Consider the following 72,089-nt stretch of genomic DNA (forward strand, 5'->3'; position numbering starts at 1 on the left):
AAAAATGACAAGGTTCCTTAAGTAGGCAGAGTGCTACTTTTTGTATTCATTTTACACAGAACAAATCTGTTTGGTATAATGCCTAGGTTTTTTCATATAATTTGTAACAGTGGGACAGCGATGATCGAAGTGTCCTCTACCTCAAGGAGACATTACCATAGCATATACTTGCTAAAGCCAAGCAAAGAGTATTTGCCTGATTCTCAGAAGTCCTCACTAGTATAAACACGGGTATTATTCTCAATATAATCAATTGCTGTACTTTAAATAGTATTTCTGCGAACTGAACTCATGTGTTTTGTCAGATACCACACTGGAAGACTCTTCAATGAAGTTTTGCCTGTACACCTCAATTTCTAAGCATAGATTAGTCTGGGTGATGCATTTAAGTTTTTTTTTTTTTTTTTTAAACCAGTTGTAATTATTAACGAATTACTAAGAGGATACAACTGGTTTACCTTCCCTAACATCCCGTGGCTGTCGCCAGTGACCATGATGCTGAACCAGAGAGCTTTGAGTCAATAATGCACAACAGGCCACTGCAAGCCCAACACCCATGTTGGGGGTACCTAAGTGGGGATACAATACAGATTGAAATATTTTTACATTTCCAAGTGCATTGTCTTTTACAGACAGTTCAACCGGCATTTCATCCCCAAGGTTACGTGCAGGCAGAAGGAAAGCTTTGTGGGCAGCACAGTACAGGCAGGGACACACTGCGTGCCCTCCGAGGCTTTCCCGTTTGCTTGCCGTGTAGTTCTTTTTGTGTGTCTCTTTCTTTTACTATTGAAATGAAACAAATTTGCTTGGGAGAGTCAAAAAACACAGGAGGGGAACCAGGTTTGTGAAGATCCTTCATTTCAAACATACATTTCTCCAATAGCATCAGAGGAAAAGCGAAACATAAAAGCTGATTTGTTTCTCTGAAACTGTTCATTCTGCTGTGAAGGTCTCTGTTTAAAAAAGCGGTGCTAGGCTACACTCAAATAGCAGGGAGGAGAGTTTGAGCATACTGTTTCCTGCTCCCTCCAACAGCTTATTTTTCTGTGAAATAACGAGCAGAGTGGTGGGTTTACAAAACGTTTCTAGCTGGCTCCTGCACTCGCCTCTGCCCGAGCCTGGCACCTTCCCTGAAAGCACCCGAGCTGTGCCGCGGGTGGCCTTGCAGCCCCCACGCTCTCCCTGCCACCCCGGCTTTGGCACAGCCTGAAAACCCTAACACAGTCCCCAGCCACCGTGGGGACGTCCCCCAGCCTCCACCCCACTCGGGGTGCTGCCTCTCCCAGGGCCCGTGGGGCAGGATGACGGCGGGGACGACGACCCAGAGGCAGAGCAGCGGCACCCATTGCCCCAAGGCCCCGGAGGGGGTTATGGTGGGGGGTATTTAGGAGCCAGGTGGGTTGGTTCAGCCTGAGCTGGGCAGCCCTGCCTCCTACCACAGGCACAGGCTGGATTGCACCCCCTGCGGCAGCGGGAACTGCTCCCCCAAAGGGGTTTGCGTGACTGTGCTGGGGGATGCTGACAGCAGGTAGAGTTTAATGTGGATTTTTTGTGGCAAGCTTCACTCCTGACAGCCGTACCCATGAAATGCAGTTGTCACGCAAGAATAACACAGTTTTCTATTCCCTTTGTCTCTCTGCAAGTGATATGAGTATCTCTAGATGGTGAAGATGCTAAAAATCATTTACTCTGCTTACCCATAACTAGCCTGGAAAGCAATCACACCAATTTCTTCTCATTCTCTCATAACAAAGATCCACAGTCACATCTGTGATTCTTTCAGTAAAAAAAACTATCTGGTGGAGATAAAGTCAGTATAGCTGACATTATCAGCATGTGCCACAGGTAACTATTACTGACTGTTATTAGGATTTCATCCAGCAAGAACCTTGGCACAAATTAAACTCGAGTTTCTCCCACGTTGCAGGAGCAGCTCAGTGTAAATAGTATAAGTTTACCCATCACTCTTAGCGGATAAAGGTTTCTCAGCCTTTGAGCTTACGCCGCATAATAAAACAAAAGACACAGAAAAGCTGCTCTCCGAAGGTTTTGACAAGGGAAAGCAGAGAGATAAATTGCGAAGGATTTCACAGATAATTAGCAAAGACCATTTCTGATATGTTTTGAAGCATGGTTACTGGAACAGTGCGACCTCTGAGCTTTACAACATATCCTTGTGAAATGCCACAGGGGATCTAAAACCTATAGCACGAGATCAGGAGAGTTTCCTTGGTGTTTGCTTTCCCAGGCAATCACAGGCTGTTGACAGATTATTTACAGAGTAAAGGGACTGTACTGCTCCCTCCTTGCCAGGGAGCTCCACCTCACCTTTACTCCTGCTCTGGCGGTGGAACAAAATTTGCCCAGGCTGTAGCTCAACCAGCGTGAAGTCGCCCACCAGGTTCAACAAGCAGGAAGCAGCAAGACTTTCTGCACCCTCAGCAAAGCTCTTTCTGGTTCTTCATTGTCTAACAGTTTCTCCATAGACAATATAGTCAAGTTTTTTTTCAATGGACTTCCTGAATTTAAGCACACTCAGAAAATTCATGCATATTACCAAAGAAAACCCACCACACTGACCTATGCCAAGTTACTATGCCTATTTTGTAAGAAGTAAAATCCAGCAGGCAGAGGCTTTTCTTTTCCTCTCGTTATTTAACTATGCAAATGTTTTGGTTAGAATAAAAAGAAACATAACAAAAATAAATGAAATATTGGTTGTGGAAATACAGTGACATTTATCACTACTAGAAACTTTCTGGATGTTGTGTAGGGAGTCTGTATGAAGTGACCATTATCTTCCAGTCCCGAGACTGAAATTTTAAGTGACTTGCGTTATGATGCCAAGAGGAATGAAGAACACTCAGGCAGAAGTTGTCATGAAGCAGACTAATTCTATTCCCTCTGTGAGTAATACACTCAAGTTTGAAATGGATGCTGATGCCTTGCATTTTGGAGATTTGTGCCTACCTCCCAAATGAGATCATACTAGATTTAACAACAGCAGAAGTATATTTTCTTAAATGTTCAGCTATCACTGTAGTATTTAGGATCTTCTTACCAAAAAAAAAAAAAAAAAAAAAAAGTGGCTGTCTTTTAGTCACCACCTGAATTCTGTTAGCAATATTAAATTGAAACTGTCACTGATTTTTCCCAGTTACACAGTCTAATGACTGGAGTGGAAAAGCACCTAGGAGGCATCACAAGACTGAAGGCTAAAACAGATCAGAAAACTTATTTTCTATAATGCAAGCGCAACACTGGGATTTTGGCTTCACTTTCCAAATGTTTGATGTACACTAAAAACTTGCTCGAAGCCGGACATATGAGAGTAATAACGGTAATAACTAAAGTAAAATATCTTCTGCAAACGTTTGGGACAAAGCTTTGCACTGACTCTCAGAGCCGGCCTACCAAGGGTACAGCGGGGTGAACACGTCTTACGGCAAGCCTTGGTTTGACATTTTCAGTTCATTGCGGGATCCGAGTGCAGGCTGCAGAGCAAAACCCGAAATGAGTTCCCTGAACTGGGGAGGGCTGCATGACCCCAAACATGCCCTCCCGTTTTTTCAGCATGAGCCCTTGGCATGGCAGGAATTTGAGATCCCCCTTCCCTGCACCGGGCCCGCTCCCCATTGCTCCCCCAGTCCCTGCTCGGGAGTCGAGGCAGCACTCCCTCGGCTAATGACGGCGCCGGGAGTCTCTACCGAGTGCCGAGAAGCTGGAAGAGGCCAGGATGAATAAACGACTGAAATCCAAGGGAACACGAAACACCGCACTTTCATTGCTGACTGTAATAACTGTCATCGCTGTTATTGATAGGTGTCAGGGTGCCAGCTTGGCACAGCCCCTGTGCCGCCTGGCCAGAGCCACCGTGCACGCTGCCAAGTGCTGCCAGGCAGCGGCTGCCTCAGAGCCACGGCCACGCAGCTGAAAAGGCACAGCCGTTCCTTAAGTCTTCTGTATTTTCTCCTGCTGCTGCTGTGCCGTGCGAGTGGGCTCAGGGCAGGACCTGCACCGCCGCCGCTGCCTTCTCCTGCCCGCAGCCGTGGGGAGGAGGCCCTGCCCGATGGAGATAACCGGCACCAGTGTTCCCCTGCCAATAGTGGCTTTATTTTTTTAATCAGAGACAGTGAAGGCAATAAGCATGGCCACAGAAGTTGTAACTTCTGAGTATTGTTTTTAAAAAACATTCACAGCTCTGCTCACGATGCATTCTTGTACCCCCAGATCTTGAGCTGTACCAAAACAGGATTTTACTTTGCTTGTCACTTGATGCAAAAGAAATCTCCAGTTTAGAATGTTTTCACCATTTTTAGTTAGCAGAAGACAAAGGTAGGAGGCTTTAGCTGCTTTGAAAGGCAAAAAGCGAACCATAAAGCACAGTGCTACGCTTGCAAGGAGCGTGGGGAATGAAATTGTGCCACCTGATAGGAAATTATACACTCCTCCACCGTTTTCTTAGCGTTAGTCATAACATCAAGCAACATTTTTCCCAGATCTTATTAAATACGTCTCAATAGGTCCCCACAGCACGTTTGACAAGCATATTGGAAGATTAAATTTACAGGACTTCACTCTGCCCGTGCTTACATCTCTCTTACTCCACTCGTATCACTGGGTGCACCTCACCAGCTTGATAAGAGAAGAGTTGAGCCGTTGGTGTATTCCTCGGGCAGTTATTTCCTTAGGGGTCCGTAGTACACAGCAGGACAATAATTCTTTCAGCAGGTGCTGGTATAAGGTTAGATGTCCTGTGCAAATGTCCAATTGCACTGGGCTGCAAAGTCCTTGTACCAGAGGAACTGTAGTCCTTAACATCGCTTGAACCATTTGAACAAGTGTATGCTGAACCCCTGCAGTATGGTGGCCCTCGCTCTGACCCAGTAGCTTTGTCTCTGCTGAGCTAAAGAAGCAGAGCCAGCCCTGTTCCGTAGACTCAGTGGTTAAAATCCCAGTAGAGTGTTTCCAGTAAGGGCTGTCCCTGCACCTGCTCCCATCCCTAGACCATGTCGACTCCATTTATTTATACCACAGCTGCTTCCACTGGCCTCATCCCTCTGTAGCCAGGTGAGAGAGAACAGAACCAGACCCGGGTATTAACAGCTTTTGTTACCATCAGCAAAGCAAGCAAATGAGACATGTATTTAGCCAAATCATTCTTCCTATCTTAACGTCACCTGAGATTAATTCAAATAGAACAACCTCTCTTCTACTGAAGCTCCTAAAGATGAAAAATACCTAATTTGTTCCTGCTCTGTTGTCTGTGAAGGAAGGAGAAAACTGCAGAGAGTTAAATGCAATGAGAGGAGTGAGCCCATTGTTATGATATATGAGATCGGCGATATGTTTATAAACAGGCTAAAATAACTAATGCATTATAGAAACAGGATGTAATCTGAAACTGAAATAAGTTGACTTGTTTGTTTGATTGTCTTTACTCTTTGAAGAGAGTACTGCTTTTTATTTTTTTGAGTGTTTTTCCATTTACCTTGATTTGTTTTTGTTTTACAAATTCAGTTCTTGAGAGTTTGAAAACCGTGGGAAACCTGTTAAATGCTGAAATAGCAAAGGCCCTGCTTAACCACCCAGCAGGCTGGATGAGGAGGAGGAAAGGAAAGGATTCCTAGGTAGATTATCATCTATCTTTTAGGAATCTAGTTAATTTCAACAAATAACAGACAGTAGAAAGAAAATAAGACTTCATGAAGACTTTCCAGTTAAGAGATCATAATGCACATGCTCAGAGGTATCCAGATAGTCTTCCAGGGAGAAACTGGAGATGACCAGCACTGAAATTTTAATGTCCAATGGGACATTCCAGGGCCAACAAATCCCTTTTTAAGCTACTTTTTACACACTGTAAAGCAACTAATAAGGTGACAGGCTGAAGCAACAAGAATTCTTTGCAAATCAACTTTAAGACTCACGTTATACTTCTGCATCCATGCTATTTGTTCAGTCACATCACAGCACAATTATGCCAAGAACAGAAGAGGACCAGGCTTAGCCGCCTTGTGCATTTTGAATTTTCCCTAGGAAAAATAAAGGTCAAATTGAGCTTGTGGGCTTAAAAATGTCAGAAGGAACCACATCTATATAAAGTTACCAGGAATACATTTAAGCTGGGAATTAGATGATTTCTAACCATGAGAAATGTGATGTTATGGAACAGCCTCCAAAGAGAAGGAGACAGGGTAAAAAGCCAAATTGCCTTACGGTGGTGTTTGGCTGGTTTGTGAAAGGGATGACGTGTCAGGGTTGCCTGTCAAGAGCAGGGACAGGACTTTCAGGAATTCAGGAGATTCCTACAGTAAGTGGATTATTGTCTTTCTGTCTCCCAGCCAGCTCTCTAGTCTGCTATCACCATATGACAACGACTGCTAGAAATAGTCTGCTTCCTTTGGTGAGCAGGGAGGTGGAAGAGAGGCCAAGAGGGAGGACTTCGGATGCTGGCCAGGTCCAGAAGACCCCACTGGACTCTGCTGTGAGAAACAGTGTAAGGTTTTGCATGGGCTGAAGTGCCCAATGTAAGTTTTAATTTCAGTTTTAGTTAGTGGGCTGGCTGAAGATGTTTTGATGTTTGACATGTAATAATACCATGCTGCTAAGACAGCTGAAGCTGTGACCGTTGCTAGCAGTACGTGAGAACCTAAGCAAGGTTGTCCGCTGTTCTGCACTTGTTTTGGCATGTAGGTGCTCCTGCTGGGACACTTGACTAAGTAGCATCAGGATGTTGCTGGGGCTCAGAAGTGCATGCACTGACTCTAATGTCTGCACTCTCACAAGGTGCCCGCACCCCCTCACTGCTCTCCCAGCCTTCTGCTGCATGTTACTGCCTGGCCTCACAGCAGAGACCACAAAAGTAGAGCTGTGCCCACCCACACCTCTGCTGCTGCAGTTGCAACCCGGTGGTTTTAGCTGAAGCATACTTTCAGCTGAATAGCTAAAGCACAGTGTGTTGGGACAGCGAAGGTGATGTCTGGAGCCACAGCGCTGTCCTGCTCCCCTTATGGGGTCACCCACATTTGGGGGACAGATGGCCAGGATCAGCCATATCTTCAACCGCTTCAGAGAGATACGCGACTGCTCATCCCTCACAGCAACACTCAGCTCTGCACCGACTTCAGCTGCAGGACGGTGCTAGGGAGGAAATGAGAAAACGCCAAGCCCCTGCTTAATTTGGCCATATAACCCTTTGAGACACATGGAAAGGTTTGTAAAGCTGTCAGTGTCACATCTCATGTTCCAATAAACAGACTTTTCTTACTGTAGGCCTGATAATTTCAGCATTTTTCATGCTGAATAGCCCCTTAAGGTCAGTTCTTGACCCTCTTACTGTCTCTGAATATTACTTTTCTGCAGAAGCAGCTCTACTGTGTCACTGAGCCTGTTTCTGCCCCATGTTGAGAGACCTAGAGAACGCCTACATACTAATGTCCTACTCAAAGGCAAGTGTCAGAATCAATCTCTGAAATTTAATCTGTTTGACTAAAGACCAAAATCTGCCAAAGTAAATGGAGCTGTACCAGTTTGCCTCAGAGAGAACTGAACCAACTGAACCTCTGAACCACAATAAAATTAATCTCTGTTAGAGTCTATGCTAAAAGCAGCAGCAAGAGATATCACTGTCTGAAATATGTTTCAAATACTGTGAAATACTTCAGAATCAAATACTAAGCAGTCTACTAACCTGGAATACACTGACATTGCTTGAGAGTCTGGTTTATCTGCTAGGCGTAGTGGATTGCAAAAGCCTGGATTACCTCATAAACCATCTCTGCTGGCTAGAGAGGTATTTGACCATGAAAGCAGTGATTAAACACGAGTTAAATAGTATAAATATGAATTTGTCAGGCCAGAAGTACTAACATATCCACCTTCCTTAATACAAATTAAGGGCCTTAATTTCCCTGATTCCCAAAGAAGTTAGCATAATGACTACAGTCCAAGATTACGTCCTGGGACTCTCAGTTATCAAAGATGATGTGAACGGACCGGTGATCCTGATAGTTTGAGCCTGCCTAATTTATAAGCCTAATTTACAAGCTTGGTTTCTGTTCATGAGGGTGTGTTTAGAAGATGTGGATGCTAAACTGTCTTCTCTCCTCTCCTACATCTTTAATTCATTATCAAGTTTGAACACTTTAACACTTAAGTTAGGAAAAGATAATGACAAAACTGAATGTGCAGCCAAGTTAGGAAAAGATAATGACAAAACTGAATGTGCAGCCTCAATTATAGTTTGGTATGGATCATATTCTACACATACACTTTTCCAAAGGCATGTTTTATTCTCTAGTTCTGTAACTCACAGTGTTTAGAGCTAGAGAGTTTCTTTAGCATTACCCAGTTAGGCTTTAAGTCTAATGATGCCCCAGCTATGGATATTTGCCATAACATCCCACACTCCCATTCCAGCTCTTTTTAATTAGAAACGGATTATTTCTTCCAGTGGAGCTACTGAGAGAAATCTGTTTTCACTTGGCACTTAGGCCAGAAATGTTATTGCCACTCCTGCATAATTGTCAGCTAGCCTTTATTAGTTTGTATCGATCTGACACAATCCACATTTTTGGATGCTTTCTAAATCTCTCTGTTTGAATTCAGCCTAAAATGAAGTAGATTCTCCCCCATCTTTTTTTTTCCTCCAAAAAGTCCCTGCTTTATGCCCTGAACCAAATAAAAATAGCTTCAGCTCTTTTACAGTTCAGATTTCTCTCTGTGACAGACTTAATATTAGTTCACTGCTACACACCTCCAGGGCCAGGCCCCTGCAGCACAGCTGAACAGAATAATAAGTACTGTGGGACAAAAAAAAAATCATAGTACAGCTACAACTGCTCATTACAAATTTATCTCTGGTGCTGCTTATCTCCTGGTCCCAGCCTTCTGTCCCGTCCCAGCCAAACCATCTGCATGCATAGCAACAGCAATCACCCAAAATACTTGGCTACCGTGCTGCTGTGATGAGGGCTGAACTGCACACTCCTATACCATGCCTCAGAAGTTAGGGGCTAGCTTGCTTTATAGGCTGCTTGCTTTCTTCCCCATTTGTCTTCAAGGGGATAAATATGCAACTGGTTAACTGCAGGACAGATAGATGTTATGGTTTGTTATCAAAGTCCCTTAGGCTTTTGACTAGTGCTGTTTTACTAGCCCTTTCAGAAGTGTCAGTGACGTACATTGAATCTGCAGGCGCAGCACAAGGCTGGAAATCAGGAGACGTCAGCTTTGCCAGGGGTCTGCTGCATGACCTTGGGTAGCTTCTTCAGCAGGTTCAACTTTCATTTCTACTTCTGCCCTTTTCTGTTGACTCTGGTTTTGATGAGATTATAATCTGGGACAGAGATAGCCTCTTACTATCCTTATAAATGGCATCAAGTACAACATGATGGGCACTTTTTTGTGTTTCTGGATGCTAAGGTAATATAAATAAGAAGCAATTGAATTAATCTCCTGTCCTATCAGTAGCATTAGCTCACTTAAATCAAGAAATGGTTGGTAGCCAAATGATGTTGAGGTGTGTGGTATCCAGCCTAAGCTTATTAGCATCAGATTAGCCTAAACCGCATAGAATCATCTGAACTCAAAGTACTTTTAACATCTGGGGACTTGAGCCAACAGTACTGGAAACCAGTTAGTGCTTCTCAGGAGACCTTCGACGCTGTGCAGTGGCTAGCTCTCTCAAGAAATGTTACTGGAAAAGAAGAAAAAGATTTATGGGCTACTAGGAGAGAGGAATATATTAGCTTTCTGGAGCCATTTCATAGCTCAGTATCTTACAGCCATCTGGACTTTGACAGTGATGGATCTAACATGACTATGCTGCCTTGCACTGCATTTCCTTTTTCAATTTCTCACAGAGATGACGGATTGCCAGGCCAATCTCTAAGGCATGCTGGCTTCTTTGGCTGACCCAGAAAACAAGGGCACTGCATAAATGCTTGGCCACATTGGCTTTTATGGAAAGCACCTCATCAGTTGTCTCTCTTAACACCCCGAGCCCCAAATGCCGAGGCCATCCACTCTGTAGAGCTAAGTGGATAACCTCTGGCAGACCGAGGGCTATTCTTAAACCATTTCTAGCTGAAAGGCTTTTCCCAGCGTGTCAGAAAAGAAGCGGTACATGCTAATTTCTACCAGCAGGCTCCTGGTTTGGTTTTCAGACCTTGTGCATTTGCCCAGGGTTCACACACGCTGCATGATTTCATTTGGACTTAGTTTCGTGCGTGCATGAGGTTGACAATTGCGTTATGGCTTGCCTTCTCCCCCTTGCCGAAAACCTACTTGTTTTCTTCCTTACTTGTTTCTGTTCAATCTAAACTTCCATTGCTAATCGCAAGGGCACAATTTGCATTATATTTGGGTTCATTTAGTTATAAGCTTAACCTTGATTTGTCCATTCAGCAGCTTGTCCCAGATTGTATGCATTTATGAAGGAGGCCAAAGACCACTGGCGTACCACCGTCAATGCCCGAATTACCTAAAAAAAAAATCTTTTTCTTTTTACAAAGAAAATCTAAGTGCTAACATTTAAGGATATGTATTGCCAATTATTAAGTGTAACAGTCCATTCCTTCTACAGGAAGACCATTCACAGTCCACGAGTCCAATGACAGAAATGTTTTATGGAGCTGTTCCCCAGTAAAACTGGCTCAAAAAGCCTCCATACCAGTCTCCTGCCATCGGCAGGTTCCCCAGCCTGCGTAAGGCTGATTTGCTCATTTTATGCGAGTTCTCCCCCCGGCCTCTCACACCCTGTTTCTGTGCTGGTGCATGAAGGCAGAGCAATAAGGCAGTGCTCCCTGGCTGTTTCTCCCAGGCTAATGGTAGAGAGCTGCTGGAGCACAGCTGTAAGAGTGGACCTGGGACTTTACTCTCTGGGCTGGGGAGTTGGCAGATGCTCCAGCCAAGCTTTAATCCAAAAGCAGCTAGGTACATAGTTCACTGAAAGAAAGTTATTCTGAGAAAAAGCATCAGAGGTGGCACTGAAGTGAGGGTCCTTACTCACTTTTAAGTTTCGCATTTGCCCAGGGGCATTTTGTGTCAGAGAAGCACAATTCTTCATAAAAGCAACAAAATACATAGGAGGTATTTTCAGCTATTACAGCTTTGCCATTGCAAAGGTGATTTAGCAACATGCATGGGAAGTTCTGAGCAAAAATTTTGTGTTGATGTCTCTCTGCCTTCTTTTGCTGCTTTATTTGCAGCTTAACCACTGAACTGCAAGGGCGCTTTGGTTTTTCTGCCTGTGAAATGAGGTTAAAGACTCTGCTTTCTAGCCGAGTCTTTTTTCTGTGCATGTTTTCTCCACATATTGTTATGCAAAAATATTGGCATAATTTGCCTCATGTATGTAATAAACCGAAAAGGTTGGTAGGACACAGTGCAAGAGTACATAGTTGCTTGGTGTATTTTAACTTGACAGTATCAAGAACTGACTCCAGGGGCCATTAGCTACCATCAACCTGAGACAAAAAATGGTGCTAATGCATACTTCCGTCCCTGAACTATGCCGTGCTCGGTAGCAAAAACATAAGCACTGCACGTTCAAGGCAACCAAAGCTGAGGCAGAAGTTTGCCAAATGAAACCGCAGGGTGCAGCAGGAAATGGAAATTGGCGGCGAGCTAGGAGCAGAGACAGACACCAAAAATGAGGGGAGAAAAATAAAAGCAGTTTCCTGGCAACAGCTGGATGTAGTGGTCTGAGAGCACTGCAAGTGTAATTGCTTATGTGCCATTTGGACCACCCCACCTCTGTTGAAAGAGGTCCTGTGTACGCTGTAAACACATTATCCTAGAGCATGTGCTGGGTCATGTCTTAGGCCAATGGCAAAAAAGCCATCTGCCAAATGTCTTTCTGTTTGGCAAAGGAGAGGTTTGTTTTTGCTTCAGGTGGTAATATGTTGCCCACAATATTATTTTGCAATAATTAGGAATCCAGAAACAGCAGCTGAGATGGAGCCCTATTGTGCTAGCTGTTTTCTAAAGCATAAAGCAAGAGAAAGTCGCCCTTTTGATGACTTTACATCAGTAAGTGCATCCTTGTGTTTTCAAAAGAGAAAGTCAAAGTAAGAGAAATTCAGGCTGGATTTGAAAACGAACACCTTCCACTGGGTAGGAAACCATCTAACCCACTTGTTCAGAAGTACCCAGGAGAGGAGAAGCAGTTAGAAACTGAAGACAGTCCCAGTGCAGTTCTTAACCCAAGATCTTATTTCCTCACTTGCTTTGATAAACCTCTAACTTAATTTGTACAAAGGAAATCCTTTACTGCCTCATCTCTATGTACAAGGTTGTATACAATCACATGCTTTCTGCTATGCCTTCTGCTTGCTGTCAGGAGCAGAGCTGGCACCTTGCTCCAGATTTCTATCCCTTGTGGGCATCACGGCATATGAAGTGCAGCTTGGGGAATGAGCATACAAAATGCAAACTCTGTTTCAAGCTACTGTCCTGTAATTTAACTTGAATCATGTATCTGGAACTTCAGATAAATTTTCCAATTTGGGGGGGGGGGGGGGGGGAAGGGGGGAACCAGACAGCCAGCAAAATCCACTTTGCAAATCCTGTCCAAAGTTACAGTGCACCATGGTAGCACTTGCATTGTACTAGGCTTCTTGTTTTGCCTCTGCATAGTCATCCTTATTTTTCCCTACTCACTATCTGAAATATACTTTTGAATCAATGCTTCTTACTCCAGCTCACCCACGAGTATAAGAATTGCATATCACAACAAACCAAAGGTACATATAATCTAGCGTGCTCTCTCCAGTGATGGCCAATATCAGGCATCTGTGGCTGCATGCCAGAAGAGGGACAACAGATAGTGATATTCATATACTCTCCGAGTCTTCAAAGATTTCTGGATTAAAATCCCCCTGCCAGATATATAGGGTCTTTGTACACCATAGCCCACACTCATACCTGGTACTAAGAGAATTGCAAAATAGAGGCAGAGCTTAATTTCACAGCTTCTATTTGTGGGGAGGAGGTATTAATAATTTTTGTGACAAACCTTATCAGAAATAATATGGTTGTAAATTTTCCAGTGGGTTGATATTAAATGTGCTGTTTACTGGTTTGCCCATCACCGTTGATTGCAGTTGACAGAATTTTGATCCGTACTTTACAGTGACTCTAATGAATACCTACCACACTCCAGGATTCAGCTGTTTCTTCTGTATTTTTTAGCTTACACAAATGCTGAACTCTGGACAGTTTACTTCTAAACCCATGTTTTCATTAGTCATCTGTTAGGGATAACAATCTCACACGACTGTTTCTACTTCTCAAAGTAGATGCCAGAATTATTGATAATTTTATAATTCTTTGATTTAAAGTTTTTGCCTTTCAAAGCTTTACATTCTTCTGAGTCTTTGAATGGTTAAGGATGATCTACATTTGAAAGCTGAGTTAGAATAACATAAGATATAAATATAAAACACAAGAGCTATTCCTAAAGTAATCCACGTGTACAAAACTGTATTGCAGAATAAGAGTATCTTATTCTAGTACAATTAGGAAGCAGGTTGAACTAAATCAAACTGGAGTCAAGAGTGAAAATTATGAAATAGGAGTGGTGTACATGATGTGAGTTATTCAGGAATTTCTGAACAGCAATTCCAAACTAATTCCATGCCTCTATCTCACGTCCAAATGAGCTCACTCACCAGGGGCCGAGTAACACAGCTGATTTACCCATCTGAGCAGTAGAGCACCATATAAACACAGCAGTGTTGCTTTTTGTATCAAAGCAATCTCATTTAAAGCTCAGGTATTTCTATACAGTACTTCATGAAGGTATATGGTTCATGGAATATGAGCAAACTCAAATATAAGCATCAATGCAGTTAAAAGCCTTACAGTCATCTCAGCTGGAAGGTTATTTTAGCCATGGGTGAGGCATGGTAACCGGCTTTACTCACACTTCTAATCTGTTACAGGGCTAAATTAGACAGGTAAGTATAACCACCATCACTCCAAAGAACAGCTGTTTTGCTGCTCTTTGTGGACCACCCTACATAAGGTCCCAGATGTCAAGCATCCTGGATCCTAAGACCAGATTTTTCTCACGTGGCTTTCGCAAATTATCTTCTGTCACAATCAGTGGTCAATGGTGTGAATCCATTTTATTTTGCATTGCAACAGATTAAGATTGCACACACACAGAGTCAGTTAACTGCCTGAGAGGGACCTACAGCAGGATAATGAATTGCTAAATTACCATGAAGAACTCCCTAGTGCTTAATAATCCAAGCATATGTATTCTATGGATCCAAATACTTGGCACAGGTTTGTATCAGAAATGACCAACTTAAATGGCTTCTGAAGAAAAGTGTTTCTAGATGTTTTTTTGAGGGGAATTTTGAATACCTGCTGATTTCTGGTGCTAATTTTTCTGCTCAAATCTTCCTAATTAGCAGTTAGTTGCAAAATATCAAACAGGGTGATAGAATTATTTAGTGCTTAGATTCTGAGTACTAACTAAACAACACTAGGATATGATCTTCTGATTTGTTTTGAATTATAAACCCATAAACCTTTCTTGCAACCATAATTTTCTGTTTAATATTCATTGTCCTGTCCTGATTGTTCCATCAACGCAGACACTCTACCAATTTATTTATTTTTAGAAATAATGAAGTGATGATTGAAGTTCCTTTCACCACTGTATGAGACTCACTGTGGTACAAAGGAAGAAGAGGAGGACTATGGGGGTGGGCGGGGGTGGTTGTGTTAGCCAGGCCCTAGAAGAACCAAACATTTTCGTGGCCAGTTCTCAGAGGTTACTGAATGGTACCCGTCTCAGATTTGCTTCTGTGAACTTAGCCCTGTGAAGCCAAGAAGTTGTAACCCACAATCAATAGTGGAAGGAAGATAGGAAACAGAAAATATATCCTGTCTAAATTTTAATATCAGTAACAGTCCTGCAGATGAACAAAATGGGCTGTGAGAGTCCTAACACATCATCTCCAATCAATGCTACCTCCACTGATTTCTGCAATTAGCAGACCAATGTAATTTTGCACCTGAGCTGACTGAAGTTTGGAACATCAACTAGTGTTCCGAAGTGTGAAAAAATGCTATAATAATCAAGAGTTAGTGCTAGCAATAATTTGTTCAATTTCAAAAGCTTAAAATTATTTGAGTCCAGCTTTTCTCCAATTATTGGAAGGTTCAAACACAGCTTCAATTCCTGCTAAAAAGTTTGTTGACAGCTGCTCTCTAATTATGTTTCTTTTCTTTTGGAATTAACAGACTGTGGGCTTTGATGAATTGGTATGGATTAATCACACTTCATGTAAATCACATACAGCATAGAATTTCTACCTGATAATAAATTAGACCAAGGTTGCCATCAATAAATAAATACTTGTATCATCATCCAAACTTCACAACAACAAATAAGTACTCTGTACGTTACAATGAAATAACTTTGGAAAAAAACTCATTTATAGAAGTGCTAATTCAGAAATTATCCTTTTATTAAGCTTCATTATTAGCACAGAAAGGGGTTTTCTAGTGGAAAAAATGCCTAGGCTGTAACATTATATATGAAAATATATGGCAAATAAAGACTCACAATAGTCTATATTATTAGGGCAGTTTCTGTTTAGCAATGATGGCAGCTCGATTTTGCTGCTGATACCACTGGCAAGGTAGTATTTGACCATACTAGGATAATGGTGAAGCCCATGTCTCATCAGAGACAGAGAACTAGAAGGCTGAAGAGTACCTTACTGAGAGTAAAGGACCTTACAGAAAAAACTAATTTTCCTCAGATTCACAATTAATTCAATAGATTCTTGGTAAACAGACTGCTGACTGCTTACACATACCATTCAAAAGCCTTTAACAGGCACCCAGAAACAAAGGTAAAGTTCATTCAACAAAGCAAAACAAAATTTCTGGCCAAGCAGCTTGCCTTTCTTGTGCTTTGGTGCTTGTGATGCTATAGGACAAACACCTCTGAAACACAGTAGCTAATACAGCTTTGAAAACCCCTTTCCTCAAATCATGACAAAAAAGAAAGAGCAAATTTACAATGGTGTTAGACAGACAGACTAGGAATTTAGCATCCCAAAACACATAAAGAAACATTGGGTTGGGCTCATGAAGCACGCTGCGTGACTTGCTGTCATACATAACATACCCAGCCCCGTCTCCTCCACGGTCACAGCACTTCGCAAAGGCTCAGGCAAAACAGTCCAGGCAAGGTGCAAAATACTGCTTCAATAGGAACTACAGACAATCCACTTGTACAAAAGATGGACAACAGGTAGATGTATTTTCAGACTTCCATGTGCTGGCCAAAAGCATAAAGGTCTGTATTCTTGCAAAACAAAACTGTTCAGTTGATGGACAGTAATGCTGCCATTGGAGCTTTTCCTCTAGGTATATATCCCCTCACTGACTTCCCTAGGCCCTTGCAAAGTGGTGTTTTCCTCTCCAAGTCCCACATTCTCTTGCAGAAGGAGAGGACATTTCTTACAAACCTTGTAATTGAGACGACAAAAAAGCACTATGAAATTTTCTCCCTGATTGTAGATGACTGATGCACGTTTCCAAGTACTGTCTGTTCTCTATTATCTGAACCTATAAATCAGCTGCAGAGATAACCCAGCAAACCCACCTGAAGGGTTTGTGACAATAAATTTGCTCAGTTGCATCATTATAGAACATTCACCAAACCGAAGTGTCCCATTTCCAGCAATGTAAGAGCAGAGTCACACTAGACACACACATAACCGTATTGACAATAATTAGAGTACAATTACTCTTTTGGCTTTTAAAATGACATACAGTTTTCAGCAAGTGAAAAAATACTAGAGACCTAGTCCAGTCTGGCATCTACCGACTTAAAAGTCATCTCAGCATTGTGACCTACCAAAAGAAAGGTCCAATTTATTCATGACAAAATACACAGCATCATTCAGACCTAATTTTCCCACTTAGTAAAGTCTCTTCCACCTATTGACATGGAATGTATATTAAAAACCAACCAAAGTGCCCTGACATGTATTCAAAAGCACTGGGTACATAAAATAACAATAATAATAATAACGATAATGATGTCATATCGGTAAGTGCCTCACAAACAACATCCCTGGTCTTGCACAGCATTTTTTGAGTAGAGTTTATACACCTGTAACTTCCTAAGTATTTCTATATCTATGATTGCATGTGTTTCAGGGCTTGGCAAGCTCTGTAGAGCTTATGAGCTCCCAATCTTGTTAGCAAGGAAAACGGTTGACTATATGCTGAATTTTGGACTTGAGCGATTTTGTTGATGCCTGGAGATGACCCACTGTTCCCTCTCCCGCTGCTCTGTCTCACCTAACTCATGCTCCCATCTCCCCACTTTCTCCTTTCCAACTTCCTCCTCTTAAAGCTCTGCCTTGTGCATTTGAAGCTGGTTCTTTTTTGATCTCTGACATCTTTGTTGATCTTCAAGGCAGATAACCCTCTTCTCCACTGATCCTTGAGCTCATAGTTTCAGGTGGACGGTCAGCTATTGGCCGCTACAGGGATTGCAAGAACTGTCAGTCAGGTAGCTATTGGCAGCAAGCAGGAGTTCTTTGGCTGCTGTGGCTTATGACTGCACAGAGAAAACCAAAAGGCAAGGCCAAGCAAAAATACCTTTGAAGATATCATGCATGTAAATAGCCAAAGGGTCTTGGGAAGCTGCTAGAGGGTGGCCAACTCTTTGCTACTGCAGTCAATCACACCAGGAAATCCAGTTCTGGTTCTGTCCTAAAAATAGTGCAAATTGTTGCTGTCATTCACCTTGGATGTCTGCTCCAAAACCGAGCTGCCCTAACATTAGAAGGCGGCTTCTGACTTTAAGTGTAGCCAATTTTTGTTGTTGTGACAGTATCATCTTTCATATACAGTAGTTGTTCTTCCACCGCAGCAGTCACACAGATCTCCTTTCAGCCATAGGGACAGATCTATACATCATTTCCAACAGAAGCTTAGGTCTTCTCTGACACTTTTTAGCCTCTTCATGTGTGCAGGTGAGTGTGTGTACATACATGTTTCCACAGTAACTGGTCTTTACTCTTTATAGAGCACTGCATACCATAAAGCTGAAAAATTATAGTTGAGTTTAAATTATATCATCTTATATTTTAAAGATGCACCATTTTTTTTAAAGCCACAGTGAAAATAATGTGATCGTTTCCTTTTCTTTATTACACTGTGGTTAGAAAAGCATCCTCGTGCAGAAAGAAAAACATTTCAGAGTAAATATAAAATCCATGAAGTGTAGAGTTTTTAGTGGAGAAAAAAAAATAATCAATATGACCTTTTTGACAGAATTCTATAGAAAGTCTTTATAGTAGGTGAATATAGCCTTCATCTAAGTACAAATTGGAGTTATCAAAAGTTACATTCCTGGCAGCTTGGAAGATACTTAAAAGGCACGTAGCTGTGATTCTCGGGGGACAGGCAGAGGAGCACAACGAGGCTGTGCAGCCTTTCCTCACAGCCTCTAAGATGAAAAGGCCAAGACCTTTGCTTTCCTAATAAAGTTCCTGGAGTGGAAATGGTGTAAATTCAAGCCACTGGGAAATCGAGGTCTAAAAAAACCCTCCTGCATCTGGGTCCCAGAATGTTTACTTCAGTTTCCTTTTCTTTCATCAAATTGCTGTCTCCTCTTAATTGGTGCCCAGCTCTTCACAGAATTAAAAACTACCAAAATCTCACAAAAAAAACCCCCCCAGTTCTAAGCTAGACTTACTAATGACTTGGAGGTTTCACATAGCATTTCATAAGTTCCTATAAATGTGTGGCATCATTACGTGCAGCAGTACAGGTCCGGGGAACCGGAGAACTAACAAAATCCTTAGCTCAGAAGAGCCGCTGTTAGGGAAGGCATTCAGCGGAGGGAAGGAGGATTGAGAAGAGAGAGGGAATGTACTAGTGCAGCTGAGGGCTTGCCAAATAAAGTGGATCATTTGGGGGTGGGGGTGGTGTTTCCAGTCCTTTTGTATTTATATTAGCTTGTTTTTCTTCCAAGGAAGCAATCTGCTATGTAATTAGAGGATTCTGGATGCTACTTATTATTCATTAGTCTCCTTCAGCTCATTGGACCACTATAGGTTTCTCCAAGTTTTCTCCACGCATTGGGCATTGACTTTATGGTAGTTCCAATTAAGTAGGCATAAAAAGGGACAGAAGTTATTTTTCTGTTATTTTTCTTCACCTTTTCTGCTAATGATATTCCCTAGTTACCCCTACCTCAATTTAACAACTTTGTCATTATCCTTGGTTTCTCCCTCTCCCTCACATCCTAGCCAACATATCTTGTCTCCTGGTCTTTCACGCTCTTGCTTTATTCCCTCTCTCCAGGGGCCAAAATGTTCGCCCTGTCATCGTCAAGATTTTCTTGTCTGAATACAGCCACCTCAATTCTTTGTTCCAGAAAATTGCAGGAATTCTTTGGTGAAACCATACTGTCCTACTGAGGATTTATAGTCAGGATGCTAAAGATGAGTGTCCTAAGCTGAAAGCGACATTGGCAGGGAAGTTTACTGAGGCGATTTGTGATGATTGGTCCACATGGGAAATTAGATAGTGCTAAGAACATTAAGCAAATATATAAGTCTATATACCAATGCTTAATTCTCTCTAATTTCAAGGAGGAAATCTTGAAAGCTGAGAGGTTGCCCTTTAATTCTGTGAGCAATATGCAGCGTGGGCTGTGCTTTGGGGATTAACATTCAGTCATCAGAACCCTGCTATTTTAGGTTTCCGAAGTCAGCAACGTTTGAGTTGCTTCACGTGAAGCTATGCACTGTACTTGGAGTCAGTAGAACGAACTGCACCTACTGCCTACTATGAAACACCTCTGCTCTTAAAGAAAAACTAAACAAACATGGGAGAGGGGCAGTCCTGCTCTTCACTGGGCAGAGCTCAGGCTGAGCTGGTGCAGGGGGACCAGCCCAGCCCTGCACAAGGGTGGGAAAGCTGCTGAGCTGAAGGGAAAGGGGGGGGGCACACGGTGCTCTGCTACAGACCGCCCACAGCACAAACCTGCGAAGCTGAAACGCAGTGGCACAAGAACACGAGTTATGAAAAACAACATGTCATCACTGTTTCCTTATCCTCTCCTCTGTTGGAAATCTTGGCTGAGGGGTTTTGTCAAGAGGATAACCTCCGAGTCTTTTATCTGTGTTTATTCAGCACACAGGACAAGATAACCCAGATCTCGGTGTTGTCTTTGGGCAAAAATACATCACGTCATAATGCTTACTAATGTGTGTTTTAAACCATGTGCTGTACAACGAATGAAGAAAGGAGCATCCAGATTTGATCTACTGTTAAACAACCACTCATTCAGGTTTTGATGACTCAACTCTCTACCATATGGGCGGCTTCTAGAATATTTTGCAGTCAGACACAGTATTTTCTTAAATGTGAGCTAAAATGAGCAAAAAGAAAATGGTCAAGTAGCCAAACTGAGGAAAAGGGCATGAGCTTCAAGTTCTGAATCAGAAATTCAACAGTCTTGAAGGTGAGAGGTATGACCCTATTTAAATGGGAAGGACAACTGTGAACAGGAGGAGGTCAAAAGAAGAGATGCCAGACTAAGTGCTGTACTTTTTATTGTCAAACCAGTTACCTCAGTCTTTTCAGTGGTTCTTGAAGTTGTTAAGGAAGCGTGTAAGTACTTTTCTTTCTTAAGCGTTGTGAATTTCACAACCTAAGGACTCCTCTAATTAATTCAAAACCTATCTTCAACCATTGCACTAGGATCTCATCCTTACACTTTCCAACTCTTCAGAGAAACCCTCAGATATACCACCTCTTCAGATTTATTTAATTATTTTTAGGGTTTTTTTAAACTAGTTTAACAAAGACAGTATTTTGGCTCAGGGTGGTATTAGCAAAGTGTCTTATGATGGTATCGCCAAGGGTTTAAGGTGGTGTGGGCCACCATCCCTCCACGAAATAATGGTTCATTTAAAATGAATCAATACAGAAGTTTATGTAAATACAGATATAAATTCTATATAAACTTTATATGCAGTTCAGAACTTATTTTCATACATTTATAACTGCTGTTTAGGCTAAAATGTAAAGAAAATTATGGTCAAGAAGTATTTTCCTATTCAATCAAAATGTAGGACAGCACAGTATTTTGGTCTCTCCCAGCCCAGATTAGCTGCTACAACTCTGCAACTAAGGACTCTTTTCAGAGAATCTCTATTGCATCCAATTTGCTAAAAGGACTTGAACCCTTTTTACAACAGCATTAGAAGAATGCCTAGGCACTATGCTGCCATCTGTCTTAAGGTAAATGAAGATCCTTCCTTCTCTCATTAAAAATCCCTCTACTGTCAGAAGTTAGTTAGTTATATGTGGTCCTAAAGAAAACTGCGTGGAGGCACTTGACCTCTGAAGAGCAGCTTAGGTGCTTGCAATACCATCCTGAAACGCGTCAATACAACTGCACGTTAAATGAACAACAAACATTCAGAAATAAAGTACATTTTAAGAAGCTTGGTTAATGAAACCACGCACTACCCAAACTGATGCTGTGTCTGAAGTCCTGACAGCTTTCTGGAATAAGTGCCCAAGCTCTGGCTGGTTCCCAAAAGACAAATGCCCTTGTACCTGGGGAGTACTCACAGTTTAGTTATGGCTGTTGCATTCAGAGAAGCTTAGGTTTGTTCCGTGAGCAAAGAATCAAAAGTTTAAACATGTCACGCAGTCATAAGATTTGCCGTCTTCACACAAGACATATATGCAATACCACATCCCCAAAGGACGTGGTTCATGTCTAGACTCACTGTATTTGGCTTTGCCACCTCTACAGCCTGACAGACTCCAAAAACACAATTATGGGGTTTTTTTCTCCATCATTAAAAATCTCATGTGTTCTAAGTATGACCTGTCTGTATTATTGCTATTTTGAAGCAAATATACTGTGTGCATTTGTTTACATGCCTACTTGAATATAGAAATCCTAGAATCCTGTTCCTGAAACAGTGCCTCTCTTCAATAAAAGCATCGTGCCTTAATTATTTCAACATCAGGAAACACTTCCCCCCCCCCCCCCCCCATTGTTTAAATGTGCCATATATCCTTTCATTATTTTCAATGAACATGACAGAAGAAAAGAGTATGCAAGGCAAAAACATGAAGTGTTTGCAACAGGTAATACTGCCAGTTCAATTCCCAAAGAAAAGTTGCAAAATGCCTTAGTAACCATCTCCACCAAGCACCATCCAAAATGGGAGCTATCAAAGTGGGGAAATTAAAGACCCTGAACAAAACCTACTGACCAGCCTGGATGCCAGGAGTTCTGCATTACAGAACTCTAAATTCTCGTGTTGGCATGGTGTGATGTAAATCATTAGCACAAATGTTAAGTCTGTGTTTTGACACAACTTTTTATTTATTTAGCATGTTATGTATTTCTATGATAGATTTCCTCAAACCATTACAGGAACAATCTATTAAAAAATTATCATAGGTATCACTTCAAGAGTAAAATATGTAATATCAGCTCTGTTGTTCTAGTTTGTAAGCAAATTCATAAATGCACACAGTTTAAAATAAAAAAAAAGTTTGTTTTCTCATTAATTTTTATGACAGCAGCACTCCAGTCCTTGCATTCAGTGGTGTTACAGGGAGGTGGCTGCTAGATTGAGCGTGAAGATGACGATAACGTTATGATTTCCAGAACATCTCTAACATCTTCTGTTATGTCATTAGTTGCCTTACAGTATTGTGTAGGAGTATCTATTGGATTTATACATCACAAAAAAAGAACAAAGGTGTCCTTAACCCAGCAATCTTTCAGACTGTGTAAGGGTGTCCTTACCAGATCATCGGTGCCAACATCGGAGTCTCGATGGACTCCAGGTTTAAGAGACCTATCTGTAAAAAAGCACAGACAGGCAGATAAAAGGCAGGCATCCTCCTCTGCCAATCCAGGTGTGGAGACAAAAATTGGAAGGGTCAAAACCTCTGGAAAAACACTTTGCCAACAGCATTCAAGTGACAACAGAGGGGTTGATTCCCCAGTTGTTACTGAGCTGCAGAAAGTCCACAGGCTGAGCTGCCACGCTCCAGCCGTCCTGAGAGAGGGGAAGGCAACAGCAGTACTTGAACCGAGCTGTCCTGGCAGGAACCTGGGCCAATTTCTGCCTCTGCGGGCTACGAGTTGTTTGGCTCAGTGACACACGGCCACTGTGCTTGTGCAGCTTCAGGTTTTCCTGCGATACAAAGGGCAGTCAGCGTGATGCAAAGGGCACGTGGGTCCAGTTACCGATTTCCCTTACCTGGCCAAGCGTAAGAGCACATTAAATTGCAATGAAGGCAGGGGCAATTGCTCTTCGGTCACTCGTCTCAAGTTAGGTGCAGTACTTTACTCTTTGATGTAGGGTCTCACAAGGAATTGAGAGTTATGGCAGCTTCCGAGAGCCCTGGTAATACACGTGGCAAGCAGCGTTGAGTGTCTGATTAATGTCTTCTGAAGAAGTTAAGGAAATATTAATACTTGATCCAGTGCTAACCCTTCCAACAAGGAAGCTACAGATTTTGCCCTTCCTTTGGCTCCAAAGCCATCCCCAGTGAGCATATTCCCTGGGAAATTGCTGCAAATTTTTGCTCAAATACTGACTGCTCATCACTTCTTCTCTTTCAAAGCTTTATCTCTGGGTTGGACTAGATAAGTAATTTTACATCAGAGAAGATCTGCAGGAAAGGCAGATAGTGGAAGGAAAATACTACTTAGCCCTCATAAGAATGAATCCAAGTACATAGAGTACAACGGAGAATTATTATTTTGTAGATCAGTCCGCTTGAGGAGCAACTGGAGAGATCATTAAAATCACCTCTGTAGTTCTTTGATCACTGGTCTTATTTGCATTTCAAAAGAGCAAGTTTGACAGTTTATTGCAATTCTCTCTACTCCTAACTCGTAGCTGCTGCAGTTTGGTTCCCTGCTATCACACTGTCTCCTTCCTGACCTTCCCCAAAACCACAAATTCCTACTTTTGAACTATTAAAATCACCTTGCAAACGTGAAGCACGCTTATAATTTAGGATTGTTTAAGAGCAAGCTGGCATGAGATGGCTCAGTAAAGAGACACCTCAGTATCAGGCCTTTGTTGTACCCTATACTCTATTGCAGCGCTGTCATTGCGTTCTCTCTCCTCAGCTGAGCTGACCAGCGCTAAACAGGGAGCCCAAAGCGAGATTGTGGTGTGCACTTTGATATTCTGTGTGCAAGTTTCTCTCTCCCATACACACTAAAATTTCTTTCTAGGGCAGTAAGCAACAGGTTAAGTTGATCTGCTCACACTTGTACCTTTCTGGGCCTCCTGTTCTATTATTAAAAATAAATAAATAAAATCCAAACAACCTGGTACTCTGCCTGCAAGTTCAAACAATTCTTCCATTTATTTAATTGAACTTCATCAACAGCTGGGGGGGTAGCTTGTCAACAACACTGTTTCCTTTTCATTCCCCCCATTTCTCTTCTAGTGTCCTAATGAAGCGGTGACAATTGCGCATGCGGTGAAAGAGGTCTTGGCAGAGGAACGTGACAGAAGGAAGATGGGCGCACAGAGCTTTTTGGCTGCTGTGGTCCTCTCGGTCTCTCTGCCTCAGGATGCAAAGATCCCTAGTAAAGGAAGGGGCCAAGAGGGCTGACCCAGCCTAAAGAGGAGGGCTGAAGGCACTGGCTCTGCTGTTAGCTAGACTCTGATAAGAAGATGAGTCGATGGGACCAAAGAGAACAGTAGTTTTGGTCCTGGAATACCAGCTCCAGCATCAGCAACGCTTGAAGGAGACGGTGGCTTGTGGGGACCATGAATGGGAAGGAAAGGAGTTTTGAATTATGAATTAAACTGGGACCCAGAGCAGCCAGATTTGAAATTTGGGAGCTGCTGCCAACCTGGTCCTTTTCCAAAGGCTCTGCTTGTAAAGGCTGGGAAGGCTCCACCTTCAGCCTGTCTGCCGCAGGAGCAGCTGATGTGCCCTGCTTTTTCTTTCCTTCCTGCTGACACCCCAATTCCTGCCAAGGACACCCACCCCACCCAGAGGTACATGGGTGCTCTAGGAGCACTGTGACAGCTAGCTCCAGCAAAACCCAGGCTCTGCTCTAAGGCAGCTGAACTCCAGACAGCAAGACCCACAGGGCTGTAATAACTGCTAAGCTTTATCTCCCCAAAATATTCAATCGGATGAATTGCTCTGAGTTTCTGCAGCAAGAAGCAAGGAGTGGGAGTGACAGCATTACGGAGGACTTTCATACCAATACAAGAGAGAGCACTTGCTGCTCTTACTAGCAATTTTTTTAAAGGTATCTTTTTCAGCTTTATAATCAGATTATACATTGACAGATATATCAGAGTGCTCAGAGAGGCACAGGTGTTACACAAAAGAAAGGTTAATTTCCAGTAGCTTTCCTAGTTACAAGAGCAATTGAATCATTCATGTTATTACATATAACTTCCTTGGGTTTTTAGTGCTGCCATACGTGGGAGGGGAAAAAAAAAAAAAGTTGTAGCCAGCTGGTTAAGTTTAAATCCAAGTAGAATGGTGGACTTAAATTTTATGTACACTGTGTAGCCCAATTCTTTTAGCAATAAAATTTAATATTTGCTTCAAAACTGCTACTCAATGCCCTTAACCTTCAGCACTATATTTCTTTGGGGGTTCCTGGTAGTTTGGCTTGACATTTAAAAGGACCTCAGTAGTGAACAGTCTCTTGTTGCTGATTTCTAAGTGGCTGTTTACATCAAGCTGTCAGTGCCCTACTGAACTATCAAATCCCACCCCAGGGGGGCCTGTGGAGCAGTTAATGGTGATTCTGCAAAGCATTGAGGTGCCCAGCTCAAGTTCTCCAATCCGACCAGTGTTATCCTCCGCAGTGGTGTTTTAAAAGCACGTAGACACAGAGGTATTTCAGCTTACTTCACAGCAGCATTTTAAGACGCGAAACACATTTTACTGGAAGGATGTGAACAGCAACATGCCAGAATTTGCCGAAGGTCAGAGCACAACCTGGGCACGTGAGAACAAGCTTGCCAGAGTCAACCTTCTGCAGGCTCTAACCACTCACACAAATTAATCCCCGGCAAGGCTTTATTCACATTTAAAGGAATGCTTCCCAAGGTGGCACTGTTCACACACACGAGGCATCCCCAGGGCTTACACCAGAGAGACGGGAATGCTGGTGGCAGAACAGATATTAAGCTATTTGGATCCAGGCCTGTCAGAGTGCTAAACTGCAATTACCCCCAGCAGCGTAAGCAAAGCCTTGCCTCTTGCTTGAGGCCTTGGGAGCTGTGCAATCCCACTGTCAGCAGCAGCACAGCAAAAACCCACAGAGAAAAGGAGCAGCCTTCCTAGTGCCAGGCGAGAAGATGGATGCCCCTGTCCCCTGTGCCTGGGAAGCTGCTATGCAACTGTCCCTGGCCAGCAGCACAGAGTTCCCTGGGCCATGGCGAGGGACTCCTCTTCAGGGGAAAACCCCTGGCACCCCCAGAAGGTGTTCCTCTCCACCTCATGGAATGGACCAAGCCAGCTTTGTTTTAAAGGCCGACTCTGCCTCTATAAAATTCCCATCCAGAAGACAAGTTCCTTTTCCCCAAGTGCCTCATTCATAGCGAGCAACAGCACAGCAGCAGACAGAGGCTGTTAGAGAGCTATTATATTTAACTGCTGGGCAATACCGATTGCACACAGGAAATAAACTCTAATATCAAAAAGTTCCTGCCAACAGCTGTTGGAAGAAAACGTCACCGTCGTGGTGTCTAGACATTGCCAGGCTGCCCTAAATCAGATTGAAAATGCAGGTCAGCACTATGAAGTCTTATCGAAGTGTCTAAAATGGTGGCTTGCCGTTAAAGGGGCTTCAGTAACAGGCAGCCTCCCATTGCTCTCAGCACAGTGGTGCTCGAGTCGCATGTTGTTTGGGGATTGCCACCAGAAAGACAGCTGGAAAAAAATCAAGAGCAGAACAGGAGCTCCACAGCTTTAGTGGCAGACTTCTTACTCTGGCCTTGTCACAGGCACACAGAAGATAAACCAAAAGTTCTGAGGATTTGCCTCATTCTAGCCCTCGTGAAAGAAGAGCCTCCCCTGCAAAGGATCTGCAGCTGCAAGGGATCCTTGCAGAAGGCAACTACTGCTGTCATCGCACCTCCAAGCGGATTCCCACCCTTCCTCCCCGTTGGCCCCAAAGCCTACCGAGGCACACGCTGTGCGAAGGAAAGGACAGCCCTGACACAGGCGCTGCTGAGGATGGGCAAGATCCACTAAGGTGTTTCCATACCCAGTTACCGCAGGGATCACGGCTCCCCATCCTTAAATCTTACAAAGGGTATTGGAAAGAGGCAAGGTGGCACTAGGACAACACGAGTGAGAATAGGTGCTGTAACAAGCATCGATGCAGACGGCTGTTTAAAAGGTTTCCTGAGCTGGTAAGAGTGTGGACAACCCCATTTTCTGTGCCACCACTGGTGCTGCCAGCAGAAGCAATGCTGGCGGCGGTTCCCCCGGGGGCTGCGAGCAGAGCACAGTGTGGCATGAAGACGGCTGCTGCGATGCCAGTGCCATGCCGCATGGCTCGTCAGCGGCCGGTGGCTGGCGAGACCAGCCATCTGCATGCAGTGAGGCAGCGACTGAAAATTCGTAATAGCTACCTGCAGGGAGGGATTTGCTCCAGGGAGTTTGTCTTGTAGGCTGCTTCACAAGACTTTCCTGCAGTAGCCAGCAAACATATTAAAAGATTTCAGACAGCTGTGAGGAATTAATAGGTGCTGGCATTTGGCAAGTGTTTGCTTGTTACAGGATCAGCAATAACAGCTGCTCCCCCTCCCACACTGAAGCATAAAGATGCTGAGCAGTAGCTGGTGCTCAGAAAGTACGCCTACAAGTCAGCTTGGAGCCACATAGAGTGCTTTCACAGGGTTTGGAGGTTCAACACGAGGTATAGATGCACTTGCTGCTTAATTCATTTTTCAACCACTGTAACCATGCAAAACTGCACCTTGGTGCAGACCAAAAGTCGTACTGGATTGTTTCTGTTCAGAGTATGTCTTTTTATGAAATACAGCACTTGACCACCATGCTGTTGTGCTCAGTGGACTACATAAACGTGGACTAGAAGAAGCCAAAGGAAAATAGTGGTACCTGCCAGAGGACCTGCTAACTCCAGCACAGCTTGGAGCAGTGGCTGCAGAAGTGCACTTGTATGTAAGCAAGATATGACTTCACAAATTACTAAATGAATAGTGTTCCTGTAAGGTACTGCTGTTCTTTCCTCTCACTCTCAGTTTATGTGCCTTATTGCCCTGTGATGCCACTCCTGAACAGATGGTTCAATAAATGAAATTCTATGGTGTTTTGCCTCTGCTCCAGTCAGGAACTGACAGCATCATCTTATGCCTCATATGGGAATTAGTCTGCAAAATTTACCTGTGCGCATGTTATCCATATACTGAGGTAAATCAGTGTTTAACCTGTTAAAGAAAAGCTATACAAGAATAAAAGAAAAAATAAAGGAGGCTGTATGATGTATGTCAATGGTTTACAAATTCCCTCCCACAATCATGTAACTGTTTTGCAACACGTCTCAAACAACAGGAGTACACTGAAAAGCCAGGTAGACCCTCCAGTCAGGAAGAAGCCGAGACGAGGGTTGTTTATCCACCCCTCACTCTCCTTCTCTAGTACCTGAACCACCAATATCAACTGAGCCAAATAAAAGGTGCAGTTCCCCAATTCCTCCTTTCACACGTAGCACAACTTTGTTTCCTTGCGTCCCCGAGTGCTGCAAACTGTGGCAGAACAGACAGTAGCTCCATCACTGTGCTTTTACCACTTGGCACAGAATGTATTCATGCCACAACTCGTCTTCAGCAGAGGAGGCTGAAGAGTGGTGAAAAGTTATGCCCTGCCTCTGGTAGTAGTAGACAGGGTATTGCAGATATAAAGATACACCAGGGGACTAGAAAATATTTTTAAAAAATAAACCAGTGTAGTCACAGGAGTCACGAGCAGCCTGAAGGGAAGAGACTGAACTACCTCAGCAAGATGAAGAAGAGCCCACACAAGTGGGTCCACACTTCTGAGACATTGTGCAGTACTAGCAACCTCCTCTGCCTAGGAGACTTCAATATTCAGCACCTTTCCACTGTACGTGTATGGAGAGAAAAAAAACACTGTCAAGCTCGAAACTCTTCAAACCCTTTATGTTGCCAGACATGCTCTTAAAGGTAGGAGAAGAGAAACAAGGTCTTTCCCACCAGATATACCCAGGCTGTGGACTGTGACAGAGGTAAGAGATTTATTTACTTATTTATTAAATGCTAAGCATCTTTACTACAGAGCAAGTTCTCTGCCCTGGAGAAGTGGTTGTCATTTGCATCACAAAGTATGAGATTTGGAGGACAAAAGCACTTTCAGGGAGTCCTTGCCTTTGCTCTGGTGAGTCCTGAAAAGGGAGAAGGAAGCAAGTCCCTGAACAACCACAACTATGTTCTGGGTGTTTGCTGAATGGTAACCAAGCTACTGTTCTCTGCAGGAGAATAATTCCCCTGGTTAATAACAGTCATCTGTTTGCTGCTGCTTACGTAAGCCCCCAAGCTGCTTCTTTTCAGATACAGAGGGCACAGGCTGAAACAGAAAGTATCAAAACGAGCATGAAAAGCAGCTGTGTGCAGCTCTTCCTAAAAACCCAGCAATGCTTGGCTTTTCTTTTAAAACTCCAGGCAGAGCCTATGCAGCCTCGTACACTTTGCTAGCAAACACGCAGCTCGGCGTGGCTCAGGAGGGCTACGCTGACAGCACTGGGCTATCCACTGGGGCAGGCTGGGTCCCTCTAAAGCAGGCTGGTCTCAGCCACTCTCCGTTACGCTTTGCCCAAGTCACAAGCAAACACTACACAGTGACCCTGAAACGTAAATACTATTTTACAGTATGTTCCCCCCAACACTGAGACACACCTGAAGCAGCATGTCACACCCCACCAGAGCTATATTTCATAACTGGAGGCCGGTAACCTGTGTGGCATGTTCTGGGCCAGGACTTAAGGTCAAATGCATTAATTTAGGGTACAAAGGCTACTGAAAGGATGCTGGAAGGCATTATAGGGGGAAGGAAGGCTGAAGTGTTATGGTTTTGTCCATAGCATCTAAAGAGCTGTCCTGGAACGTGTACTCCAGAGATGCAGTAAAGCTGCCTTTAATTTGGAGGTTTGTCCCAAGAGAAAGACCAGGACTGCAGAAACAGGCGCTGACTGAAGTTGCCCAAGGGGGCAGGACCTAGGAGCCAACTGAGAAGTAAGAGTACACGTTACAGCGGGCATGACCAAAGCCACCTTTCGAGCACGGAAGGTGGGAGCACGCTCAGGTCCCCTGGTCCGGCTGCTCACATCTCTCAGCCTGTGTGCTGGGGAAGATGTGCGTATACTCTCCTCATGTCCCTCCTGCAAGCCGTGGTGCCTGTGGGGAAAAAAGCTCATAGGCATGAGTTGGGAAGGAGTCGTCCTGCCACAATCAACAGAGGGTAATGCTACAGGAAGAAAGTCTGTCGGGATTTTCCGAAGCCCTCCCCTCAACCCTTTCCATGATATGAATAAAAAAACCCAATGCTGCAGTGACAGTGGTGTGTCTCTATCAATGTAAACAGGGGAAAAAGAGGCACAGTGGAGGTTAATCAGCCACAAAATCTCCAGACATGTTAAACCTGCATTGAAATGCTGAATAAAAGCCAGCCTAAGCCTCTAGCCTCCTTCCCATGTGCTCCTTCCCAGAAGCCAAGGGGCCCATCTTGGAAAGAACCTGACTTTTTTCCATTCCTTTCTCTCCAAGCTCCTTTTCACAGGTTATATGAATGTTGTAAAGAAAAGGATAACACTTCCAATATCAGTGATCTTTAATCTAAGCCCAGAACCTACGCACAGATTTCTAATACCTGGTCTTATACTGCTATGTACAAGAACTGCAGATAAATTAAATCACACTTCATATTAACAAGTCTGAAGGAATTTCTGGTGTACAGTTATATTCCCATTCAACCAGCCCAGTCTTAACACTGTTTCTGTTTTCCTTCTATTATTTAAATAAATAAAACCCCTAAATTTCACTGGGTCATGTTTTTTAAAACCACAAAACAGCTCAAAATAGGCTGTATTCAAACTTAACTAACAAGAGTTGCTTTGGCAGCCTAAAGTTCAACTGCAACAATACATAAAAGATTGTTCCTGCCAGCTAAAACTTCTACGGTACCTATGGAAAGCCATCAGTTTGGAGTCACATTTTCAGAAGGCTGAAGTCCACAACTTCATCAGAAACAAGACATCACCAAATACTGAAAGTCATCATAATCAACTCTACTGGGCCTATTGTTTACTTATTGTGAATGAGCTGCACGCAACACATAGGAGGCTATTTTTCTATGCTATGGATACATACGATTTCAGCCTATAAGTCAAAGTTCCAGTATTAGCGTGGACTCCTGTTTTCTACCTGTATGGAATCTGCCATTAACAATTACAGTTATTTAGTCTCTGGGCTCATTGACATTACTGCCTTCTGCATAGCCATGAGGATTGCTGACATAGGCCACAAACATTATTACATTTGCTAAACAAGAGGCATTTTGATGACAGCTGAAGCTCACAGATATTATAACTCAACAACTTCTTTATGAAAGTGCCACCCACAGCAATGACTAAAGCCCGTTGAACACACGAGTTTTGGCAAGCCCAGGTTGAGGGGAGGGGGAGATATCAAGGATCTCTGTGCTTTTTTACAATACAGAGAGGGGAAGGAAGAAGTTTCTTTGACAAAGATAAATAGGATTGCAGGAGAACTTCGCAGGCCATGACAATAAAAACAGTTTCCCTCCCATCCCCATCAAGTCATCTGAACATTTGGCTTCTTTCTGCAATAAATGCTTCTACTATCACTGGAATATTGCTGTTCTGAGAAGTCAGCCTGACGCACAGCTATGCTGGAAAGGCTGATTATAGTTATTTGTGAGACACAGTTGATAACTTCTTGAAAAGAAAGCATTATATTTTTTTTCCTATTTATGAAAAGCAGTTCATTAGAACAGTTCAAGAACCTTGCAGATTTTTTTTATATTCTTCTGGTGAGGATCTCGGGTAATTTCCTGCAATCACATTTTAATAAGAAATGGTGCAGTCTCGTGTCAGAATGAGTGTGCTCTTTCTAAAGACATATGCTGGCATCTAAAACTATGTATAAATACCTTGAAAATAGAGCTACTTTACTTTTTACCATTAGATTGCCAGGTCAGGTGAGGAAGTTTAAGCCTTTACTAATAAATTACAATAAAAAGTGTTTCATGCTGCTTGATTAAATAAAATTCACTAATCCTGATGCTGCCTGGTTACTTTTGAATAACCAGTCAAATGTAATCATAATTAAAGACTATCACATCTCACACACAAGTGGGGTTGGTTAAAGTCAAGGATCATTAGCATTTCCTAACTTCTGAGACTTTGATTTTGTACACTTAGTCATCCTTTATTTTGGGGCATTTAAAAAAAACAAAAACAAAAACCACAAAACCCCCCACACGCACGCACACACAGACATAGCAGTATTTCCTCACAGCTTCCTAGGAGTTTAGCTATACAAGAACCAACAAAAAAACTTCTTAAAAAGCCAGAGTCAGAAGCTAGGTAAATAATAGCTTCTCCCTCCTTTTCTAAGCATCTTGCTCCTTCCTCTGTGCTCCCAGACGCTCTCTCCTTTTATCTATGGTTCTTTTCTGTTTCTATTTTTATCTGTCTCTTATTCCCTCTTCCTTTCAAATAAAGGCTTCTCATTTCTCTTTCTATATATCCTCTTGTGCTTTCCTTATTCAGTCTGGATTTCATACTACTCTTCCCAAACATGCAGACTTCTTCACCTTTTCCACAGGCCCTGGCACATGGCTTTAAGCAAGAGTTTAGGATTGTTCAAAAGATGTTTTCTGGTTTTGACTACATGGTATCATTTGGCATCAGATTGTATTTTGTGCCTGTTATTTGCACAGTGAACTCTATCAGTTCAAACACCATGTAGATCCGTGGCATACATTGCTAAAGTCAGCTGTACCACCATGACATTGACGATACCAATTTATTAGGAATAAGATATTTACACAAACAGGTTCCCAGTAAAGAAAAAAAAAAAAAAAAGGAGTGTTTCTATAGTAAGACATCATTATAACTGATGCAAATCACATACCCATTAATTAGACCACAACCTCTGGGTAGGCTGCACAATGAAGGACAAGGTACTTCTTTTCTAGCTACATCTCCTGAAGTGACTGCAAGGTCCTTACAAAGATCATTTCAATAGAACTGGGAATTACACTTGAACATGAAGGCTGAAAAGCAGCAAAATTTGATTGTTCATATACACAGATTGTTAAATTGGCCACAGAATTTTGAAATATTTCTCCTCTATATTATTCATTAAGTTAATGCCAAAGGAACTGGGTTGTGAGAGAAATGACTACACAGTGGATGATACAATGTGTGACACTCATTATAATAATGACAGGTTGAAACAGCAATAGAGAAAGGAATACATGGCATCTTGACGCAGTTTAGCCATACAGTCATTACTTAGACCAGAAGAAAATGACAAGCAATGATGATTACAAGAGCAGTTAGAAATTGCCATTATGCCATTTGAAAATTATTTAAAAAAAAAAATTTAAAAAAAAAATCACATTTAAAGGCCAGCTCATTATAAGGTTCAAAGACAGTTTGCAAAATAGAGACAATTTCAGACTTGCATTTAGGAACGTCATGAATCCTTTGACACATGCATTTCAGCCCAGACTTTAGAAGTAGTTATCAAGCAAAAAGACTAAGGGGCAAGGGGGGTTGGGTCAACTGTAAAGAAGACCTTGCCTTGGTTTGCTTGTTTTTCCACTAGTGACAGAGACTGAAAAAAGGATAAAGTTGGGGAACTAAGCAAGCATTCTCACTTAGGAAAGCTGTTTCTGTAAATAGATGGTGCATTTTTATTTATTTGTTTTTAAAAGGGTTGCTCTAGTGTCTTGATATTCATATCTGCATTTTCATTGGGTCCTCCCTGTATAACAAGACAGCTGAGCATAATCCTGGGATCTAAAACCTGATCAGTAATCTCAGTTCTATGCTGATTTCCTCTGCAGGAAGTCATCCCTTCTGCACCGATTTTCTCATCCACAAAAGCAGAGACAATAATATCAAGCCATTGGTAGGTGAAGCCTATTCCAGTGATTCTTTAATTAGTGTTTGTGAAGAGCTCCAAAGGCAAGCTCTCAGAGGGAGAACCATTAGCAGCAGCAGCATCTTTCATTTAACATGCTTATTTAGCACACTAGAAATTACAAAACAGCACTGTTGCAGCTGACCCAAAAGGCAGGGCTGAAAGTGGATGCTCCCCAGCCTATATTTCTCTCAGTACAATTAATTGCCATCTGGTCTGATCTCAATCAAGAGTCAGCAGTGAGCTACATGCGCTAATCCCAGTTAACGTACTCATACCTGTAAGATTAGAAAGTTAAAACAGGTACAAAAAAAACAAGATTTAACTTGTAGAGAGGCTTTATTCTGCATTTTAAGTATCAAGCAGCCTGATCATAAGCAATCCAATGCCCACAGTGAGTCAATAAGGTACATATCAGCCAAGCACAGGACTTGAAAGTGTTCATTTCTAGTGCGGATGGCTCCAGAGAGGCAGGCAGCCAGTAACAGTTTGAGAGCAGTAAAGCTTCCCACCTCTCTCATTTACATTTGTAGCTTAGTCTGTTGAGGATGCACCAAGAGCTAAACACCACGAGGAACTTGGATACCCCAACACCACATGTAACAGTGAATAAAACCTGAAAACAGTGTGCTCTAATGACTGGCATCCTCTGTCAAGAGCCTAGGAACTTGTCTCTGCTAGAGGTCAGATCACTTGGTACTAATGAGCCAAGCATGTGAGCGACACAAATTTTACGTGTACATGACTCTCCTCACCCCACCCCTCCTTGTTTCTGTGTTGAGACAGACACCTTACGCAGGTCGTACCTTCCCCTTTAGCCCTGCTCAAGCAACAAGTTCTTTGTTAAAATGCTTCCTGAAGTTCGTTCTCATTAAGTTACCAGCAGAAACACTGACCAAAATAGAGCACTACAAGCAAACGCCTTTACGAAGAGTCCACAGGCTAACAGGTGAAACAAGCTTGTAGAGAAGTTTCAAACACATTTCCCACACACACACTTTGGCAGTACCCCTTACATGGTCAAATACGCTTTGTGCCTGAAGAAGTCTACAATACAGCTCCGAGACCTTCCATACACAGTTTCCTGTGATTATAATTTCATGAAGGTATACAATGGCTATTTACTGTACAATCCTTGGGTAAATAAAAAGAGCAAAAGCAAAACTAAAACAAAGTTTGTGAACTTTATCATCATATCAGCTCACAGTTACTGTAATAATTCATATATAGTGAACTGAATCGTAAACCAACTAATATTTGTTGGTACTGTCTTTGAATTTAAAGTTATCCAGAAAAAATAAAGTACTAAACCCTGCTATTTTCTAATTATACAGTGACTGCTTTAGACCCAAATCACATACACTGGTAAAAAGCAACTTCTGTTGCCTGCTGAGAAAATAAGGCAGGTGGCTACATGGTATTTGCAGTAGCACGTGAAACTCTATAGCAACAGGAGGAAAACATAAAAGTCTCAAGATGTGTAAGACTTGGCACAGTCAGGCACCACACCTTTCTGCAGCCAGGGTTCCCTAGCTAACATAAATGGGAATAATTTGTAAATCAACAGTCTGCTGGGACACCACCGCAGCACTGGCATCATTAAAGGAAGGAGGAGAAGTCAGCTGCAACTGTTTTAACTTCTGCACTTCTAGACCTGATGGCAACCCACTCACTCAGCTACAGAGACCTTTCAGCAAATAACTTTCTTAAAACTATCCAGTTACCGCTGATAGATGATTGGCAACAAATTGAAGTGGTTTAGCTGGAAAAAAGTAAACTAGAAGAAGCTTTAATAGAAAGCAATACTGTAACAGTCAACTTTCCTGTGCTTATATAGTTTTCCTCATTTTTTCCTTTCCCTTGGGATTACATTTACATGTGATGTAAATGCAAAAGCCTAGCACAAAGTTTATTGCAAGCTTTCATTGTTTTTAACAAACCTTCCTCTCCTAATCAAGAAGAGCCTTTTAAACGCAGTTAGTTATGCAGAGGGTAAATTTAGTTTTACTTGCACAAGGAAAACATCACCAGTATTTCCCAGCAACATATGTAGTACAGTTTAAACAGACACGAATTAGACAGGATGTGCAGAGAGCCTGTTCCAAGCGTCAGAAGTGTGCTAACTTTGAAGAAAATTTTTCTGATCACTCATTTCTGAAGCTATGCTTTCACTGCTGATTAATGTGCTTTAATTTTTTTTAAACTACTCTTGTTAGCAGGAACATCAAGAAGAGCAGGCTACCCCAGTTTTAGTTATTTGTACCCTCTAAATACCTGATATGGTCCACCCCTTCAAAGGCCACACTTAGCATTGATAGAGAGAAAACTGCTGGAAGCTTCCTTAGTCCTCCACAGCAGTCAGAAGAAATTGTGATAATAAGAAGACCATCACTAACCTTTAGCACCAAGTAGGAACACAACTCTTTTCTCCGCATGCTTCTAGCGTAGAACATTAAAAGCTTTGTCTTTGCACGGTATTCCTGCTTCTTCAAGCTCTTCGGTAACCTCCTTTCTACCCTGCTGACAGCCCAAGGCAGATTACTTGAACCATACACCCTTCTTAGGAGAGGACACCTCTGAAGCCCCAAGCAACGCCTGCTCCCTTGCCCAGTTCGGAGCTACCCCCCATGACCCCAGCAGCAGTCCTTCCAGGTGCACCCAATAACACCCACCCATCCGCCCACGCAGCCCAGGTGGCCGTTAACCTTGCTCTCCACCTGCTGCTTTGAATCATCATCACACAATTCAACGTGTTATCCTGAAGTCCACAGTATGCTAAATATAAAGAGGGAGAGAATGCCCCTTTTTGGTTAAAATAAAGCAGCAGCTTTTCTCTTTGCTAGTAAGACTTGCTTATGTAAAGTGCATCAGCTCGGAGCTGGTAATGCTCAGGTCAGGTTCCCTGCTCCTTGCAAAATTCTCAATACTTTGAGTGTTGTTTCTTAACTCTTTAAGATTGCACTGAGGAATTGCCTGTTGTCATAAACACAGCAAAGAGAACCTCAACTGAATTGGCTTCATTTATTAAACTCATTATTAAACCACTAGCAAATGAATTTGCAGTGTTTCAATGAATATAGTCTAAAGACTTGCTTCTAGTCAGCTGCAAAACCCATGCTTGCTTCTGTATGAGTAGTATCTGACCCACCAGCAGGAAGGTAACCAAGTGAGAGAGGACAAGTCTGTCATACCCAGGAATCTCATTGCAAGAAAGTGGGAAACTTGCAGAAAAAGCCAAACTCAGGAGACTTGGTTTGAAACTGATGATCTTAAAAGTGTTCTCCTTTGCATGCTCATTCTCTCTTAGTCTCCTCTCTTCCCTGCCACGCTCCTACCCAGATGGGTACCCAAATCTCTAGATTTCCTGTGCTCCTGTATCATGCTTGACGTAAGAGGGCCCTGGTTAAAGACTAACTTTCAGCAAAACAGCAGGTCCTATTTTGTACTATGCCTCTCTTCTCTCCTCCACACTACCATTGGATCAAAGCAAGTCTCCTAGTTTTGGGTCGCTTTCAAAAGGAAGACAGGTCTTTCTGCTACCTCACTGGTATCCCTCTTTAGCATGGTTGGTTTGTCCCCCAGATTATACTGTCGCTTCCACATCATCCCCTCCATCCTGCCACATCCCCCAGTGATTCACTTTTATAGAGGGTCACTGTGGAAGCAGCCTGCAGGGAGATCTCTGTGCTAATTATTAAAGTTATTCTGACTTTTATTAATCTCACACCATCACTTTCCACTTCTTCAAAATTTATCTACGACACACTAGCCTATAGCAAGAACTTCAGTGCTCTCCCCCAGTCCCGTTTGTGCTCCCACAGCTCCAACATCCTCAGGACATATGTTTGTTCATTTTTGAAGGACTAAGGGACACTTTGCCATTTCTGGAGTCACCGTCAGTGACAGCAACACTGAGATAAACGAGCTGAGAGGAGCTCTGTGTGACTGCCTGTGTCTCAGACAGCAAGTTATCTCTGGGTCGGGACAAACCAGGTCTTGACATCGAGGAAACGGTACTTTCTGTTTGAGCTAGTTCTTCAGCACAGTCTAACAGTTTTGGCATAGCAGAATAGTTGCTTTAAGGCTTCAATGAATCTTTCATAGTTAGGTTTTTACTTATAAAACAACAAACAAATAATGCATCACCATCAGAAAAATGCCTCTTAGGCTTGAATCTTTCACCTGAATTCAAATCACCCTGTACAATAAGCAACTCCTTATCCTGGTACCAGACCGTTTTGAGGACGAAAACAATGGTTCAGTGTGCTTTGAAATTAAGTATGTATGGATTTCAAGAGAGGGAATTTTCTCCTCCTTTTACCATTTTATATGCATAATATATGTCTACGTATATAGATATCTCTACATGTAGAGATATCTCTATGTACATGCTGCTCATCTCAAAAGCAGTTATAAGCCATAAATAGTCATTTTTCATGTAGCTTTTCACCCATTCTGCACACGGCTAGTTAGCAACAGACTTCAGAGACGTACCAGAATATCATGTTTCAGAAAAATAAGGCAAGTCATATCCTTCCCATGTTTTGGTTTCAGAGAGGCAAAATCTGCATGATCGCACTCTCTTTCTTAAACCCATGCACAGAAAAAACAACAGTGGTGTGAGGTGTCCTATTCAATATCTTTTGACAGCTGTAATTCCTCAAAGGTCAAATTTTCCTTCTTACTTTCATCAAATTATAAATTCCATGAGTTGCCTTCCTTGCTATATCTTACTCTTGATGTAGCAATTTTGTATATACTAAATTTTTAGTCATGCATTTCCCCTTAACAAATAGAAAGTTAGAGAAAAAAATAGACATTTGCATGATACTAGATATAGAGAACAAAATGTGCCCCTTCAGTATTTTGTTACCAATAATCCCATTTTACCCAACAATATTTTGTAGTTGCCCACTACTGATATCCATTCCCTTGCACAGTCGCTCATTTCATACCATTAGCTTACAACTATACAATGATGACATGGTGGCTGCTTTATATTTATTGTAGATTGTCAGAGTGATGGACATCCACACCAGGTACCTGGGAGAGAAAACCAACAGCCTAGGGATGCTTTAGTACTGCACTGAAAACAGTGTTTAAGTCTACTGTTTACGCTGTATTTGCTACCACATACAATAATGGTTCCGAAGAATTTTTAATTACACAAAAAACTCTTCTCAGTTAACCATATAATCTTTAAATCGCAGCACTGGCTCTGTGCTGCCAGCTGCTCTGGCCACACGATGACAAAAGGTCTGGGTGTCAGAAGGCCAGGTTCTGATTTATGGACCAATACACCAGATGTGAGCATGTTCATATCATTCAGATCTTTGCCAATTCATTTCCTCATACATCAGTGGAAATCCCAACATCAGTTACCATTGCAAATTATTCTAAGGATTAGGTATGATTTAGGTTTTGAATAAATATGATTTAAGTGTTATAAGATCAATTATTACTTCTCAAATATAAACCAGTAAAAATTTGGTTTGCCCTTCTCTGAAATTAAAAAATAACTTCCCTCCGCCTATTCATCATTCTGCAGTTTCCTAAGTCTGTAACTCTTTTCATTGTTTTTCATTTGTTATTATGTGGTGATGGTGGCACTAAGATGTTACAGGGAGAAAGTCCATAGCCATTTATCTTGTACATGCTTGGAGACAGCTACTTTTCTTACTGAAAAGAGTGAATATAAATGGCACTATAAATAGACAGCAAATCCTTCAAATATTTTACTAGACCTGCTTTGGGGCAGTCTAATAGGCAGAAAGCCAAACTCTTTTGTTCTCTTTGGCACTTCATTGCTGATTCAGAAGCTTTTCCATTAGATCATGCAGTAACTGTCACGGAGGGGAAATACCGTCTTCAAAGTTTTTTAATCTCAGCTGTATTAAAAATGGTGATAAAGCCCTACAATCCCTACATAAATCTTTATGCAAAGAACGGGAATATTATATACTTATTTTCTGTAAGTAGGAAGTCAAATCTATGCGTACTTTGTCCTATTCTTCTCACAAACGTGAGGACAACAATCTGTTTCTGTCCAGGGGCCCTGACTACTTGGTGAAGCAGTTTGCTCCTGATTTATGGTCACAGGAAGATAAAGAGGGGTTTATTCAGCTTTTGTAACTGCTTGATGTCAGAGCTAGCTTTCCATCCTGGGATGACAGACCAGCTCAGCATCCACAGCCTTCTCCTAGGTCCACTCCCAGTGGCAGGAGAGGGGACAGTTAGTTTTGACACACATTTTGACTGTCAAGGAGATGAGTGTCTAGGTTCACGCATGCATCTGTCCTTCCAGCCTCCACCCTGGAAAGCAGGGAATTCTGTTCCTGCCATCGGATTTGTACCACACCAGCTGGCGCTCACATCTGTGCACAGCCCGTACGTGACACGGCTGCCGGCGGAGCCATAGGCTGCGGGGTCAGTCTCAGTTACCGGTCCCCCAGCGCTCCTGCAACACCTCACTTCACTCTGTTGCCGTTCCTCTGGCCGCCCCCTCCTCCCTCCACTGCCCAGAAGCTGAGGAGCACCTTGTAACTCTCATTTGACGGGAGGGGGAAACTTTTCCTCCCTAAGGCAGGCAGGCAGGAGGTTGTTCCCAAGCAATAACAAGGTATGATGCGCTGTTTTGGTGAATGGAATTGTGAGGAGAAGGGATTGCAGAGGAGACCATTCAGGTGAGGATTACCAGCGAGGGATGACATGCCTTGCCTGGCTAGAAAGTACTTAATTTATCTGCAGATACACTGACTTTACTATGAAAGGAACTAATGACTGCAAATAATAGCAAGGAATGCGTTAAATACTGCCAGGTAGACAGAAGCTGTGGGATCTCTGATCAACATAGGGAAAGTATTGGTAATGATACTGATGTCTTTTTAATGGAAAAATACTAGAATTTGACTAGAATTAGGAATTCAGCAATTGATTATTTAACCTCATTACTGCTATGCTGTCCAAGGGAAATAAATTCAAATAATCTGATGTATTTTGTTTGAATGCACACGATACATCACACAGAGTAACAATGGCTAAGGTAAAGAAGTGCAAAGGGTAAAATTGCTAGTTTAAAATTCAGTTTAAAAATAAGACAGAGTGAATAGGCATAACTGGTAACAACATTAGAAGGAAATAAGAGTTTTCAAGGGTTAGTTTTGGCAGCTTTTGTGTTAATATTGTCATTACTCTAACAATACAATTTACAAATTCTATAGGTTCTAACAATGCTGACTATTATCCTTATTTGACACAATATGTGAACTGAAATAATAAAAATGAAGTGTGGGATTTAGCTTCTATTCAAATTAAGGTAGAGGCTCCAGGTGACTTTAAATGAAGCACAAAAAAGAAGCGTCCCACAATAGGTTACAACAAAACAAGGAAGAAACTCCAGACCTTTGAGATAAGCTCTGCTCCCCACTTGCCCCACTTATTTAGACAGGTAAGTTCTCGCTGAAGCTCTCTGTTCTCTGTAAGTTGGCCACAAATATTCACCGAGCTTAGCGGGAGTAGAATCCAGTTCGGTTTCCCAGTCAAACACGTGACCCTTTGTACCATGTCCGGTGCCTGGGACTTGCAGGTACTATTGGAAACCACATATTAAAAATGGGTGAATATATTGTCATCCATAAAGGAGGGCCAAGGCATAAAAGAAGCCTGAGCAGCTACCAAAGAACACAATAAATCTGTAATTGTGACTCCAGTCAGCAAAGAGGACAGCTTTTCAAAACTGTTGTGAGTCAGTGGTCCATTTTCCTTCACAGTTACATAAACCACAGTGATTTAATCACATGCAATCAAGTGAAAAACCTTTTTATTTTTATTTTTTCCCTGATGCACTGCTTAAAATTAAGCTGTTTTGGTGGGTGTCAAAGAATAACTAAAAAGTATACAATCTTATTTTTTCATAATCAAAACATGAGGATGGTTATGATCACTAATTGGCAATATTTCATATTTAATATTTGTTATGAGATGAAAAACTGTTTTATCCTAATTGATATTCCCATTTATATTCTGCAACTTTATTAGAACAAGACTAATGTTCCCCAGCAAGTTACTCATTACTTAGAGCTCTCTTTCTCTTGCTTGGGGGGCCAATTGAGGGAGATTTTTTACGGTTGCGGAAGATTCCTTCCCTGAGTTCACACTGTTATAACTGCACGTAGCTTTCACTGTTTTTGTCAGTATTTACGAGGTTAAAGATGTTAAGTGAAATTCTAATGTATTTTTACATTTCTATATTTTCATCCTCATACAGTTTTACTTTAAGTAAAACCCCACGTTGTCTCTCAAGATGGAGCTGTAAAGCTACTTGTGCTATTCATTGCAAGTATACAAAGGCCTTTTCTTCTTTAGGAATGGTACATCTTGCTCTCACTAATATAATTGTTGAATAAGTAATTTTCAGGTCATGGAGAACAAGTGAAAGCAATTTAAGCTAAGCCAGCCACCCTATAGTAAAATCCACTCATGTGGCTCAACTGTGATGAGGACTTAAATGATTATAGCCGTTTCTGAATAGTCATGAGACTTGGACCTCAGTTTGGACTTGTCTGTCTGAGACATTTAAGGTATGATTTATTTTTTTTTATTGAATGGACAGTGCTGTGGCAAGTTGCAAGGGGTCTCATCTCTTGCTACTTGCAAATTAACTTCTCCAGAGGAAGAATGCATGGAGGGTTGAACCTCTGACAATTTGCACCAAAAAATAAACCGGAAAATCCTGAGCATTTTCTTCTTTGAGCTCAATGTAACCTTATCTCTTTTCAGAACAGTACAGAACACCTGTGTAGTTAGGATCTGCTTTCACAAAATAAGATTTTCCATGTTTGCCCTCCTCTTGTGTTGGCAATGGCCAATTTAATATAATCCCTAAATACGAACATGGGGGGGGGGGGGGGGGGGAGGAACTAGTTCACAAGACCCTAATCATTATGTATCAGAAATCTAATAGAGTACACATTGTAAAAGGAGATTTACTTTAGACATCAAAGGAAGAAAATACAGTGGTGAATGTATATAATGTAATGATTGGAAAAGTTGACAAGTGATGTTAACCCAGTTTGAATCGATTTCAATTCAATAAGCATTGCAAATGTAGCACCCCACCTATGAATAAAAAATAGTGGGGTCATTAGGTATTATTTCATCAGCTGTTTTGTAAGCGGTGTTTTTCAAGGTTGTTTTACCACATATGGTGAGAAATGAAATACATGATTTGGCAAGTATATTTATATTCTGCAACAGCGTTATCGATAACAGATAAGATTGGCACATTACATATCTTCCCAAGAAAAGGACAAGGGAAAACAATCAAAAGTTTAAGCACAAGAAATTCTGCCTGCATGAATGGAAGAACAAAATTCATGCTGATTATGGTCAGGTACTGGATTAGGGGCCCAGACAAGCTGTGGAATCTTCACCCTTGGGTATATTCAAAACTCAGCTAGACAAGACCCTGAGCAATTCCCTTGTACTTTAACATTTGCCCTGGATTGCACAGGGGGTTGGACTAGAGGTTTAAAAAAATCCTGATCTAGCAAAGTATGCCATAATGCCAAATATTAATTTTTTACATTCTGAAGAATAGCTGAAAGTTTCTTACTACGATTTCACAGCCCTATTCAAGAGACTGACAAGTTACATTAGATTATAAATGGAAAGAATAACTTTTATAGTTGGAAATATATCCCTACCAAATTAAAAGCATAGAAAAGATAAGAGTGGCAAAAACCACTCAGGATAAATTAGTTCTGTCTTTACATAAGTATTTGGATTAAGTCCAGTATTTTTGTTCCCAGATTAACAAGAATACAGACCTGAGGAAACATGAAACAGCATGTTAAATCTCAACATTTTTCTCTCTGTCCTTTTTAATTCACAACTATGATTACAAAAGTCACATAATAGCTACAGACAAGAAAAATCATTTCTGCCAGCTCTGAATGTTTTAAAGTAAAGCAAAGCAAACCAAGAGGGAACACAAGCAAGCTGGGTGTCAGTTACAGTGTCTTTTAGATATTTCCACAGAAAGCTTTTACCATGGGCTCTCTCTGTGAGATCATGTCAGCCATGCAGAAGCCCTCACTTCTAAAGAGACTTACACTAAAGTGAATTATTTCCTAAACCATCTAAAACAGTGAAACTAAATTTCTCCCTTCGTTGAACGTTGATAAATCCTGCTGCCTAGGTATAAGTAAATTTTTAAGGGAACATAGATGTTCTTGCCTAAGGAAGTAGCCATGCTTTAGTCCCTTATATAAACCACAGTAAAGATTTGCTGCTTTTGTAGCTTACAGGTGCTTAAAAATCAGCACAAGCAGCAAAATCTAGTTGAGAAGCTGCATGGGATGCAATAAAATTCCTGTCAGGGTAAAGAATAGTATCAGAACAGCAGGGGTTATTACTGGGATTACATTAGACAAGGCAGAATGGACCAACACAGGGGAAGGAGGAAAGAAGGAAGTACCTGGAAGTTAAAGCAACATCATACAGAAAATTAATCTTCCTTTTTCTTATAGGTAGCTTCCATGTTTACAGCTGCAGATGCAAAATGAAAGAAGGGAAAACTAAACCCAACCATTTCTAGCATACTTAATAGCCAACTTGAAAACAGTCCACAAGTATTTCTGAATGTTTACATAAATCGATGAAGATGACAAAGCAAGCAATAAGAATAATTAATAGCACAATCCACTAATTTGAAAAAAAGCATCACCTGGAGTTTTGGTCGTCTCAGTTATGTTGACCACTAAAACAACTGAAATTCTATTGACTTTAAAAAACAATGCAAGGAAATGATCTGCTGATCTCTGACTGAAGTATGATTTTTATTATTTTAAAAATTAAATCAAGTACATGGTAAATAAATCACTTGAGTTATTAGTCAAAGAAACGGTAAAACTTTATGCTTTTCCAACATACAATCATTCTCACATTCTAGACATTCCTATATTGCCTGCAATGCATAACCTTGCCAATATATCTTGCTTCTTTTCATCCCTCCACCCATCATTAAACGTGCCACAATGAAGATAACCTATGGTATTATCTAAATGAATATTCTAGACATGGCTGAATTCTTGCAAGACCAGGCCAATCCACAGACTTGAGTAATGAGGTAGAAGATTCCCTTCTTTAAGAGGAATACAAACAGTAGTGTGTATTTGAGTTCAGTTCATTAAGTGGACAAGAGTCCCCACTTGACGGGAGCTATTTCTGAAGATGCCCATCGAAACTCTCTGGAATCAGACTGGAGTGAGAGGAGGTCTCTTGGGGATGACTCCGCTCCATTTAAGCACAACACCCTAGAGGTGCCAACTCCTCTCACTTGGCTACACAAGGAGCCTAGGCAACTAACTTAGATGTAGAAATCCACCTTGCAGATACCTGAAATCAAGCAAGACTGTCTTTGCTGGCCACAGGTACTAAATGAGCAGTGAGATTATCTGTTTACAACCTATTCGTGAATGGGGAATAAGTTTTTTGCCCATGCATATATAAGACTGTTCTTATACGAGTAAGGTGCTTCCCTCTCCTGTGGTAACCTGCTACAAGATCTACATTAAGGAAGCGTTCCTGGGAGCCACATCTACCACCAGCTAACCCCAGATTGCTTTGTTTTTGACTGAAAACTGGCTATCGTTATTGATACCTGACACAGCATGGCTTATGCCTGGTAGCCCACAGAGGAAAAATAAGGAAAGCATTGATATAAAGTTTAGCACCTGAGTCATTGACAGCATCCAAGACACCGCGCCGTAAAAGTGTTAAGAACCAGCTACATGCTGCTTAAGGCTCTGATTGTATTAGTTCTTTTACTCCTGCCACACAGAGTCCTATCAGTCATTCAGTATCATGTCCATTGCTCCCATTTCCAACCAGACATTAGGGAAAAGCATGACGCAAAACACCAGAGGAAATTAAACCAGCCAATATCAAATGTCTCCAAGTTTTGCTTTCCTGCTAAACTCCCTTAATACCCTCCCCAAGTTACCTGTTTGCTGATGCATGCGTGAATCCCACTGCAGAGCTCCTGAGGATTTAAACACAAAAAGTCTTGATAGAGCATTCTGTATAGTTTGCCTCGTACACTTAGCAAGCAGCTGGAAAGGACTGACCAGAGTATTCATGCATGACTGGTAAAGCACTTTCATGTCAATGTACGTTACAATGTTTGCATAAACTTTTTTCTCTTAAAATGTAAGCTGCACCCCTCTCTAGTACAAGCACATTAAGCACATTTGTTGTTGCATATGTATTTTCAATTGTGTATTCACAAGATCATTAGCAGACACTGCACTAAAACAATTTATGAACATATTATGAAATTCATCTTTAGTAATTAAATTCATGACTACAAATTTATTTCTGTTTTGGAACTAGACATATATTAGTTCTGTTTGAATTGGTTAAATGTTTCAACAGCAGTAATATTCCATGGTATTTTCATTTTGTCCATCAGGATACAAAAGTGCTGTTTACATTTTGAATTAATTCCTGTCATTGGATGTAGAATACAGGACCGTATCCTGTAAGATGTTACTATAAATGTTACTTCACAGTGTAGATTATAGTAGAATTGCCCTCATTTCATGCTTTAGTAGAACAGTGGCTCATATACTAGTACATTGAACTAGGAAGAGATGACTTTTTTTTTAGCATCTAGTTGATTTAGAGATACTGCAGATGGATTAAATTGTTTTAGACTTATACCAAAATAATAAAGTAGCTTTCATGAAGTCCAGTATTATAAAAATTCCAGTTGTACCTTCTGATATTAATTAGACACAATCAGTTAAATGCATCTTTGTAATTACATCTAAAATTAGCTCAGACCCTTCAGGGAGTCCAGTAAATTTGTCACTGTGTCAAGCTGGAAACATTTGCAGCATTCAAAATTTCACTCAAATCTCCCGTGACTTTTCTAGGAAAGTAATATTTCAGCACAAGTGCAGAATGGAATCAGTAAGAACATTTGAGGAACTTCAGTTCTGAAGTTCTTCATCTACACAAAGAATTGGTTTTTAAAAAAATTATTTTGGAAAATCGAGCAGACAGGATATTTGCTAGTGCCAAAAACTCTGTGATGGAGCCAATTTTAAGCTAAGAGATACCTACTGGAGAGCAGTATAGTGTAATAATATTACAATTCCATCTATCTGAAATGTTCGGAACACAGGCATCATTAGAAATCAATGGAGACTACTCCTATCACTTGGCAAGAGAAAAGAGCACAATTTTGAATAGACCATGTTAAACTTTGCTCAATTCACCCATAAACTTTGTTTTCCAGACTTCAGGTGCAGATGCCAGAGACTGCCAGCACAGTAGGAAAAAGCATTTAAAAAGAGCTTTCTTACTTTAAGCAATAATTCCACAGTCATTCATACATGAATAAACATAAGCAGGTAAATAGAATGGTTCTGCAAGAGCAGCCTCAACCTTCAGAAACAGGTAAAATATGTGTGAAAAATGGAGAGCTGCTATGTGTTTTTATTATTATTCATTTATATTACACTATGTTTTGCTTTGTCACTAATGCCTAGGTTAACTATGTTATTGAAATGCATGCAGCATTTTAATAACTGTTTACATCTGTAGGTCCAAGATAGCCAGACATATTCTCTTGGGACAAAATATAAATCTGACTTCAGTGAGACACCTTTCTCTCCCTGAGCTCTCTTCATTTTCTAATGGAGATGAACAGTGATGAATTATTGAAATCTTCATCAGAAATTATATTAACAACACTGTGGTATATTAAAGGAGGAAAACAAAATTAAAATAATTTAGTCTCAAGTTTGACATTGATTTCCTGAGGAAATTGCAAAATTTGTATCTACTTTATAAAGGAAAAAAAAGAGGGAACAGTTACATGTATCTGATAAATGGTATCATGAAGTGCTCTGTACATGCAAAGCACAAACAGCCTCTGGCATTAGTGGAAATCAAATGCAGAGATCTTGGTTTCTCTTCCCCTTTTCACTGTAGTATCTAGTTTTGTAGCAGTACCTTGCAGATGGGTTTCATGTTGCAGGCATGGTTTTATAGGAGGTAATGCAAAAGGAGAGGGGGGTGATAAGCTATTTACAGATCATACCCATGATCAACATTTCTGTGACATATGTTCATTTGAGTTATCTAATTCCCTCCACTAAGTTCCTTTGAGAAATATACCTTTACTTCATATAAACATATGCAAGACTGTTTGAAATGAAACAACTTCCTGTTCCTTTGCAAAGAAATGAAAACAGGGGAAAACACTGCCTGATTCAAAACTAGCAAGTGCTCTCAACTTACAAAGAAATCAAGTTTAGAAGAAATGTAATACATGGAGTATTGACAGTACTGCTAAGGGGTAGGTGGTAAGAAATTTTTCTAATAGGAAGAAAAGTAAAAATCAATACAGCAGAAATAAAAATCAGATTTCTTAAAAAATTAGCTGGAAAGCTGCTAGGTGTCTGTATGTGATTTCTCACTTTTCTACTTAGGACATTGGATGTCTAATAAATATACTGAATTAAGACTCCATAAAAATATTTATCTGTATTATAGAAGATGCCAACTCTCAGAGGCTTTAGACAGGAATATTACTGGCAGCTTTCCAGAATCCTGACACATATGAATGAAGACAAACCAAAGGAAAAAAGCAACAGCTGAGATTTCTGTTGCTGGTGTTTCCAAGACAGAGCAGTTTAATGATTCATCCTTGCATATAACCTTGCAAAATATCACTAAGAGCAGAGATGACTTCATGCACTAGCAGTCCCATAATTCTGTTTTAATTCCCCCTCCCTAAAGCTTACATCTCCTTGGTATCTCCTCTCAATGCTCTCCCAGGACCCCGCAGCCCTGATCTAAGGGTCTGTGGTCATAGACATGCCAGAACGTAAGTACACCAACAACTATGTCAAAGATCACTGAAACTACAGTGAATATTCTCATTACATTAGTTACAGTTTAGAGCTCCGAGTCCATCCCATTAGAAATCCGTATCGGGGGAAAGACTTAGCTGGCATAGTGATAGCCTCACCCAACATCCAACTATTCTGACAGTGGGGAACAGCAAATGTCTAAGAAAGAATATAAGAAAGCAAACATATTTATTCTTCCCCACATGGAATCATAGAACAGTTTGGGTTGGAAGAGACCTTAAAGATCATCTAGTGATCTTTATTTATAAATTCTAGGGTTTGAGGTAATATCTTTGTGATTAACAGCTCTTGATAACAGATCAACAGCTCTTTTTCATCTATGAAGCTTTCTAGTTGTGTTTCTGCATCCATGTAAACATTGGCCTTTGCAATGCATTGCGGCAGAGCTCACCAATTTTATTCTACAAGGCACAAAGAAAAATCTCTGCTTTTTTTAGTCTACCTCTATAACTTCATTTTATAACCCTGATTTCTTGAACGGCAAACCCTAAAGTAATCATTCCCTCTTCACCTTTTCCATGCATTCCTATCACCTTTCCCTTCTGTCTTCCCTTTTCCAGCCAGAAAATTCCTAGCCTTTTGCTCTTCCTTCCACTTCCTCGGTACTTGAATCATCTTTGTATCCCGGACACACGGAGTGAGGAGTCCTATCTGTATTCCAGCGTAGGATCCTTAGTTTTGGTGGTGAGCTCAGAGGAAATCAGGCACAATTTCACCAGCAACCTACTTCCTTTTGTTGGAGGTATACCTAGGTGTGTAACCATGGATGCCTTGCTCAAATAAATGTTTTCTGATTAATCAAACACTAGGCCTGCAGGCAGCTTCAGGGCTTGACAGTGAGTATCGCTGCCGGCCGTACAGCGTAAATTGTACTTTTCAGCACAGACAGAACTAACATTCATGGGCATCAGATGACCATCTAGCGACAACGCTGCCTGTTAACTTTTTGTAATTGTTCATTTCGTGCAGTTACCACCCTCTGAGACCAGTGGTGTAGGAAATTGCTTGGGATGATGTTTGCACCTAAGTACAAAGGAACTAGGCAGTCCTTATTTGCCCTCTTGCATAGTCAGCTCTTCCTTCTGCTCCATCCTTTTGCAAACCAGTGCACAAGCTTCCCTGCAGGAGCAGAGCGTGCACGGTATAGTCCACGCTGAGGAATCCACTCTCACATACTCGGCAGGACCTACCTCCTAGCTCATTCAAAGGGGGCATTCAAAAGCGGGTACCTCAGCAGTAAGGGAGGGAAGAGTCTGACAACTAATAGAAATAATCACTTCCTCTAACAGTTCCGCCAGCCTAAGTGTGTTTTCTTAGCACTAGCAGTTTTCTATGAAAAGTACAACTCACAGTCAATATTCTTTACTAGTGGCTAGATTGAAGAAATTGAAAAGCTGCAGACAGAATGTAGCCACCACATTCAGGTGGATCTCAGTTGTCTGACCAGACAGGCTTGTCCTTGAAAAAATCAATTTGGTCTGTAGGGCTTTTATTCCAATCTCCCCATGGATCTTTAATGGACACTTGAGAGCTCTTTCAGTGTTTAGACACCATCAGAGAAACATTTCTCCTCCTTTCCACTACCCCCCAATCTTTGTTTCCATTTGAATTACCAGACTGAAGAGATTTATTTTTGCAGTCTTTCGAAGGATTGGAATATCACAATCTCTCCTCCAGTACACAGCAGTAAGGAGATGGTGGGAGTGTAGAATGCCAGATCAGACTAGCGATTACTCTAAACCACTGTCCTTTCTCTGATTAACATCAGATTTTTGCCTTTCTGTGTGAAACCTTCCCTGCCCGCAGAGAAAGTTTTTTCTTTATCCACTAACTAGAAAGTGAGGTATACTCCAATCACATGCTACCTACAGTAAACAAAGAATATTTTCACCCTGAATCCTTTTAGCCTTTCCACTACTGCACTGATTTTTAAATACATATTTTTGCATGTTTGGCCATACTATTCCAGAGGCAGATTTTTCAGTAAACCATCTTCTTAGCACACCAGACACCAGAATTTAGGGTTCCCTTGAAAATTCTCCAATTGTCCAAAACTGGAACTCAATCTACACATCTGTCTTTATTTTCCATGCACTCTTCACTGTAGATTTTAAGGAAATTTAATTGCATAAAAAGAGAATACAGGTTTTTCTGAGGATTGTTTAAGTAACCCTACCACTAAGCTATTAAAAATGAGTGAATCTCCTATTCAAATAAATGCTAACCTCATAGTAGGAAACAGTAAAATTTACCTCTTAAACCAAAGGTATACTGAGGCAATGAATGTTTCAGCAACACATTTCTTTTCAGGAAATTCAGACTGATTATTTATAATTGAGAATACAGCAGACCACAACCAGTTCTGTTTGACCACACTCATAAAAACTTTTCGTTCTTTCCATTTCAAAAAGAAACAGAAGCTTTACAAACATACAACAGAGTTCAGGCTAAGGTATTTGAGAACATACACAGGCATGAAATTTTAGTCTAGAACTTAGTCTATCCATTTGCCCCAGTGAATACCCCATTTCTTTCAGATGAGTCCCCACTAACTGTTCAGTTCAGCTCACTCTATAGTTTGGCTCAGTTTATTTTTGTAAATGAAGATCATATTCTATTAAGAAACCAAGAGGATGGGTTGCTGTAAGATCAGAAATCTGATTTTAGTATGTCACAACATTTCAGGAAGGACCACAAGAGTCAACCTAAAAGTTTACCAACATTATTTTCTTTCCTTAAAGTCCTGGGGACATAATGCCACAAGCTCTTCTCATTGTAGGAATACAGATGTAATTGATGAAAAAAAAATACCTTATGAAGTACAACAAAGTAAGGATTGTCTGTGAAATAATTCTGCCAAAGATTAAAGGACAGTTGTGTTCTACTGTTGGATTAAAAAGAAATTAGTTTTCCTAGGAAACTGTCTACATCAGATACATCTAATTTACACAGAAAACAGAATGTTATTTGCATGATGAGAATTCATAGGCATTCATCAGAACTATGCTATGTTATTCAAAATAAAGCACATTATTTCTCAAGCAATATCAAGGCCCTATAGACCAGCACTTTTCAGAATAATATATATTTTTATTGCCCAAAAGTGCATATTAAAGCAAAGTTACCTTTGTTTACTTACAGTCTCATTCTTCCCAGAAAATACCTTCCTTTTAAATAAGACCATTTAGTGAAAAACAAGTCTCTCATTGTCTTATGGACCACATGGGCTCAGTGACTCCATCTCTGAGCCCTGCTGATATTTCTTGGGAGGTAAAGGGGAAAATTTGTGATGGTGAGGATCGCTTACCAGGTTTAAATAAAGCAACAGTTTTAGGTTTAAAAAGATTCAGTGAGAAAATAGGAGCAACCATGAAATGTCAGATGAAAGATCTCTCTAGTTCAGTATGCTGTACTCACTAACAGCCAATAGAGGATTCCTAGGGAAAAGTAGAAAGAAAATGAGAGAAACATATTTCCCGAGAATTGCCTCCCAGCTTTCAGCTCTTAGTTCTGAAGTTTCCTGAACCAGAGTTGGCATCTTTTTTTAATGGCCCTAGATCATTTTTCTTCTATTAATGTATCTAATCAGTTTTGAACAGCAGCAAACTTGTAGCATCTGCAGCAGCCTGTGGCAAGGAATTACATAGCTTAGCTCTGTATTTTGGTTTTTTGTGGTTGTTTTTTTTTTTACTTTGTTTTTTTTTTTTCAACCTGCCATAAGCAATTTCAATACATGCACATCAGTATTAGAGTAGCTACGGAAAACAGTCCTGACAGCTTTGGGTTTTTTTCAAAATTCTTAAACTTCAGTCCTATTTCATGCACTCTTGAATTCACTGAACAGATTTTAGAGTCTCTGAACCTAAGTTATCTAATATAACAGATATTGAGATAATCTGTTCCCTTAGACAAGGAAAATCCTCCTGATAGATTAATTACTTTGAAATTTCTGTCATTTGTGCAAAACTTTAATTATCTGAAACTACTCAGTAACCCCCATTACATCTATATCATTGAAGTTCAACTGTAATTAGCTCTTGCTTTAACAACAAGATTAGTTGGAGCAATTAGAGCAGTCCTCTTTGGTTTTGATCCTTACCACTGTTAAACCTTTCCCAAGAGCTAGCAGTATTGACTTTTGACAATTCTTTCCTGGAAGAACAGAGAAAGTCAGCTAATTATTTTCATTGTTATCTGGCTATCTGGCTTTTTAGACTTTTTCTCCTAAATCTACAGTCAACTTCTAAACTTTTCTGGGGAAATTTGTTCCTCTAATCAAGTGAATCAGTTACATATACCTCCCAGTGAATTGCTTTCCTCTAATTTAAAATTTGCCTATACAGCTGTATAACACTATGCTGGTTATGTGTTTGTATCACCATGTTTCAGGATCTCGGGAAACAGTTTTAGGTGATACATATAATAGTAGTGGTGCCTTGATAATCTAGACTTAAGTGAGGCAAGACTGTATTTTTAATACAAAATACACCTCTGCCTACAAATCTTACCTTGGTAAGATAGCCCAAATACTAATATACAGCACACAAGACAGATGCAAACTGTCCATGCTGGCATCAGCAATTTGGTTTGGGGAATGAGGGGAATCACAGTAGGAAACTGGAATAAAGAATTGAGGAAAGTAAAAACTGTTTCTCAAGAACCAGGCAAGCCATTTTCAGGTACTACTGATTCCAGTAGGCAGCATATGGATGTGTGCAAGACCAGTGAGTTGGGCCTAAGGCATCTCGGCCTGCCTAAACCTTTGAGGAAAAAAGCTAAGTCTTAAATAAATGATTGTAATATTGGTTGTGCAAAAACCCAATTATCCAGGCCTTTTTGCAGGTTTTTCTACTGTGGTTAAGATTAAAGTTGTACTCTGTTGGAGGAAGCTTCTGTATCACTGCAGTCTCACTGGTGTCAGTTCTTGAAGATCTGCAGATGATGAAGTGCAGGGTTAAAAGCATTGCTACTTAGTGTACCGCACAGTTCTAAATGTTGGAGCAGAGGAGAACAGCAGCATTCCAGCTGACAGTACATAAAAACAAGAAACGCACTACCTGAAAATGGTACATGCAAGACCTGGAAAGAAGTGACACATTTAAGTTTTAAATTCATCTATCCGTCTCTGATCCCAGAGCCTTTGGAATTCCTAAGCTTTGTTTCTTCTCTGATAATAAATTGCTGTCACATCAGTGCCAGACAAAGAAGAATTCCTACCTTAGATGCTTTTGCATGGCAATGCAACTTTGAACGTGTTCTCTTTGAGGCCACATCATAAGCACATTGTTTTCTACCACATTTCTGTCACCCTAGATCACCTTCATTATATTCACTTTTCATGTGAGTCTCTTCCCACTAGCATATGTAGGTTTTTATAAGGCATTGCTGAGATTCTCCTCAGCTCTATAATTTACCTCTTCTTTTTTTCTTTTTCCCCAACATTCACCTTGTTAATTTCTCATATTGTAACTTTGTACTTTCTTAAAATTACAATTTTATTATCTGCTTCACCTAGTGCAAGCACCTTTCTCATTTCAGTACTACCCTCATATTTCATTAAACTATTATCAATACCTTCTCTGAGTGCTTAAACAAGGAGACATTTAATAAAACTGTTCCTAATACCAATTTCCAGACAGATCGCCGTTATTCATTGCCTATTACACTCACTGTTCTGGCTAGCTTAAGATATATTACTGTAACCCTATTCAAGCTAGTTCATATTCACTTCCAGCAGAGATTTTATAGGAAATTCAAATTCCAAGCAGTTTATATTTTTGTGTCACTACCTTCTCTCCCCCTTTTATATATCTATCAAGAAACAATCAAATTTTGATTGGTGAGATACAATCCTATTCATAAAAAGATGATGCATAACAATGTTTATTTTCTAGTTTACAGAGGGACTATCAGACATATGCATTAATATTTTTCACATGCTGAAACACACTGAAAATCAGTACCACTGAAAATTCTTTCAGAGGGTAATGCCTCATTTTGAAAGGTCTTGTCTGACCCCAAAGGTTAGACAAACTTAACTAAAATCAGCCTTAAAGCTGACTTAGTTGAATCAATATATATTAATGGCAAACAGCCTTAAGTATCAATTGCAAATAAATTGCAATTTCACATTTACCTCCTAACAAGTAAACTGATTTGAACCACAGCAGTTTTCTCATATGGCTTTGAATCTGTTTCATTACAATATTTTAAAATTCTGTTATAGTTGTAATAAAGTTATCAGCTACTCTTTCTCCTTTCTCATCTCTGTGGTACATAATTAAATATCTAGGCCTTCCCTTCCTCTCTTAGGATCAATCATTTGATTCTTCCATTCTTGGATCAGACTCACACACAAGCTGTCTGCTGTTCATCCATCCAAGTTCTCATCTTTTCTGGCAGTTTGATTCAGCCAGACTGTTTATGGAGGGAAACCCAGTGACAACTCATAAACCAACTTTTTGCCATGTCAGGTTTGATCCCATACCCATATCTCTCTTCCAAAACCTGGTTTCTTAATTTGTAAATCATCATATGAAATCTCTTACTACACTCAGAGCAGATTTTCCCACAGAGGATTATCTACAGGGAATTTTGTGAAAATCCTGACATTCACTTGTTTCAATATTACACTCTCCCATTATCAAGGGACTGTAATAATTGCCTGGGTGGCTGTTACTACACTGTAAAATATTTTGATAGCTGGGTATATAAACAACAAACTTTCTTTGTTGTTTTATTCTTGTTGTTTTCACCAGAGACTAGACTGGATAGCCTTCAGGCATCCCTCCAGCTGACATTTCTATGACTATAAGAATGTCATCTTGGAAGTGAAGGACAGAATTTATATTAAAATTGCAAATCAAAATATACAACTGAGAAAGCTTCACCTTTAATTCAACCTGCATAATGATGACTATAATGCAGGCCTAACGATCCAGCGTCACCACCTTCTTTCCTTTTAAAGAACAGGTAAAAGAAAAACCTGTCTGCTATGAACGTTGATGATAAATAAAGCCAGTACCAGTAACCAGGTTACTGATACAGCTGTTCATAGGTCAGCTTTCCTCAGGTCCCTTCAGAGCATCAAGCTGAGGATTCAGTGTCTGAGAAAAAAATCATGGGGATTCAGGTCATCATGGCAATGGGGTTGAGACAGTGATTGCAGATGACTTCAGCTAGGCTTCAACCCTTATCTCTAACCTTACACCCTACCCTTACCCTAGTCCCTTACTCGAATTCTTTTCACTAGTCCCTAAAGCAAGCCCCTACCTTGAAAATCATAACCCCTACGCCCTTGCACTAACCTCCTAGCCCCAACCCCAGCCTGTAGCTCTAACCCTCATCTGTTTGGCCATTGGGAGGTAGAAGAAGTGCATGGATTTTGAGGTCATGGGACAACGGAGAAATCCTTGCTGCCCCAATTAATTCCTAGCAGCGGGGCATAACATTTATATGCAAAATTACCTTATTCTCTTTGGATGTGTGAACAAACACAGTGTAGAGTTCAGGCCACATCTTCCCAACACCAGTAAAAGACTTTTCTTACATTGCAGTGAGAGTGGGATCCCAGCACTTAATTTCTCAGAATGAAGTGAATGTGTCCAGTTCCCTTAGCTTTCCATCTGTCACATGTTATTATATTTTCTCTATTTATTCAATGTTGATGGAAAAGAAGGCATGACTGAGTTCAGCGTTGCTTCAGTGATTACGCTGCAGAAAAAGTGATATGTTTGGGAAACAGCTGCTAATCCCACTGTGATATATGCAGCTTGCAGTCAGGGTCTCACACAGATGGATGTGGATGAAGTGGTCTATACAGTCATTTTATACATTAAATTTATACAGCTTTTTTTTAATCTGTATTTAGGCTATATATGATCTGACTTGTTATGTGAAATCACTATAAAGCACTAGTTGTTCTTTCCAAACCCATGCATCTACGTCAGTGCTGAAATATTCTTTTTCCCTTGACAGGGACTTGCACTTCAAAGCATAATTTCAAAATATAATGAAGTTAATGGACAATGGTCTTATCTTGACATGGTGTGCTATCTAAGTGGAGAAGTAGCCCAGTCAGGGGAGATGGGCCAACAGAGCAGGTCATCAAGAGTCCTTCTCATGGGACACTGATATTCTTGTTATTGAAAGTAACATGCAAGCTTTTCTTCACTTTATCTTAAAAAAAGCCCTTGGATGATTAATCTAAGCAGAATTTCTGATGCTGCTTTTGTAAGTCTAAGTATCTGGTTTTTTCAGTGGCTAGAACTTGAAAAGACAAGTCTGAAAGGACATTTAGGAGATCAAGGTCTAGGTTGCAAAGAGGCTTAAGGAAGTTTTAATGTTTAGGACTCCAAGGTAGAAACTCCTGGCTAAACCTGTAGATTTACTCTGGGACTTTGGATAAGTCAGTAAACAATCAGATATACGGGAGATCATTTTCAAATGAGAGCTAGCTCATAAAAATATTGCAAAAATAGCAGCGACTGTGTCATGTAGATAGATGCTATATAGGCACCACACTCATAGAACGTAAGAATTTTTTAAAGCATGTAGAAGTTACCGAAAAATATGCTTTGTCTCAAGACACAATGTGATCTAGACAGTGACTTGGCCTATTTAATCAAAAAAGTTTGTACTTTGGCATATTGCAAAGGCTTTCTGCAATATAAAAGACAGCTAACGTTCAATAACCACATAGTTTCCATGTATGCTTCAGAAATCATATCTTCTTCATGGTTCAGAAGAATAAGAACAGGAACTTTTTCTTAAACTGTAATGAATCTAATAGAGTGCATATTATCAGTATGTATCTTCTAAAGAAATATCAGACCCAGGCATGACAATGACCAGGTTGTTTAATAAATGAAAATTCTACTTTCTATTGACATTCAGTTAGTAAATATAAAGAGAGAATGGGCGGGGAGGATGGAAAGAGAGGAAGAAAATACAGAAGTAATGCCTCCAGAAAGAAATCTTAGAATTCAAGCAAGGCACAATTTATAGATACAGACCAGATGTAAATTACAGATACGTCATTAATAGTAGTGGAGATGCTTTGATTTAAAATACCTGAGGAGCTCATTAAAGAAAAGAAAAGAAAAGAAAAGAAAAGAAAAGAAAAGAAAAGAAAAGAAAAGAAAAGAAAAGAAAAGACATCACAAATTTCCAGATTTCTCCCAGCCGTATCTCACAAAATTCCCTTTTTTCTGTGAAGATTAGTCTCAAAAAGACACTTTAGGAAGATACTTATTTTAAAGGAGTAATAAATACAGAGATAAATAAGTCTCAGTCAGTCTAAGAAATTCTCAAGACACCGTATTCATGCTGCAAGAGCCAGGGGCAAAATTAATAAATAGGGCTATGTGACAACCGGATGGTTCTGCAGAAGAAAAACAAATCATTGCAATCTCTAGAGGACTAAGAAACAAAATAATTACTTCAATACATTAGTTAAACTAATGACTTGTAAACATGTCCTCCCCTCCTGCCACCCTGCACACATTTTTTGATATGTGCACCATTTCATCCCTACTCGGAAATTCCACCAAATCCTCCTATTAACAAAGGAAGAGTCATAAAGAGAAAACTGCAGCAGCACAGCACTATTTCTACCATAATAACACTTCCGTTTCCTACACCCAGTCCCATTCAAAGACTGACGCAACTCCAGAAATAACCCATATTCTAAATAATACATAAACTTTTGGCCTAATCCCACAAACATTCAACTATAAGTGCATTGGCTAGCTTCAATGACACATGAATAAAAAAGATTATGCTTGTGTACATGTGTTCATAGGATCATGTCCTCACTAGTGAAATTAGGTTACTGTCATAGTATATAGTAATTAGTTTTGGATCTTTTGAGAGTTGCAGGGGTTGCGGGGGGAAGTTTCAGATGTTTTACAGAAGATGACTTGGGAAAACATGTCATTTTGCCTAAGCTTTTTACTGAAAATCTCTAGCATCTCATGATGCAGAAGAAAGCCTTGAAATTTGGCAGCATTTGTCGTTTTCTACAGCTCCTTAGGGTCACAGGTCCTGCATGCTCCTTAGACACTTGATAGAATTTGAGAGCAAATGTATCTAAAGACTGTACCAGGACTGTTCAGGTGTTACTCCTGGCTGCATCAAGTTACCAAGACTGATTATTATCAGTCAAGATCTGAGAAGAAAGCTCTTGTTTCCCATATAGGAAACCACCTAATGCAAATGTAGAGGAAATGAACCATACAAGTAAGTAGAAGAGGCAATTGGACAGATGGAAATAAGGCTGCAAGTCAGAGAAGAATACAGGATTTCACCTTAAACTGGTTTAAATGGACTAGAAATCACTAAAAGGTCTGAAAAACTGTGCATAGGCTGGGAGAATAGTTATTAAGAGGGAACAGTTTGATCAAGCAGGGAACAAAAGCAAGGACAGAAGGAGGGACATTAAGAGAGGTGCTATGGATTTAACAGTCCCACAGCTGACTGTTGGTAGAGGATACTACAGTTTCACATAATTGCAATCCTGACTGGAAGACAGGAACAGACTTTTTTGAAAGGATACACCTAGGTAACACAAATAGAAGTGGTCAAGGAAATAAATATTTGTAGTAAGTTACCAGAGGATGTAGCTGAACTTGGAGTTGTTGAACTGAAACGGAACATTTACCAAAAGAGGTGGTCTTGCCAGCTTTGGTGGGAGCTCATCTCCTTTCCTGAAGGAATTCCTGGGTAGAACTCAGTGGCTTGAGATACTCAGAAGAAGGACAGACAAATCAATCATAACTCTTCCTTCTGGCTTCCTGGTTATTAAAAAAAAAAAAAAAAAAAAGGCACAATCAGTACCAGTAAGAATTTAGGGTTTCTTTCAGAGCATTACAAGGAGCATCAAAAGGCTGAAGCATGCTTAGAATGACAAAAATGTTGTAAATGGCTCATTAGGAAATATCAGTTAATACTACCTTTCGATATGCTTTTGGCTGTATTTATAAAAGTACCGCCAATTAGTTAGATTTTAACAGCAATCTGGAGTATTACCAAAACATTAACATCTAATAAATACTGATCACAGCAGGAATTTTCAATTGCCATAATTACTCAAGTAAAGACCATTAGTGCTACTTCCTCCTATCTAAAACATCAAAGCATCTTTTAGTTAATTTCATTTGCTTCAGATGCTAATAAGTGTCAGCGTCTTAATTCATCTTAATGCATTTATCCTTCTCTTTGTCCAATTTTAAATTGTTGTTTATTTCCACAAATTAATGCCATATTATCATTACTCTTTTTTTTGTGTGTGTGTGCTGAATCTCAGAACAGCAATCCATGCAGCTATAGCGTGCTAAAGATGAAAACTGTGGGGGAATTATTCAAAGAAACTACAAATATTGAAACTTCATTCTATCACAGTTTCTCTGGGCCACCTGTCAGCTACTCTCTGTCATTTTTCTCCCTTATATCAGGTCAGTTTTAGATCCTAAGATAAGTTTGTTTCTTGAAGTCTTAAAGGCATAAAGTTAGTATCAGTTTCACAGACTGATAAACCTGCCTGAATTGAAACTGTAATTTATTTGAACTCCAGGCGAGGCCAAAATTTTTTTTGTAAAAAACCTTTTTCTCAATCTGCTGGTGCTGGTGGAACCTCAGGAACAACCATGTAAATATGTTTCGAACGCTTCAGCAAGTGACACCTTTAGAGGAATTATTCTGTATATTAAATGTTTTAGCCTTGACACTTGCTAGGGTTCACTGGTATGCTTAATTAAAAGAAAAAAAAATACCTAATGCTCATGAAGACCAGGGCAGAAGCAGAAAACCCCAGGATTTCTGAGTAATGGCACTCATTTTTTTCTTCCCCTTCTAAGAGGAAGTCACTTCTCCAAAGAATCATTTTTTATTTCTTTGGTTTGAAATCTAAAGTCAAGCCTCAATAGCAAGAAATGCATGAAATGTCAGAAATTGCTGCTAGTCTTCTACAGCTTGTCAGAGTAACTGGCTCTTTCACCAAGTACAACTTACTGTGATGAAAAAACCAACCATGTTTTGTTTTCTCAAAACAAAAGATCTGCCCTGGAGATATATTTGCTATCAGATGCGAAAACTGCAGTTTTACTTGCCAAATATCTCTGAATGCAGCTAGAGTGAGAGTCCAGACTCACTCAGGACAACCGAGCCGTGGATCCTCCGGCATAAGACATCATCAAAACCTCTGAGTGGGTAACAGAAGAGGACCTCTCAGCTGGTGGCTGTTGGAAACCTCCATCCCTCTCCCAGCCTCAGAGGTGTCTCGGCTGCATGTATGTTTCTTGTCAGGTGGTACAAGGCAGCAAACATCCCATGAGGAAGAAGAACCTAATGATTCCAAACGACAAGACTCAGAGCAATCCAAACTCCCCATCTGTTGTTGGGTATGGTGGTCAGTGAGCATCTCGGTGCACTGCGAATGAGGTGCAGCATTCCTGATGCAATTAAAGACCCTATGAATATTCAGACTCTCTACTGGACTTTTGCTAAGTTGTGGGTTTGGGGTTATTTTTCACCCTCCAAAGAAGAAAACCAGCTCTAATGAGAGACAGACACTGAGTATTTCCCCACTGAATATTGCTGCAGTTTAAACCTCTGTGACTGTACAACATGTAATTGGCATAGCATAGGTACCGTGGCTCTGATAAACACTGTGTCTTTAGTAAATGTATTTTTTTTCATTACAGTGTATTGGGTCTGGCTGAGGTGGAGTTAATACTCCCCATAGCATACAGTTACAAGGTAATTGTATCCGAGCAGAGAGAACATATAGGATGTGTAGTGATGAGTGAGACTTTTGCGGGCAACCAAACATCACCACACACTATTGGCTCTTGGGAAGAGAGATCAGCAAAACAGAAGGCCTAAGGACTGAAGGGATGGTTTTCAAATTGGAGTTACAGACTAAGGAGCTAAAAGCTAACTCAAAACAGTTCAGAGTCCTTTGAGTCTGAGTTAAGTTTTTTTAGTTTACGGTCCTTTTGATTTGAAGAACAGATGTAAAACTACATTAAGGCTCTACAGGACTGCAAAATATATAATCTAGTTATTTAAAAAAAAAAGACTCCTAACAAAGGCGTTATTCCCAGAAAGTATAGTTTGCTATTTTTTATTTGACACCTAGGACAATGCAACTATTTAATTAAAATTCCTAGGGTAGGGTTGGGGGGGGGGGGGGGGGGGGTGTGGTTTTTTTTTTTTCTTTCTTAAAAGATTTTTCCCTCTCGATGGTCACGTACAAAGAACTACTGTCCACAGTTGGGTTTGCATGGAACAAAGCAAGACACAAGCTAACTTTCTTGATTTTAAAAAGTCAGTTCTAACAACAAACTAGTTCTCTCACATGTAGGCAGCATGGCAGACAAGGTGAAACCATCATTTTATAAATGGGATCCCCAAAGCCATTCTTTAAAATCCATTTTGTCTTCAAGCTAGCTATCACACACAGTAATTGGTTGAGAACACACATAAGGCACAATACCAGAAGAAACAAGGCACATCTTTTATGGACTTTGCATAGCTTTCTTTGCACCCACATCACCATAACTTTCCATGACGCCGCTGTCTTTAGTTTTGTGCAGAAATATGTATGCAACAAGTTGTTTCATCAAATCTTATCGGCCATTTTTCTTCCTGCTTAGTCAATTATTTTCCAGTCCTAGGGAATAAACACTTCAAAAGGTGTATTGCCCAGCTACCAAAATAAATACTCTTTATGTTTAAGGTTAACCATTCTCTTTCATGACCCCTGACACATGTTAAGTCACTAGCCTGTTGCATTTGCAACCTCTTCCATCCCAGGTAACACTTTTTTCTGTGATATATATTCAATCAGTCATTGAGTAAAATACAGAGATGAGCACTGAGGTAGGTATATAAACACAGATCATTCAGACAAGTGCTCTCATCTCTGGCCTACAAGCCCACCCTCCTCCAGTTTTGCTTCTTCTTCAGACCCTTTGTAAGCAATGGCCCAATTGCAATAGAAGAGCGCCAAGTCCAGAGAAGCGTTGTGGTCTAGACTTTTAGGAAGTTGGAGACAGCTTCACTTCACTACAGCACCCAGCAAGATACAGGATTTCACAGCGATTGCGCGGTTTGTAGATGAGGACTCTTAGCCAGCTGGTTATTACATGGTCAACAGTAACAGTAACATGACTGAAGAGCATAAATTCTGTTGCAGAATAATTAGAAACATTATTTATGATACATTAACCCTCAGGATAACATTCTGGGTTGTAGATCCAAGTAGAAAAGAATATTCCTCTGATGTTCTGTGGGAGTTGTGTAATTCTTACAGAAACATAAGCTTCCAGACACTTGCCACTTACAGCTCTTTATGCACTCCCTGCTGTTATTAACGATTCTCTAGACCTATATCTATTTTTAACTACAAATCACATTTGCATCTGAGGCAAATCACGTTTGTATCACATAGCTGCTGTTGTTGACCCTCACGATAGTGTCATGGAAATGCACAGGAAGTCTTCAAAATCCCACAGGTGGTAATTTTGGGTGAGTTACAGTAGGAGTCTCATAGTCTTCCCAACTGTAGTAGGTGAAATAATAATCTTATCTTAACTGGTATAATGAGGACTAGAATTGCAGTACCTTTCGGTACTGAAACTACTTCTAAACCTAGCCAATTTAATATCAAAGTAATGTAATTCAAGGCATTGTAGAACTTGCCAGACAGTAAGCACACACTCACTTTAAAAAGCTCACAGTCTATTGCCTTTGACCCTTCAAAAACAAGCAAATAAAATTCAGCCACAGATGCAGACATAAATTCAAGAGACACTGATCTTTTACAGCATCAAAAAGAGGGGTAAATTGAATTCAGATGCACTCTGAATGGAAAGAAAAAATGTTCCCATTCAGGGGATATCTGCATTCAAAATTTTTTAAGAATAAAAATCCTAGCTAAGCATTATCTTAAATAGAATAATAAGATATTATAAACGAAACTGAATAGAAGGACCTCAGCACCAAAGGGGAGACACTTTTGATGCAATATTTGCAGAAAAATCCCTAGTGTAGGAAAGGATTCAGTTAAGAATTATGTTTATATTTAATGTAGCTTTTCCCTTCAAAAAGAGACAAAAATGCAACCACTGCATAGCCATCAGACAAAACCAGCTAGTGCACATGAGCACCTCGCTCACGCAGAGAATGAGACGTGTGGTTGCAGCAGGCATGGCAGTGTAGTGCACATGACATTCCTATTCTAGGAGCTATTACAATACAGCCTCCATGCTCTCCTTTGAAAGGAAATCAAGATATGTAAAGAGATGGTGCCTATGTAGCTCTTTTAACAGAATATACCAGGAATAGTGCTAATGTATTTTTCCTGGTAGTCCAGCTTTTATACTCAGCATAGACTGCAAAGAATTTTGCAAAGAAAAGAAGACAAGTAACTGCTCAAGGTCAGTGGGCAATCAAATGGAAAAGTTTTCAGTACAACCTTGTGCTCCTAGCTCCACCTAGTCAACAAATTTTGGGCCACTCCACTCCCCTTACATACTTGCTTCATGTGGATCTTTTATCTTCTTGTCCCTCTTCTCAAACACCAAGTTGCTCAGTAGATGACCACTTACTTTCCTGGCAGCTCCTATGTTGCTCACACTTTTCTGCTGGAGTCATTCATCACTCCTTGCCTCCAGAGCAGAGCTAAGGACCTAACAGGGCTTCAGCTGAAACAAGCGGCAAAATCCATTCTGATCTTTGCCAGAGTATGAGCTGGATGCAAATTAACAGACAGTTATTCTTCTGCTATGGTTCATCCCAAAGGAACTACATGAAAAATGGTATGGAACAGAAAAGAAACTAGGTCTTATAATAACACTGTACTCTTGAGAGCATAGTAAGGCACTCGGAATCAGAAGACAACCGATTGCAGCTATTTTTCTTTTCTCTTATCCCTCACAGCTATCTTTTATCTACCCTTATAGTTGGTCACAAGGCTGTAGTATCGGTGCCAAGATTTAAGGACACACGGGTAGCACCTCTGAATCACCTCCAGGCTGTGCTTTATTAACTCCTTAGCAGCGCTGACAGCTGCCTTTGTACTCTGCTTCAAGTTCCCCTGTTTCTTTTTCAAGTCCTTATTTACAGACAACCTTTCAGTCGATCAACTGAGGGAATGAAAGCTGTGAGAAGCATGTCACTTTAGCTCTAACAGCAGCATACCGTGTTATTTGTTTCCATTGGCCAACAACGACAGGGATGGAAACGAATTGAAATTTGGCTTATTTCTTAAACTATAAAAAGTTATTTTATTGTTGCTTCTACCTTCATTTGAAGTTTCCAAATCCTGCCTTCAGTATTTGCTGTTAGTTGTGTTTCTCTAAACAAATCTTACACACCAAATTTCTGCAAGTAGTTTTGTTTGCACAGATCCGCAATCTGTGTTTAATCATCTCTGCTGTTGAAATAAAGGTCAATTCTAACAATTAATTTCAAAACTTGTAACCGCAGCATGGCAGAAATAGGATGAACAGCTACCATCATTTCATCACCCTGAAGGAAAAGAGCTCCATAAAAGCATTCTTCAACTCCTCTTCTATCTTCAAGCGAGGAAATTTTATCAATAATTTATACAACTGTGTATGGTTGTCATAGTTGGCAGTTTAGCATGACTTTATTTGCATCTGTTACCAAACACTAAATATTATTTTTCATGCTCTGTACTTTGACTCATTGCTCTCTTTCACTGCCCTCCATTCCTTCCTAATTATGTCTCTGTGGAAACAGACACCAGAAATGCAGCTTTGATCCTGTGTTATTCTGTATTTAGCCTGTGATGTGTGGCTTCAAATGCAAGACACTAAACCTTTTCTATAAATACAAATGTATCTTCTGAAATCTTGTATCTTGAATATGAAAGGGGCCAAAACTACTGCCAAAGCAATCAATGAATGCTAAAAGTCTAAGGTTCTGTTATCTTAAACGGACATGTAAATGGATAGGTGCTAAACCAGCAAAGCAGTTTTTTTCAGAAATTTTGAAAGATTTTATGTTCTAATACAAGTCCTTTAAAAATCATGATAATTTCTTACCAACTAAAATTATTTTAAATTCACTATACATTTTAAAATTTTACACCTAAAAAAGTGGTTTTATTTTAATTTCCTGCCATTTTCTGTGGATTAAATTAAGACTATCTTAAAACTCTGTGATTTCAGTGTAAAGCTTTTTATGGTCCAGAAATTAAGGGGGTTAAATTTTCTTTCATAGTCTTTGTTTAGAGCAAACTAAAGTAAAAAACTAGACTTTGTAAAGCAATAGAGATAAACATTTATTCAGATACTGCACAGATCTCTTCATTGGTATTTTATGCCTTTCATGCCAGCGTATGGAGAAGCAGACAGAGGGCTGAGGAGAGATAAATGAATTGTACAATAATCTGTTCAAATACATTTTCTAACAGCATTGCCACCAGCTGACACCAACCTGGAGAACAGAGATCTTTCTGCCTAGTCTCCCAGCTGTATTCTAACACAAGGCTGTTCCAGGCAGCAATGGCACGGGAAAGGTGAGCAAGGGGAAGTTAACTCTTTCGAGCTGTCAGAAAACCCCACCTGTGTTGCTGGCTGAGCTGAGCACAAATAAGACAGAAAATGGCTTCAAAGGTAGTAGTACCAAGACATATTTAGAAAATTGAGCTAAAAAGATATTTAGGCTCAGGCTTGGATTTACCACAGAAAGTCGAGTATGAATTCAACCTCTGACTCACAGGCAGCAACTGTCTGTATGACAAAGCGTGCCAGAGAAACACAGTCAGACGAACAACTTCAGACAAGCATGACAGTTGTTAGTATATGCACACAAAGACTCTTCCCTCTCCCCACGGCTCCCTGTGCCGCACATCTGTATCTCCTGTTCAGTCCTGCAAGCTTAACACCAATGCTCTGGCTGCTCATTGATACTGTTGTACTTGAGTGAAATATGCAGCCGAGTATTCTTAATATTTTTCTATACTAACACCATGAAGGGAAAAGACAGCTAGCGCTCTTGAAACACAAGCCTAAATCACAAACTTTTTGTACAGTTTTGCAACAGGGTGTAATTAATGCTACTTAACTTTCCTGTTTATGAATGCTAAAAAATGCTGGACCTAAGAGGCATCTGATTGCTGGCACGTTTATAAAGGAAAATGAATGTCCGCCAAGAAAAGAGAAATAGATTATGTAGCACAGTGATATACAGCAAACATCAATACAAAGTTGCTGTACATAATGGCAGAGTCAGAGAAGCACTCTGCTAGCTTTTAGACGAACAAATACAGGAGATGTGAACACAGCAGTTTTGCCGGTGACATCCATCAGAAAGCAATGCATTAAAAAATCTCCTTAAAAGATTATCTTCTGTAATCCAAGACTGCAGTTACAATGCTCATTTAAGATTCTCAAACACTGTGGATGTGGGGTGATACAGAAAAGTACATATACAAGTAATGCCCAAGTGGGCTTATACTATCAATACCTGCTCCAGGCAGTGCGAATAAAATGGATTATTTAAGAAATTAGTATTCTCCTCTTTGCTAAAGTCAGTTTCCTCAAATATTTCTCCATCCTTGTCCATTTTCAGTCACTCACCTCCTGCACTGAGAAAAGTTTTGGAGTATTAGTGTTTGCATTCCAGCACGTCTTAAAGGTTTCTTAAGCCATGATGCTTAAGATGGTTCTGTGTTACAGCCCGTTCTGTACTATTACAACAGCTGCCAGAAGAGACAAGAAACAAAGCTCTGTTAGAGTAAGTTTCCACGATAGTGACTATTTCTCACAACAGGAACAGCTGAGAAATGGGATTATACAGCCTCCATGTGCTATCCTTGAAGCAGAACTGAAAATGTAGAAAAGTAAGCAATTGTAACCAAGGTTCCCAAATTGCAGGGATTTCCATTCATAGTCTCTGCCAAGAAGAGATGGCGGTCAAACCTATTACTTCAGCACTCTGAAACAACAATGTGAACTAGCCAAAGAATTTATCTTTGAGTTCAGGGAGGACATGCTGTCACCTCTAAGCTAAGTCTGGGCTTTCAGTTTTATTTCCAAGCAAAAAATATTTTTTGCACCATTTGAACAACTAATACTTACAGGACCAGCTATCATAGATAAAGAAAAAAGGCATGGGACTCCTCTTAGAGTCTCTGTATATAATGATAATGTTGGGAAAGAAAATGTTTTTCTCCCTAAATGGCATGGAAAAGCCAACTACTTTGATCTACTCATTAGCCTAGAGGAAACACATCTTAACAAAAACATTGGGAGCTGGATTGGGTCCATAACTGTGAAAGGTGGTTGTTGTTCTTAATACAAAGATTCCTGTGTAATAATAATAGTGAGCATTTGCAGTGTTTCAACTTACATTTTCCAAAAAGCTTTATAAACATTAGGTTTTTAATTCACAAAACAACCATTCAAAGGAAGTGATTATTAGGTAAATGCCTACAGAACACAACTCAGAGATATTTTCTTTAACCTTCTCTCATGCTTTGAGTTCCACATACTTCTAACATAAATCTCTGCTGGAAAATCATTCAGATCATTATTGTGAATTATTGTTTGTGAGTTTGTTTTTCTACTGCAGCTGCAGAAGTGAACCATTTAAAAGATAGTCTGTCTTACCTTATTTGAAAAGATATCCCTTTAAACCAGGGTCTTTGCATTCAAACAGCATCAAAGGACAAGCAATGGGTGACCTTGTGAAAGGTGGCTGTTCTTCATTCTGAATGCTGTTGTTGTCCTAGCTGGCTTGTACATTTCTGAGCACAGCCAATTAGACACCATGCTAGACCTTATTAACAGCAAAATGAGCTGTTTCTGCTCTATGTTTCTCTCTGCTCTCAGCCAGATAAATATCTTCATATCATCATATTTGGGGAAAAAGATATTGGCAGTTTTTTCAAAAGGGAATAACCAGCTTGACTAACATTTAATAAAAGCTTAGTTTGACTAATAATAAGACCTTGGTTTGGGGGGGGGGGAATCCTTTTTGAAATTAATTTTAATGCTACTTTTACAGAGGCTTGCTTTAATGGACAGTAGCTACGCAGTGAGCTCTGTCCTTTGTGCTTCTATATATCCACTAGCTGCTTCTTCCTCAAGCCAAGCACCTTTACATTTTCTCAGCTTTCCTCCTTCTCTCTAATTAGCACCGATCTTTCAGGTTTCTGCAAGGAGCTGAAGGTGCTTCCTTCAGCAAGGAAGCAGCAAGTCATTATAAGAGCAATGATGAACCCTCTCAGACTGCACAATTTATTCATGGACTTCCATATCCGGGGCTCTGAAAGGAAGGACTGGGGTGTATTTCCCAAAGGCAGAAAAACATTTAATCACCAAAAATGCAGCATTCTCCTCCAAGAAGTACAATTTTGTACCTAAATTTAGGTATTTTTGAGATTATCTGAATGACTGTCATCAAGTAACTGCTAACAATTTTTCTTTACTCCAGGCTCAGATGCAAACACTGGCTCCTGAGCAGTTCCTTACACAGTTTTGTTAGCTTCCACTAGAATAGCTGGGCTGATAAAGGGCTCTCAGTTCTACATCGGCTGCTCTATATCAAAATACAGACCCAAATGCCTTAAATGAGTGCCATTATTGAACTGCAAATACTTTAATTCTCCTGAATGATAGTGTATGCGTTTAACTAAAAAATTACCAGTAACGCTTATTAATGTTTGCAAGTGCATAATTTCCCTTATTCAATGTTTTCCATTCACTCCCCCAACACCTCTTGCAAAATGTCAGCATTTTTCTTCTATGACAGTACATATTTTGTTACAGTATTTGATGTCTTATTGTTATACCATTTAATTTATTGTTTTCTAAAAAAGAAACTGTATTGACCTTTAAGAATTGGGTATGACAGACATAAAAGTAAACAGCCTCCTGCCTTTCTGAAGAAAATGCTAGTTTTCCCCCTTGTCATTTAGTCTGTCTTCAGTTTTCTCTTATGTCAGTGTAATTCTTAGATGTTTTATCCCAAGAGAATGACACTTAGTTATGCAATCAAGGTGTTTCTGGCACAGACTTTGTTTTTCAGATACAAGGCAGATTAGAAGATCAAATTAATCAACAAGCTTGATTATTATAGAATCATAGAACTATTTAGGTTGGAAAAGACCTTTTAAGATCATCGAGTCCAAATGGAAACCTAGCACTGCCAAGTCCACCACCAAACCATGTCCCTAAGCACCACATCTACATGTCTTTTAAACGCCTCCAGGGATGGTGACTCAACCACTTCCCTGGGCAGCCTGTTCCAATGCTTGACAACAATCCCTTTGGTGAAGAAATGTTTCCTAATATCCAATCTAAACCTCCCCTGGCACAACCTGAAGCTGTTTCCTCTCGTCCTATCGCTTGTTACTTGGGAGAAGAGACCGGCACCCACCTCACTACAACCTCCTTTCAGGCAGTTGTAGAGGGCGATAAGGTCTCCCCTCAACCTCCTTTTCTCCAGACTAAACAGTCCCAGCTCCCTCAGCCGCTCCTCATCAGACTTGTGCTCCAGGTCCTTCACCAGCTTCGTTGCCCTTCTCTGGACACGCTACAGCACCTCAAGGTCTTTCCTGTAGCAGGAGGCCCAAAACTGAACACAGTATCCCAGGTGCAGCCTCACCAGTGCTGAGTACAGCGGGGACAATCACCTCCCTGCTCCTGCTGGCCACACTATTTCTGACACAGGCCAGGATGCCGTTGGCCTTCGTGGCCACCTGGGCACACTGCTGGCTCATATTCAGCCGGCTGTCAACCAGCACCCCCAGGTCCTTTTCCACCAAGCAGCTCTCCAGCCGCTCTTCCCCAAGCCTGTAGCGCTGCATGGGGTTGTTGTGTCCAAGTGCAGGACCCAGCACTTGGCCTTGTTGAACTTCGTACAGTTGGCCTTGGCCCATTGATCCAGCCTGTCCAGATCCCTCTGTAGACCCTCCTTACCCTCAAGCAGACCAACCCGCCCACCCAATTTGGTGTCATCTGCAAAATTACTGAGGGTCCACTTGGTCCCCTCGTCCAGGTCATTGATAAAGAGATTAAACAGGACTGAGCCCTGGGGAACACCACTTGTGACCTCATTATGCGTAAGCCCTGGGGAACACCACTTGTGACCTCATTATGCGTAATGAAGGATTAAGTAAGTATATGTTCTGTCTCTTTTTTTGATCCTAATTTTGCCAGATAAAGGATACATTTATCCATTTCTAATCCATAGTCCTACCTGTTTTGAGATGTATTGCTTAAAGCTGTTGTTTGTTTTCATCTACCATACTGCATATTTCTTGTAGAGAGGATCTATGCATTTTACACATGATCATCTCCTTCTGGAAACTTTAAACCTACCAACAGTATTCAGTAGTTCTCTTCTACATTTTGTGGTTTCTATAATTCTGAAAGGCACTGCTAAAAACTCTAGCTAAAGCCTACAAAGAACTTCATTTAAAAAATTCAGAACACCATTGCAACCAGAAAAATCATACTGGACTTAGAAGAAATCAAGTCATCTTTATATGGTGTAAAAAACAGGTAGCATGTAATACGGAGTAGTATTTTTCTACAGGTTTTGGCAACCTATTGCTGTTCCAAATTATATTTTTTTAAAAAGCTTTACAGAAATGATTATATTTCCTCTTAATACTCCAGGAAAATATAAACAGGTAAAGTCATGTTACTGCCTCAGATATAAACAGTCAAGTCATTGTACAACAAAAACCTGCCCCTTCATATCTCACTAGTGGACACAAAGATAATTCTAAAAGAAATTCATTGACAGAAGCTCCAACTTTTTTCCACCAGAGCAATTCTTGTGTCTCATTCATTCTAACCTATGCCTTCCCCCAAGGGGTGGCTGTTTCAAAGGTTTCTACAGCCAGCCT

Source organism: Accipiter gentilis, chromosome 12 (assembly GCF_929443795.1).
Source record: "Accipiter gentilis chromosome 12, bAccGen1.1, whole genome shotgun sequence".
NCBI lineage: Eukaryota > Metazoa > Chordata > Aves > Accipitriformes > Accipitridae > Astur > Astur gentilis.